Source organism: Nelumbo nucifera, chromosome 6 (assembly GCF_055504915.1).
Source record: "Nelumbo nucifera cultivar China Antique chromosome 6, China Antique-T2T, whole genome shotgun sequence".
In the NCBI taxonomy this organism is placed as follows: domain Eukaryota; kingdom Viridiplantae; phylum Streptophyta; class Magnoliopsida; order Proteales; family Nelumbonaceae; genus Nelumbo; species Nelumbo nucifera.
Window position 1 is genome coordinate 68,375,501 of NC_142654.1, and position 60,948 is coordinate 68,436,448.

Consider the following 60,948-nt stretch of genomic DNA (forward strand, 5'->3'; position numbering starts at 1 on the left):
GATCTGGATTCTCCTAGTTGTAGGGCAACTTGGACGTCTGTTGGTAAGTAGATTGCACGAACTACAAGAAAAAAGGGGAATCAGAGAACTCGTGGTGGCTAACCCGGCAAGGTCGCTCTGGTGCTTAAGTCAGTAACTATAATATGCGAGCTGAGAGTTTGAGAAATAGGAGAGCTAGAATGCACTTAATCGTGCGTACATGGGTCTTGGGGGTCAATGCCCTTTTATAGTTGAGATGCCGTGGGTCTCATGAAACGGCTCCGGGATCCTCGGCCTGCCTAAATGAGATCCATTTCACTTTAGAAGGAGGGTAACGTATTGGTCAGTGATGCTTATCGTTACCTTCTGATTTGGGCGGGGAGAGGATAAGGCCTACTGTTATGCAGCGTGATCCCGAGGATTCGGAGTCCGTTGAGAAGCTTCTGGAGTCGATTACATGTCACTTTGGTACTCGGGTGCCGAAGTGGCTTTGGTACCGAGGTGCCCGAACACTTGGGCTCCTGAACTGCTGACAAGGCTCTCCTTGCTGATTTGTTGTCCTGTTGGCAGGTCGTGTCAATGTGTCCTTTACTTACTAGGTCGGGCCAAATCACCCCTCATCAATTGCCCCCCACTCCTCGTGCCAGGGGTCCTGATCCGGCGCGGGGAGTTCATGACGAGCCCAGGTGGATTTGGTACTATGTCTAGATGACGCGGAGGGCAGATCTTCGGTCGGACCTGTATGACCGCTTGGCTCAACCAGGAAATGACCCGGATTGCGTATCAGGTACGCGCGGACGCCACGCTGTTTATAAACTCTGCGGACGTCAAAACGTGCGCTCAACTGATTTCAACCTTGGGTGAAGTGCAACCAGTTTTCAAGGAGCCGTTGGATCATGCAGATCTTGGCCGTTGAACCTCGGATATGGTGGCTATAAATAGGGGTTAAAGAGCCCATTTTTCTCGCCACAAACCGCATGATTGAGTTCCTTGAGATCGCATCCAAGTCTCCCATCTTGGTGTCAACTATCCCCATGTCCAAGGTCATCCTGCTTTCTTTGGTCTTCTTGGTGAGTTTGCCTTTCCTTGTTTCCAATTTCGTTGTCCTATTCCTTTAGCTCAACATGTCTACTGTTAGTTTAGATAGCCTTTTAAATGAAAGTGGCGAGTTCGCTGGGGCCGAGGTGGGCACCTCGATGCAGGCCACAGAGTCCCATACTGTTGAGGTGGATACCTTAGCGCAGGATGTGGACTCCAACCCATCAGAGGCGGACTCACCTCGGCAAGAATGCGAGGCCTCTAGCAAGTCAGCCTCCACTTCCCGTTGGGGTCGGACTCTGGATAGCTTCGGCCTATCTTCAATGATAGCTGATAGGCTCTTATCCCTGGTAGCTCGGTATAGGCTACTTGATAACCTTGTGTATAGCATTCCCTTAGGCAATTTTCCTTGGGATCACGACCATGATGAGATCGTGGTCTTCGAGGAGCAGCTCATGGCTGGGTTGCGTTTCCCACTTCACCCTTTCATAGTCGAGGTCGTCAAATTCTTCAACATCGCCATAGACCAGCTCCATCCCAAGTCGATTCATAATATTGTAGGTACCATCTCCCTTTTCCACGATTATAACCGACCCTTAGACCTCGACACCTTTTCCTCGATCTTGTCCATAAAAAAGAATTCAGCCTGTGCTCTCCCCGAGTACAGGTGAAGTTATTATATGTCTCCTCGCCCCGGGTACAAACTCTTGCACGAGCTCCCGAACAAAGTCTCGGCCTGGAAGAGGCACTACTTTGTAGTTCGTAACACTGCGGGGTGGCTGTTTCCAACCCACTGGAGGCCCACCATTCAGGATCCCGGCGTCAGGTTGGACAAACAGACACGGGAGGAAGTCCGATCTTGAGCAAAGCTCGGGCTGAAGTTCGAAAACTTCATGGCCAAAGAAAAGCTCATACAAGCTGGGCTTAGTCCTCCTGGTAGGTCTCCATCACGATTGTCGTACTTACTTTCTTCTTCTTGTTTTATCTTGATCTTGTCACTCACCCTGTTCGTTACTTTTTATAGTAGCCACGGCTAATATTCCTGCCGCCGAGCTCTTCGGGAGTATGAAGAAGGGGAAAAAGGCTCATCTCCACGGAGATACCACCATTTCCAGCGTCGGCACCGCCTTCCCTGAGCACCCTCCGGTTGCCAAGCACCCGCCAGTCATCGACTTGGTCGAGGAGGACCAAGGTAAAGCTTCTCCACCCCATTTGCCCGAGGAGACCACATCATCCGAGCCTCAACACACTTAGGCAGCCACCCCCTCGAGAGGTGACACCTCTGGGGCAGCTCAGAGTTTCTTGACTCCGAAGTTCAGTTTCCTCAAGAGCAAGGATGCGGTCTTCGCCGAGGAGGTTGCTCATTGGGCTGATCTGCCGGTAGCTCAACTCGGGGCTAGATCGATAACTCACTGCATGGTGGTACGTACATGACCTTTGGACTATATTCTTCGTAACTTTTTCTCCATACTTAGATTTTGTTTCTTCTTTTGGCAGGTAAACTCCGCAATCCATGCCCTGGCCTATCAGTCCGAGGTGAATCTAAAGCGAGCTCTGGAGGCCAAGGAGTCCTCTCGAAATGTTCACGCTGAACTAAACCTAGCTCGCAGCGAAATCAACAAGCTGCAAAAGGACACGTGAGCTAAGAGGAATTGCTGACTCTGTTGATGGTGGAGAAGAAGGAGCTGGAGGAGCAGAAGGAGGCTCTTAAGAGGGAGAACGAGAATCTCGAAGCACTTGTTAAGGAGCGAACTGATATTCTGCTTGGGGCGATAGAGGAGGCCAAGGTCAAGGCCGTCGAGGAGTACAAGTCTTCGACGGAGCAGCACGAGTTGTTGGTCGAAGTCGGGACAGCGGACTACCGCAAGGGCTTCAAACTCAACAGGTGGTTGACTCGGATCGAATTCCCCCATCTCGACCTTAGTGCCATCACGACGTCCAAAGTCACCAAGGAGATGGCCGTCAAGGTCGCTAATGACCTGGACTCCGAAGAGGAGAGCGACGACGACCTCCTCGGTGATGAGGCGGCAGAGGAAGGAGATGGTGCTGCCGAGGATCGCATGGAGACCGACCAACCTGTTGATGCTTCCGTCGGAGATGAGGATCCCCAGGTCGAGGAACCCTAGGTTGACTGATGTAACTTGCCTCTTTTCTTGGACCCCTTGTATATAAGTGATGTCTTGAGCCTCCGAGCTTGGTGAAGCAGTTGTAATTTTTTTTGCCATGTACTCGAAGTATCTCATTAATGAAATACAATAGTTCATAAACTCTTGTGCACAAAATTTTTCTAAGTATAGATTACTCCCTAAGAGCCGAGCTAACGAGTTAGATTCGAGTATGAATAACCCGATGTCATTGTATGCCAGGGTGAATAGATAGTGTAGGATATATGCCCGACCTATCTGTACACGGGCTAGTTCTGGCTTACCCATGCCAAAGCGATTGGTATTTTTAGTTGCCTATACCGAAGCGACTAGGTCTTAGGCTGCTTATGCCGAAGAGGCGACTAGGACTTAGACTGTCTATGCTGAAGAGGCGACTAGGACTTCTCTGCCCATGCCGAAGAGGTGACTGGGTCTTATATTGTGCCGAGGTCTTTTATCAGCTCAGCACTATAACCCTTAGGCTTCTGGGAGTAACTCAGGGTCCTCTCTCTAGCTCGTTGTCCTTTTTGATCAGCTCAGTGAACTTGTGGACTTGGTAATTTTTCAATTGCGTTGGAGTCGCGAATTTACAAATAATATCTTCTTAAGTTGTCAACATTCCAAGCTCAAGGTACTTGTTTTCCTTTCATGGTCTTGAGCTCGTAAGTCCCTTCTCCAAACACCCGTCTTACCCGGTATGAACCTTCCCAGTTCGGACCGAGCTTACCCAGCCGGGCTCAGGTACCATCACCTTATGGAGGACCAGGTCGCCGACTTGGAATAGTCGCTTCATGATCAAAGCGTTATAATACCGAGCTACTCGCTGTTGGTAAGTCGCAGTCCGGATGTGGGCCAGGTCGCGTACTTCTTCAACCAGGTCTAAGTTGGTCTGGAGCTCGTCGTCATTCGCCTCTTTGTCGTATGCTTCGAGCCACAATGTCGGTACTTCTATCTTTGCCGGAATCACAACTTCTATTCCATATGTGAGCTTGAAGGGTGTTTCGCCGGTCGCAGTCTTGATAGTAGTTCGGTAGGCCTAAAGGACATTGGGTAGCTCGTCCACCCACAACCCTTAAACTCGCACAAGGCGAGCTTTCAGTCCATAGAGGATAGCCCTGTTCATCACTTCGACTTGTTCCTTTGCTTGTGGGTGTGCTACCGAAGTTTTGCTGAATCCCCATCTTGGCACACTAGTTTTGGAATTTAATGTCCTCAAAGCTTCCCGTTATCTGATATCAGCACTCTGGACAGTCCGAAACATCACACAATGTTTTTCCAAAAGAAGTTTTGCACGTTCCGGGCTGTGACGTTTACCAACGGTTTGGCCTCTACTCACTTCGTGAAGTAGTCCACCGCCACGACCAAGAATTTCCTTTGCCCGGTTGCTGGCGGGAATGGACCAAGGAAGTCGATTCCCCACTCTGTGGAGTTCCATGGGTTAGTCAGGTACTTCAGATCGACGACTGGCTGATTGAGGATGTTGGCATGCCTCTGACATCTGTCGCATTTCTTGACGAGCTTGACTGTGTCTGCCTTCATAGTGGGCCAGTAGTAGCCCTGCCTTAGTGCTTTTTGGGCAAGCGCTCTGCCCCCCAAGTGTCCTCCGCATAACCCTTCGTGGATGTCACGAAGTACGAGCTCGACTACTGAGGGTCGCAAGCAATGCAGGTAGGGAAGTGTGATGGATCTCCTATACATCCATCCGTCTATAAGGATGTACCGAGCTGATTGACGCTTTACCCTCCGAGCTACATTGCGTTCTACAGGTAGGGTCTTGTGGAGCAAATAATCGATGAGCGGGTCAATCCAGCTCGGTTCCACTTGCAGCACGGGAGGGACCTCTTCTGCCCCCCGAGAATGCTGGGCCGAGGCAGGTCTTCTATATGCACAGTTTGCATGGTGTTGTCGCTGGTACTTGCTAATCGTGACAGGGCATCGGCTTCAGTGTTCTCGGACCTCGGTATCTGCCTGATGAAGCAAGAGCGGAAGCCCGGTAGGATTTCTCTGAATTTAGCTAGGTAGTAGACTGGTCGTTGGGCCTGGTCTACTTCTCTGATTAGTACCGAGCTGACCACCTTGTCACTAGCCGAGAGGTACAACTTCCATTCATCTCCTTCCTTAGGCCGGGTTAAAACCGGGGTGATACTTAGGTATTTTTTTGCTCATTGAACACGAGCTGGCACTCTTCGGTCAATTCGAAGTTTTCGTTCTTTTTTATCGCCTTAAAGAAGGGTAGGCACCGACCCGTTGATTTAGACATAAACCGGTTTAGGGCAACTACTCGGCCAGTTAGCCGTTGGACTTCCTTTATTTTTTGGGGTGGTTGCATATCTAAAATGGCTTTAATTTTATCCGGATTGACTTCGATGCCACGTCGGTTTACTATGTATCCAAAGAACTTGCCTGACGTGACCCCGAAAACACATTTGTTCGGATTTAGCTTCATATTATACTTCCTTAGAATTTGAAAAACAACACTTAAATCATTAATTAAAGAATTAGCAAACTGGGTCTTCACGACCATGTCATCAATGTAGCATTCCATTCTATTGCCAATCAAGGGCTCAAAAATCTTATTTACAAGTCACTAGAAAGTTGCTCCTCCAACGTTTTTCAAATCAAAGGGCATGACTTTATAACGGTACAACCCGAGTTCGGTTACAAAAGCAGTTTTGTCCTGGTCGGCTATGTCCATCATAATCTGGTTGTAGCCGGAGCAGGCGTCCATGAAACTCAACAACTCATGCCCTGAGATCGCGTCTACCACGGGGTCTATTCTGGGCAGGGGAAGCAGTCCTTCGGGCAGGCTCCGTTCAGGTCGGTGTAGTAGACGCACATGCACCACTTGCCGTTGGCCTTCTTCACCAGGATGGGGTTGGCAACCTAGCTCAGCAAATGGACCTCTTTGACGAAGTTTGTGGCAAGGAGCTTCTCGACTTTCTCATCGACTACCCTCCACCTCTCCGGGGCAAGGTTGCGTTTTCTTTGTCTAACTAACCTAACTAAAGGGTCCACATTTAATTGGTGAGTTATCACTTTGGGATTGATTCTGAGCATTTCTGACGTGGACCAAGCAAAAACATCTAAGTTATTGAGTAAGAAACTTACTAGCTGTGTTCGGAGCAGTTCGCTTATCAGGGCACCAATCTGGAGAGTCTTGGTCGGCTCAGTCTCAAAAACCGGTATGTGGACTGTCTCCTCCATCGGGGCAGCTTGCTCCTCGGTGTAGTCCGCTGGTTGCTCTAGTTTGACGTCTTCCGCTAACTTTACTTTTCTCTTCAGGACAACCACGTAGCACTTATGGACTCGAGTTGGTCGCCTCGTATAATGCCTACTCTGTAATATGTCGGGAACTTCATCGCCAGATAGTAGGTTGATACTATCGCATGTAAAGCATACGTGATGGGCCAACCTATGATCGCGTTGTAGGGGGATGAAGTCGTGACCACCAGGAAGGTATGCTCGAACCGCACGATGTTCGACCATGTGATCGCCTCCACTAGTACTGTGATCCGACCAGGAGGTCTGACTTCTCCACTGAATCCTACTAGGGGGTATCCTCTCGTTTCAAAATCATTAATGATGAGCTTCACGACAAGGGTTTCATCATGAGGGTACTGAATCCCACGAGCATCGTCCTCGGTGAAGTAGATGGGCTCTTCTATTCGAGGTCGCTTTGGTGGGTTCTCTGCCTCGTGCTCCGGTTCCTAGACCGAAGTCTTCCCTATTGTTGCCATGCACCCCACTACAATGGATCCACCAGTGGTCATGTTGATCACACCATGGATCGGTCTCTCTTCTGGTAGATGCCGAGGTGGTTGTTCGTTGTCTGCTGGTCTCTGGGGCATCTTTCATCCGATCTCCCTGTTGGTCCCCCTACCCTTTCTCTTCGCGCAGAGTATAGTTTTTCAAATACCCGCGGTGGATGAATTCCTTGATCTCATCGTGGAGGTTCCTGCAGTTCTCCATGCTGTGACCATGGTCCCGATGAAAGTTGCAGTAAACATTTGGGTTCCTAGTCATTGGGTCTCCTCGTAGCTTGGGTGGCCATCTGACAATGGTGAAGTCCTTGATGGCTGTTAGGATCTCTCCTCGCTTCGCATTAAGGGGAGTGTAGTTGGTTCTTTCTATAGGGGGTCCTGGAATGCCGACCCGACCTATAGCTTCGGGAGGGGGACTTACTCCTTGAGCGCGACGACTTGCTTCTTCTCCTCGGGGACTTGCTCTTTTTCCTTTTCTTCTTGCTATTGCTTGTTCCTTCATCTTCTCTCTTCCTCTTCTCACCTTGCTGATTTTCTATCTTTTGGTTGATCTCTTCTTCGGTGCTTATGAACTGATCGACCAGCTTGAGGAACTCGGTGATGTTGTTTGGCTTGTTTTCTACGACATGCCACTTGAATTCCTTGTGAGTGATTCCCTTCCGAGCTGCGGTAAGGCACACTGCTGGATCAAGGTTCGATATCTGCAAACAAGTCTCGTTGAAGCACTTGATATAGGTCCAGATCGATTTTCCTTCCCTCTGCACCACGTTCAGAAGGCTCTCTTGTGACTTTGGGCACTTCTTACTAGTGATGAAGTGGCCCGTAAACATGTATGCGAACTATGCCCAACTTTTGATGGAGTCCGACACGAGGTTCCTATACCAAGTCCAGACTACGCCTCTGAAGGTGGTGGAGAAAGCCACGCACATACAAGCTTCATCAGCACCAACGAGATGTATCTGAGATTGGAAGGCATCCACATGATCATTGGGGTTGAAAGACCCGTCGTATTTGTCCAACGGCGGTACTTTAAAGTCCTTCGGAATTGGGGCCGCTAGAAGCTCGGGTGATAGGGGGGATGGCCGACTCATTAGAGTGGGCACCGTTCTTGTAGCTACCGAGCTTACCTCTTCCCTTTCTCTGCTTTGCTCCACCGGTTGGCTATTCCTAGCTAAGGAACGACAAGTCTTGCAACGTCGTCGTTACTGCTTCTTCGCTAGCCCTACATTTGTGTTGGTGGCTTCAGTGTTGTTAGGTATTCCAATCTTGCTCCGAATGCTAGGGCGAGGTGGATCAGGGGTCCTTCTTCTTGCTTCTTCTTCGTCACAAGACCGGTGTTGGCTGTCGTGGGGTGCTGAGGGGTCTCGCCTTGAGCCCATACCTCGGGCCCCAAGCTAACGATCATCGTTCTCCGGTCGCGTATGCTGCTGACTGTTCGTCTCGGGTTGACTGAGCTCGGGCCTGTCCTTTGGGCTCCCCCCTTGAGAGACTGGGGGAGTATGCTGCTCATCCGTCCAACCCCGAGGTGGGGTCTGGTCCCTGGGAGGGATTGCTACTTGCAAGGTCCCCTCACCCCGATGAGGAGATCGACGGGCATTCTGGTGGGCCCTGTGCTTGTGCTGGTTCTGGTGGTTTTGACCTGCATGTTGAGGCAAAAACTGTTGTTGGTTTGGCTGTAGTAGTGGAAATTGTTGTTGGTATTGCTGATAGAAGTAGTGTTGCCAAAACTGTTGAAACTGGTGAATTTGTTGCATCTGGATCTGCATCACTTGGACGCTCTGAACGAGGTCATTGAACTAGGAATGTTCGACCCCAGGCGGAATCACGGAGGGCTCTGAGAAGGTGGTATTCACTTGGGGGAGAGGGACATTCACCTACGGAGTGGTCTGTGGTACAGACAGTGATGGGATCCCTGAGGCCGAGGGGGATGGTGAACTGTTCGATGGTTAGTGAGGAACCTTGGGGAAGAGTCGTCTGTTGACCTTGCCCCCGGTGACGTTCATGTCAATACCTTTTCCGGTGCTGCTGGAAGATGCCACCGATATTGAGATTAGGTAAAACGGGAGGTGAAATGTGGAATGACCTTTCGGTCGTTTCCCACAGACGACGCCAATTGATGGTACGCGATCTGAATGCTCCTAGCTGTAGGGCAGCTCGAACGTCTGTTGACAAGTAGATCGCTCGAACTGCAAGAAAAAAGGGAGATCAGAGAACCTGGGGTGGCTAACCCGGTGAGGTTGCTCCGACACTTAAGTCAGTAACTGTAATATGCGAGCTGAGAGTTTGAGAAATAGGAGAGCTAGAATGCATTTAATCGCGCGTACCTGGGTCTTGGGGGTCGATGCCCTTTTATAGTTGAGTTGCTGTGGGTTTCACGAAACAGCTCTGAGATCCTCGACCTGCGTAAATGGGATCCGTTCCGCTTTAGAAGGAGGGTAACGTATTGGTCAATGAAGCTTATTATTACCTTCCAGTTCGCGGGGGGGGGGGGGGGGGGGGGGAGGATAAGGCCTGCTATTACGTAGTGTGATCCCGGGGGATTCGGAGTCCGCTGAGAAACTTCTAGAGTCGATTACGTGTCACTTCGGTACTCGGGTGCCAAAATGACTTTGATACTGAGATGCCCAAACACCCAGACTCCCGAACTACTGACAAGCTTTTCCTTGCTGATTTATCATCCTATTAGCAGGTCATGTCCACATGTCCTCACTTACTAGGTCGGGCCAAATCACCTCTCATCACCTGGTATTATGCCAAATGTTTTGGCCCTTTTTTCCTCGTTTCAATGGATTTAAAATTGATAATAATAATTTAGCCGTTTTGGCCGTAGGAAAATGGGTTTGATATTAAACCCGGAATAGGTTTAATACGAACAGAGACCACAGACCCAATACTCTTAAGTCTAGATTGTGGGACCATTAAAGTCTAGATTTAAAATTGATAATAATAATTTAGCCGTACTGACAGCCCATGCATGCATTATAACAAAGTAGGGCCCACCTATTTGAAGTGGGATGGTTCCTATCAACTATCAACTTTCATTGGTTGGTATTTTAAAGTTAATTATGAACGTTCTATTTATATTTTTCAGTTAATTAACACTATTGCTTTCTATTAAAAGAAAAGTTACAAAAAAGTAAAAAAAACAGAAAATTAAGTTTATATTTGGCATCGATGATGATTTCTTGAGCATCACTGCCAGTCTGCTACACCTACATTGGAGCCATGTCAGTATATCCGTGTTGAAATTTCTTTTTGATTGGCCAATTTTGATTATTTTCAGGAAATTAACCAAAAATCGATTCTTGAAATCAGTCATTTTTAGGGGTTATCTTTTTTAGTGATTTTTTAATTTCTAGCAGATTTTGATACCATATTTTTTAGTGATTTCTTAATTTCTTGAAATCAGTAATTTCTTAATTTTCAGGAAATTAGTCATTTTTTAGGGATCATCTTTTCTGGTCTACTACATCTTTTTTAGGGATCATCTTGAGAATTAGTACAAATAGACTAAAAGCCAATTTCTCAAAAATCGGCTTACATGGCAGAAATGATATCAAATAAAAAAATTTAACGATTAAAAAACATTAATATAAAAAATCACCAATTTTTTGAAAATTCAGTAAAGAAGAATCAGAATTGATGCCAAACATCACCTAAGAGAAAATAAATAATTATTGTTAATTATAGTTAACGGAAACTACTATTAATAATCACTGTAAATTGTAATTTCTCAATTTAATTATCAATTAAATTACAATTGATTATTTCAATTTAAAAATCTCTGTAATTAAAACAAAGTAACAATAATTATAATTTAATTACTGTTATTTAAAATTCACTAATTTAAATTATCAATGATAATTTATGTAATTTAATTATGGATAATTAAATTATTGTAATTTAAAAAATTAAGTGGATAAAAGTGCTATAACTACTGTAATTTAGTATGTGTTTGGGATCAATGCCGTTTTCTTAGAAAACAATGTCACATCAGAAATCCCTTCTCTGAGAAAACGCCTGCTATTTGGTAAGCCGTTTTTCTGAAAAATGTTTTCTTAGACCATGCCTTGGAAGTCGAGAAAGGTGTGGTCTGAGAAAACACCATTTTTGGTCGTTTTCCCATTTTTTCTACCATTGCTAGCAATAGTGTGTTGATGTGGCAGCAACTAGACTTGTCCATGGGGCAGGCCAGGCCAGCTATGGGCTGAGCTTTGTCTTTGTATCAACAGAATACATTCAGGCCTGAAGCCCGGGCTCGAACCCAAGTCAGACCAAAAATTTGAAAACAGATTTTTTCTTCTTTTTTATTAAAAAAAGTGTTTGATTTATATTAGAAGGCCTCAAAACTAAAAAATAATAAAAGATCTCTCTTACTTGAAAAAAGAGAAGAGGAACAAAAAAAATATTGTATATATTTTTTATTAAATAAAATGTTATTATTATATAATATATATTATTAAGTCAGGCTTGGGCTCATGCCGGACTTTTTAAAAAAAGCCCAAACCCAGCCCGAAATATAGCGATCTCAGTGTTTTAGGCCCGAACCCAAGCCTGTGGGCCTAAAGTCATGTCCAAGCCCGATTTAGAATGGGTCGGGCCAAATCGACCCATCAGACTACCCGGCCCATAAACAGGTCTAACAGAAACAACAATGATACCAAATAAAAAACTTGAAAAAACATTTTTTGAGAACACCAACCATGCTTGTGCAACACCACCGTTTTCTGAAAAGACCTCTACGAAACAACGTCGATCCCGAACACCGCCTTAAAAATCACTATGAATGGTAATTGTAATTTAATTATGGATAATAATCTTCAACTCATGGAGAATTAAAACTACATTGCTTTGTTTTATATAAACATACATGATTCAATTATTTATTTTAAATTTTGATATATTAATTACATTGCCCTATGAGGGATTCCGGCGTATCATAAAAAAAGATATATTAATTACATTGGTTTATTTATGTGTAAGGGTTTACATATCCATTCAATCCCTTTGTCATGATATTGGATATTGGGATGCACAGGGCCCCACTAGTTAGAAATCATTACAACGATCAAATCACGCTTGGACAACACGTATATCTTAACAAAAGAAAAAGAGAACTTCAGTAACATTCCTCATGGCTGCACTTTGGTGAAAATGAAAATCAATGTAATACTTTCTTCTTTTCCTAAATGAAAATCAATGTAAGTACATTTAGAGAGCAATTTGTTGACCTTTGAGCTTTTCACTATTTTTACAAAGAATAGAATTGTCCTTGTGAAGGATAATTATTATGTTCATTTATATTCTGCCGAGGAATTTGTCCTGATGCTGCATTTTTGTAAATAATGGTGCTTTCATGAAATAATAAAAAATAAAACTTAGAAGTAGAAAAGGAGATTTGAAAATAAACCCAGTAGTGGTTACAATAGGTGATAAAATGAGAGTAGTTTAATATAATTTTTTGAGAAAATGTATGATATAGAAAAGATATGATATGGAAAGAGTTTTGATCAATCAAAACCCATTCATGAATTTTGATAAATAACACCTGATTCGCTATCACATATATCACATATCCATTTAACCATGGATATGACACTGAACAGAGCATGATGGCGAACAGGATTATGGGGGCAAAGTTTAGATGATGGTGATGATGATATAGAATTTGGATTAATAACCGGCTACAATCCCTTTCAAACAGATACAATAAGGAGGATGGTGGCCCATGGTGGTTGGGGGCGGGGGGGACAAAAAATAATTAAATTAAAAAAAAAATAATGCAGGGAAGAAAAAACCATTTAGGATGTCGATCAATCCATAGTTGGCCATGCCCGGAATGCAGTGCACATAGGATCAATTGTCTCTCAATGATGCAAAACACGTTTAGATTTGCAATTGTTATGATACTACTGACTGAGTGACTGCCAAAAAATAGAGCTTCCAACCCGTCTGGTGAAGCTTGAAATAAGGACCTTCCCAGAAGATTCTAGGGTCAACCTTGAGACTTGTTCCAGCTGATATTCCAGAAGCCACAGGTTAAAAGCCAAAATAATATCTTAAGAAATTTGAAGTAACATGGGGAATTCATAATCTTTTATTTTGGGGAAATAGTCATGTTTACTTAGATTATTCATGGTATCAGTTTTGTCAAATTTGTTCTCATTGTAATGTTATATTTGTAGCCCAAATTTCTTAAGAAATTGACTTAATCACCTTATTTACTTTTATTGTTTAAAAATTGCCTTAAGTATTCCCAAGTTTTTTTTTTTTGACATTGACTAAATACTTCCTGCCATTAGTACGCTGTTACAACCACCGGCATGTGAATTCATGTGACTTAATAATTTTTTAAATTCCAATCTTTTAAATTTCAAAAATACCTTTTTGGCCTTGGGTGAAATGTTAATTTTGCCCTTTTTTGTTCTTCAAATTTTCAAAATAAAACTCAAAGAATTTAAAATTTCAACAATGCCTCTGTTGCAAAGGGAGAACAGAGCCATGGGCAGAGTGGTGTGCTAGCAAGACACCCTTTAGTTTTTCTTTTCTTACAGAATAAACACTTTTCATGTTGTCATTTACTAAATACATACTCTTTTGTTATTAGCGTGATCTTGCTTGCCTAATCATATGAACAACAACTACAAGGTTGGACATGGAAGTTATAATATGCAGGAGTTTTGTATGGGTCACAACTCAAAGCATAAATGCTTTGTTTCAAAAATTCTATTACTGTGCTAGATTTGCTGCCACTCTCTGTGCATCTGCAAAAGCTCCTAACAAGCCTCGCTTGGTGAAACCCACTGTAAAATCCATTTTTGCCTTTTGAACCGTATAGAAATGGCGTGTTTGGATAACCGTCTTGGATGTTAAAGAATTCTCCTCCTTAAGCTGTAAAGGTACATTGCTTCTGTATCTAGTTGCTAGAATTACTTGAGTCAAATTCCAAAACTCTGCCATCAACAAACTCTGCACCTTTTGGTGGTGAATCTATGGATTCCAGGAACTACCTTGATTTCTCCACTCTAGATTTTGGCTAGAGTACCGACATCCAAAACTGGGGTCTTTCCGATAGTCATTTTCATTTTAATGGGACCAATTTTAGGTCTTTTAATCCCAACTTTCTGTCATCTCCGAGGATGAACCATGAACAGAGGAGTAACCGACCAACCAGTTTTATAGGAAGTCAATTAAGCAACCACATTGAAAAAACAAACATTAATCTTCCAAAGTTACATACACTTTCCCTATTGCATCTGGTCAGAAATTTGTTCATCTTTACTTTTGTCCAACTTCTAATAATGGCCTCATTGCCTCTAATGGGCTTTTCTCATCACATTGGGACCCTATACTCTTCTCAACAACTTCAATATTTTACAGATTGCTAAGGTTCTAAACTATGCTGTCACTCTTAAAGAGTTTTCCCAATCAGCTTGTACTGCTTTTTCGATGTTGACTGCGTTTGTAATTCCTCCAGCTCTCACTTGTACCGAATCTATTTGTAGTTTTCATTCATTGCAACAAAGCATGGAGATGGAGGGAAAGCGAGAGTTGAGACTTGGAGATTGAATTTGCAAATTTGAAAGATCTCATTGTAACTTCCATTCACTACAACAAAGCATGGAGATGGAAAGAGAAAACAAGAATTGAGACTAAGAGATTGGATTTACAAATTTGGTAATTTGAAGAATAATGGAGAGAAAAATCGAAATTGATTAATTTGAAAAATTTTAAATGTTTCATTTTGAAAATTTAAAAAATGATGGGTAAAATTATCTTTTCAATTTTTCCATTAATGAAGCTAACTGTACCAGAATTTAATCCATTGTAAAAAAAACTTGGAAGTACTTTCAAGTCAACTTTTAAACAGTAGGGGTGAATAAGTCAATTTCCTAAAACTTAGGGATAATTTAAGAAATTTGCCCTATCCTAAAATTAACTATTTCTTGTATAAAAAGGAAACAAGTTACTTCTGCTTGAGAAAAATCCACTGCTAGACATTGTCCTTGGGTTGCCTTTGAATATTTGATGCATCTTTCATTTCTTTGTAATGTGTAAAATAACTTCTACATCCATTATAATGTGGGGATTTATTTGTCCACTGTAAATATGCTGTCTATTTTCATGCAGGTGGCATGGATGTAGGCTGTTGGAAAATTGGGCATTAATCCCAAGAAGGAAACATACCAAGCATATTAAATTATTGATTACTCAAACTAATCGACTCCTCACATTTCGCTATGCATGTGACATTCTTAAAACGGCTTTTTGCATGGCAAAGAAAACTGTATCCATCAGGAAACAATCAACGAGGGCTGCAAGCATTACCATCTTCCTTCCAAGCTAGAAAAAGAAATTAGAGGCATAGTCACCAACGAAACACCTGATGCTGAAATGAGTATCTTTTAGCAAGACGTGGCGAACATAATTGGCTTTCAGTTTCACACAGGAGAAAAATTGGCCTTTGCTAGTATTGTAACCTGATAATTTAAACAGCCAAGTCCAATCTTCAATTGCTCAAAAAACTCATCCATTCTATATGATTAACTCTTAACTTCCAGCAGAGGCGAGCATCAAATCCTTGTACAAAAATCACCTAAGCATAAATGCTACTGCTTGGGTAAGGGGCAAATGTAGATGTTTTTTCCTGTAGTCTCCACACAAGCAAATGCGGAAGACAGTTCATCAGTTTATGAGTTTCCCTTGTCCAGCTTTGGGTGATTTCAGAAAGCAGCTGGGGCTCAGATGGTCTATGGAGCGATAACACCTGGTTTGATCAACAATGACTGTAATCCTGTAACCTTAAGTTTTGATTGTCAAAAGAATAATGTTTGGTCAAATATGAGAAATGGATGTTCGGAGCTAACCACCATGCAGTAATCACCTTTTAAGTATACATTATCTGTTTTGGCTGAGGACAAATGAAGATTATGAAACCAACTGTTTAACCATTCAGATAAAGACTCTTATTTAGATTCTCTCAGGGACAAGCCACATCAAACTAAACATAGAAACAAGGTGGTGTAAGTATCATTATCAAGTCTAAGGCCATGTGCAATATCCAGAAATTCCACCAATCATAAACCCCAGGAATACTCTAAAATGATCTAGTTCGGTAACATCAACACTTACACCTTGAGTCTGACCCTAGTGGTTAAGACAAACCACTCCTTACAAGGCAATACAAAGTGTGTCAAACTTGTCAGGATAAACTGCCCATGTTTATTCATTAGTTGAGAGCATTTAGCCTCCAACCAAATTAATGATTTATCTTAATTCTATAATGAAGATCAAGGGCTGTTACACAGAAACATACCCAATAACACATGTAATAAAGCAATAAACTGAACTAAAAGCTCTCACTAGTGGAACCTTAACAGTTTAGCCAATTTCGAACCTTTGGAAAGGGCCAAAAGTTTTGCTCCAAGTGAATCTCCCACTACAATTGGATCGGAATATAAAGCTACTACCTTTCCTTCCCCATCCCTAAAAGCTCTCCCAATACCTGAGGGTCTTGGGTTTCCAAATGGAACTTCCATCAAAGTTAAGCTTAAGTCTTTGAAGGGGCCCAAGTCCTGGACCACAGCCTTGATAGTTAAGTATTTGTTACTGCATTCCCACCCCCTGATTATTTCTTGCACTGAAAACTCCTTGAATAGTTCACTTGTCTTCACCTAATGTGTTACTTTAATGATAGCTAGCTTTCAATCAATTCCTCCTTCAACTTGGTTAATCCTTGGAAGATACACTTATTTTAGTTGATAGTCAATGCTGTAAAACAGTGTGTTTAATCAATAGAAAATTAGTAGAAAATAAACCTGAAACAACAAAGAAGAGAGAAGAGATCGTAGCTCTCTCTCAGCTACTTTCTCTGTTTTATTAGATCAAACATAACAAAAGCAAAGATTACGAGAATGCCCCTAGTAGGGCAGCTGCTAGAATAAACCAATGAAAGAAATAAAAAGGGCATTAGATCCATAACAACTAAAGTCCAACAATGATAAAAAAAGGAAGGGACAACTAGAGAGATGTCCGGCCCAATATCTCAACAATTTCTTTCTTCCCAAACTGTCCACAGTATCGCTGCTCTACTGTCTCTCCACATGACCCTTCCCCTCTTCTTTAACGAAGGAGGCTTGCATTAAACAAAGTTGCTACAGAAAGCGGAGGCGACCATCTGCAACCAATGAGGGAGGAAAACCAATCCCAAATATTTGAAATAAAAGAATGGAGATTAGTAGGTGCGCAGCTGACTCACCACAAGTATAACAAACGATGCAAACATGAGAGGAGAGACACCAATTAGGCCTTCTCTTCTAAAGCACATCACAAGTGTTAAGCTTATTAAGCGTTGCTTCCCAGCAAAAAAACACCTAATTTTTGGAGGCACAGGATTACGTCACATCTTTGGCTGGAAAAGACAAAGTGTGACTAGGTGAGTGAAAAAAGAGTTGCAGGAGAACACTCCAAAAGGAGAGGCCATCCAAACATGGCTATCTGGGCAAGACTGGTCCAAGAAAACAGAACTCAAAAGAGAATGGATTTCATTAACAGTCCCCATTTCAGCTTCCTTAAGCCCTCTTCTTTGACCCAAATCCCAGGAGTCCTCATTATGTATAGAAGTTTGATATATTAACACTGTAAGGGGGAGACTGCACATTCATTTGGCACCCCTATTATTCTGTTCTTTTATTCTTCCTCTTTCTTGGCTTTTACCTTTTTTTTTCCTATTTTCCTTGTGTTTGGTCTTTTCTTATTGATTCACATAAACCTAGTCCTCCAATTGAGAAGAAAGGGCTAAGAACATGTTGACAAAGTTGCAAGAGCTGTCCATTTCCACCAATTTTTTATCAGTAAAAAGATTTCATTAAAAATTCATGAATTTCCCACCCCTTTTATTTATCAATAATACATTTCATTAATCAAACAGAAGTATTAATTACAAAGGAGATAAACTTTCTTATCTCCCCAACTGAGGCTTGAGCCCCCAAGAAATGAAGTTAAAATTACAACTGATCCCAGAACATAGATTTCCTCGCCACCCCTTGCTTAGCTAACCCATCAGCAAACGAGTTAGCTGATCTCTTCACCCAACTGATCTTGATTTCCATGTCTTTAACCAGCCATCTATAAACTTTCTCTTTTCATTGTTGTAATTCCATAATCCAGTATTGTCTTTATTCAGCCACCCTACAAACCTCCGAATCCCCTTCAATTACAAGTCTTCTTATATTCATCTCCTTTGCTCTTTGGACACCTTCCATAACTGCACAAATCTTGGCTCTGAGAGAATCACCCACCCCAATTGGACCTGAGAACAGGGCTGAAAAATTCCCATTCTCATCCCTAAACACACCCCCAACCCCTGAATGTCCAGGGTTCCTTCTACTACTACCATCAAAGTTCAGTTTAAAAAAACCAGAGAGGGGAGGGATCCAAGACAAGATCAGTCCTGCTTTGACCTTGGCACATCTAGCAATCTCCCCCCATTTCCTTAACAGATCATCCACTGTATAATCTGTGAACAGCTCTGATGATTTCAGCCACTGTACCACCCTTATATGGATCATTTCTCTCAGCTCTTCAGCACTTCTCTCTACTTCAGAGAAAATCCTAGAGTTTCTTTCTTCCCATAGAGACCAGCATACCGCATTCCTTAGGCATCTCCACATAGTTCTACCCCCTTTCAGATGCCACCTGAAAAAAGAAGTAAAAAGGCTCCCACCCCAGATTACATCATATTACAACTTTGCCCAAAACAAGAGAGCCCTGTCAACTCCCTGTTTTGCTAATACATCTGCCATCCTGTTGGCAGTCCTTACCCAGCTAAAAGTAGAATTAAACCTCTTTGATAGGGTATCAATTTCTTTTTTTGATAAGTTTTGCTAGGGTATCAATTTCCCTGAAGGCATGTCTGTATTTCCAAGGGGCTGAATTGATTTTCTTGGTCTAATTGATGACTAGTTGTGAGCTTCCTTCAATTTCCTATTCCCTAATTTTGAGTTGCACTGCAAGTCTCATTCCTTGTAATAGAGCCAATTATTCAGCCTGAACTGAGTCTCCAAAGCCAATTGGTCCCAACTCCTGAACACAAGGCTTCTACCTTTCCTTGGTTGTTTCTGAATACACCCCCTATGCCTGCTCTTCTTGTATTTTTTTTGATGAATGAATATAATTTATAATTCAGAAAGACAGTACAGGGAACTCAAAAGAGGCACGAGCTGTTACCTCTTCGGGGCAGTATTACATCAAATAAAAAACAGAATTAGTCATAAATACAATTACAAAGCAGCCCAAAATAAATGTTCCCTAGTAGCCCCCTGCTTAGCTAATCCATCCGCTAAAGTGTTTGCTGATCTTCCCTCCCAACAAAAGGTAACTGTCATATTTCTTGTAAACCAATTGACTTTCCTTAATAAATCTTTGTGTGGTCATGGCTGAAGTTGGATCTGTCAGCCATCCCACAACAATTTGAGAGTCTCCTTAAACTACCAGATGCTGAACTCCTAATTGTTCTGCAATCTGAATACCTTGTACCGCCGCCAAAATCTCAGCTCTAATAGAGTCTCCTAATCCCACAAGACCTGAAAACAAGACTAATATATTGCTCTCCGTATCTCTTAGCATCTCTCCTATTCCCGATGGGCCTGGGTTTCCTTTTCTGCTGCCATCAAAATTCAGCTTTACCCATCCTTCAGGCGAAGGGGTCCACACTGCAGAAACCCTGTCCTTCCTTGTATGGCTGCTAGCCAACACTAACCAATTTCTCCAAAAATCATCAAAGGAAAAAGTATGAAAGAGGTCCATAGTTCTCAGCCAATGAATGGCCCTAGTTAAGATGCAATCCTCAACAGCCTGAATGCTTCTTTCCTTTTCCTTGAATATTCTTGCATTCCTTTCTTCCCAAATTGTCCACAATGCGGCTGCTCTAATACATCTCCACATCATTTTTCCGTTTTTTGTAGGACACACAAAAAAAGAAGGATCAAATAGCTGACTTAAATCCGTGGACAAATTCCACCTGCACCCAAACAAAGAAAAAATCCAACTCCAAATGGCTCTAGAAAGGGAACAAGATACAAGTAGATGGGAGCAATCCTCCCCATTAGCCCTGCAAAGTACACACCAGTCAGGGGATAAACACATGAAAGGCCTTTTCTTTTGCAAGCAGTCCAAGGTATTAATCTTTCTATAAAGCACCTCCTAGCAGAAAATAACAATTTTTGGTGGAATAGGTCTAAACCAAATCTCCTTGGTTGAAAAACCCCACTGACTCGGGGAAGAGGAAAGGGACTTGAAAAAAGAAGCACAAGAGAAGTACCCTTTTGGATTAGGGGACCATAATCTCACATCCAAACTAAGAGGGTCCAAAAAGGCACTGCCAAGAAGAGACAACAGATCTGAGACACTGTTAAGTTCATCATCCCTCAAACCTCTCCGAAAGCCAAAATCAAGTTAAGGATGAAGGTGAAATAGGAGATGGAAGAAAATGAGAGAGAACTTTTTCCTTGTAAAGGGAAATAGAATAAAGAGACGGGAATTGGTCCTTTAGAGCAGTAGTCCCCACCCAAGTGTCTTCCCAAAATAAAACAAGGTTACTAGAATTGACATCATACCTAACAAAGTTGAGAAATTGAGGGAGGATACTTTGGATTGCTTTCCAAGGAGATGCCAACATTGCTTGTCTTGATACACCCACATCCCATCCATTTTCCAGTCTTCCATGTATACTAGCTATCACTTCATGCCACAACCTCTCCCTTTCTCTAGGCCACCTCCACAACCATTTTCCTAATAGGGCTTTATTCTTGAGAGTTAACCTACCTAACCCCGGTCCACCTTCCTCTTTGCTCCTACAAACTATTCCCCAATTAATTAAATGATCTTTCTTTTCCTCCCCTGGTTCCCAAAGAAAAATTCTCATTAACCTCTCCAGCTTCTTAGTCTCCCTATGTATCCTAAAAAAGTAGAAATGGACAAGAAGTAGATCGTTAGGTTCGCTAGGGTTGCTCTCAATAAAGTCACCCTACCCCCTATAGAGATGTAGTTTCTTTTCCAAGCCACTAACCTTTTCTCAAATTTTTCCAAAACTGGATTCCAAAAACTACTTTCTCTTGGGTTAGCCCCTAGAGGGAGACCTAGGTACTGCAAGGGCCAAGAAGAAACAGGACAACCTAGACAATTTGCCACAGACTGAATAATCCCCTCATTCATATTGACACCGACCACACAACTCTTATCCAGGTTTATCTTCAAATTGGAGACCTTCTCAAAATGTTGTAACAATGCTCTAAGGTTCCTCACTTTTTGCCTGTCACCTCCTTCACAAAATATTATGATATCGTCAGCAAACTGTAGATGGGTTACCCAGACATTGTTCCTTCCAATCCTCCACCCACTCACTTCCTCTTCCCTATCTGTCTTGGAGATTAATCTGCTAAAGACATTTGCAACTAAGGTGAAAAGGAATGGGGAGAGTGGGTCTCCTTGTCTAAGACCTCTACAAGCTGGAAAATAGTCTTTGACCACCCCATTAACCAAGACTGAGTAATGGCAAGAACTAATACAGCCCTTTACCCAGTTGCACCACCTATCTCTGAAGCCATAACACCCAAGGATCTCTAGTAAAAAACTCCAATCCACAAGATCATAAGCCTTCTCTAGGTCTAACACACAAAGCCTTGATTCCCCAACTTTCTCATGTCCTCCACACGCTCATTTGCTATTAAAATCTGATTTGTTATTTGCCTACCTTGCACGAAAGCACTTTGTGCTTGACTAATGATGGATGGTAGTATTACTCGGATTCTCAGAGACCCCCTTTCTCGTTTCTTGCTCATTCTAATTGCGGAGGTTTTGGGGAAACTGATTCACAGAGTAGATTCTAGGGGGCTCATTAGAAGCTGGAGAGTTGGGAGGATGGAAACCCCCCTCACTCACTTACAGTTTGCTGATGACACGATTCTGTTTTGTGTAGGCGGTAATGTGAGCTTTATCAGGAACTTGAAGTCGGTGATACAACTGTTTGAGCAAATGTCCAACTTGAAGGTTAACCTTGGGAAAAGCTGTGTAGTGGGGGTGAATTTGGAGGAGGGAGAGATCAGGGAGAGTACTGAAGTGTTGCGGTGTGAAGTTTCGGGGTGGCCTTTGAACTACTTAGGGTTGCCATTAGGTGATAATCCCATGAGAGAGAGCTTTTGAAACCCGGTGGTGGAAAGGTTTGAAAAAAGACTGGTACCCTGGAAAAAAAACTACCTCTCTCTTGGTGGGAGAATTACACTAATTAAGGCCACGCTTGCTAACTTACCCATCTTTTTCCTATCGGTGTTTAAAATCCTAGTGAAGATTGCTAACAGATTAGAGAAGCTAATGAGAGATTTCCTGTGGGAGCCGGGAGAGGAGAAGAGGGATCATAGAGTTAGCTGGGAGATAGTGTGTAGGAGTAAGTCTTGTGGTGGTTTGGGGCTTGAGAGTATTAGGAGAAGGAATATGACTGTTGGGGAAGTGGTTGTGGAAGTTCCCTATGGAGAAGGAGAAGCTATGGGCTAGAATAGTGGCAAGTATACATGGGTTGGAGCACAATGGATGGGACGTTGGAATCAGAGCTAGGACCACAAGCAATTCTCCTTGGAAAGCCATTCATGACCTGCTACCAGTTTTCTCCTCTAATATCAGGTATGACTTGAATTTCAGTAACTCCATAAAATTTTGGGAACAAACCTAGGTGGGGAGCGCCCTTCTAAAGGATCAATTTCCGTCTCTGTATGCTCTTTTTGATTTGAAAAATGAGTCGATCTCATCTTTCACCACCCCGTCCTCTTCCACTTCTGGGATTGGGTGGAACTTGGGTCTAAGAAGGGATTTGAGGGACTTAGACTTCAACAGTATTTCGAGCCTTATTGCACTTCTTGATAACGTTGTCTTAAACCCCACTAGGGCGGATTCTAGAATTTGGACACCTACCCCTAATGGCATTTTCTCTTGTGCTTCGTTCTTCAAAGTCTTAAGTCAGTCCAACCTTCCCCCCTTTCCCTGTTGGTGAGGTTTGGTGCAGAGCAATACCTCCTAGGGTTGGTAGTTTTTTTTTTTGGGAAGCCTATCTGGAAAGAATCAACACTGGTGATCTACTCCAAAAGAAGAGACTCAATACTTGCTTGTCACCTCAATGGTGTGTTCTGTGTAAAGCGGATGGGGAGACTGGTTTTCACCTACTGGTGTCTTGCCATTTTGCGAGGTCAATTTGGGATTGGGCTTTCTCCTTATTTGGATGCAGCTGGAATCCCCCATCAGACTTGCAGGGCCTTTTCTCCCCTTCCTTTTTTAGGTGGCGGATAAAAAGGGGAAGGACAATGTGGAGAGGACTAAGGGCCGCAGTATGTTGGACACTGTGGGAAGAAAGAAACTCCAGGATATTCTCAGAAACTCAGAGAGGAGCAGCAAATCTGAGGGCTATCATACATATTAGGGCGGTACAGTGGCTGAAATCTTTGGAACTATTCACAGATTACACTGTGGATGACATGTTGAGGAAGTGGGGTGAAATTGCAAATTGCACACAGACCAAGTCAGTAATGAGTGTGGCTTGGACCCCCCCCACCTAGTGAATTCTTGAAATTAAACTATGATGGGTGTAGTAGGGGAAATCCGGAACAATCGGGGATTGGGGGTGTTTTTAGGGATGAAAATGGGGTCATCTCTGCCATGTTCACAGACCCAATTGGAGTGGGTGACTCCCTTAGTGCTGAGATATTTGTAGTTATGGAAGGTGTCCGGAAAGCTAAGGAGTTGAACATCAAGAAACTCATAATTGAAGGGGATTCAGAGGTGGTGATAGAGTGGCTAACTAAAGATCAAAATGGTTTATGGAAGTACAATAATGAGAGGAGGAAATTCAAGTGGCTGGTGCGGGAGATGGAAGTTAAGACATGTTGGACTAAAAGATCGGCTAATTCCCTAGCTGACGATTTAGCTAAACAAGGGGCAGAAAGGGATTCACTGTTTTGGGCTAAGTTGTAACTTTAGTGTCTTTTTTTCTTTTTTCCTTTCTTGAGGCTCTTTGTGGCTCTTGGAAGATAAGTGTGTTTGTCTTCCACTTGTAAATTTTCTACTGATGATTTAATGAAAGTGTTATTGATAAAAATAAATAAATAAATATAACTTGACTGACTAGAGAGTAGATTGAATCCTCCCTAGATCAAACCAAGGGTTTTCTCTCTCTCTCTCTCTCTCTCTCTCTCTCTCTCTTTGTTATTTCTTCTATTCTTTTCTTTCTCATTCTAGGACTGAAACCAATGCACATCAAATCAATAACATTTGATAATGCAGCAAGAGAAGCTGATTCACCATTATTGACGCAAAGGGTGTAGACATGGGAGGAGATGCATAATCTACCTTTGTTCCTTTTTTGGATCAGGTCACAGGTATTTATTCTCTTCAAACAAGCCTCCCACACAAAATAGGAGACTCTTGGAGGGACATGGGAGCATCGAATCTTCTTTAAGGGGAACCTAGAAATGTTGCCTCCCAATACCAAGACCCTAAGAAAAGACTTCATTGAGAACTTACCTGTAGGGTGAGGCTTCCAAACTCATTGGTCTGTGTTTGAGGGAGAAATATAAACCTCTCTTAAGGATGTATCAAATCTGCAACTTCAGCAATCTCTACATCCCTTAAAGGTCTTCTCAAATTTAGGTTCCAGTTGGTTTCAAGAGGAGAAACAAGGAGACGAGGTGACAGTGGCAGATTGGTTTAGGGAAAGGTTGAACAAGCGGGGATAGGAAATAGCCAAGGTGTTTTCTACCTTTATTTCTTTTATTAGATATAAAGTGGGAAATGGGGATATTGTTTAAACTTGTAATCACTAATGCAAAATTGTATATATTTTTTTATCAGTAAATGTAAATTTGTATATTTTGTATACATTAATGAATAAAGTGATAGTTATTGATAAAAAAACAGAATATATGTTATGTAAATTTAATAAGAATAGGAGTGCAAATCAAGGTACACTTAGGATTGGAGACCAAGAGATAACTCAATGTGACCACTTCTAGTACTTTGGTTCAATAATTCTTAACAAGGAATAGATTGAGGAGGATGACAGCTACAAAATTAGTTTAGGATGGGAAAAACAAAGGAGTGCATATGGAGTCTTATTGATGTAGGACCAGCTCAGTTCTAGTCCTTAGAGAATGTTGAATGGTCTTCTTGATCTCAGAGTTTTATGGATGTCAATGGCTGTAATGGCTTCTTGAAGGAATAAGAGAGAAAATAGGGAGAAAGAAGAGAGATAATACTTGGAATCACTCACAAGGTGCCTAGAATCACTCTAGAGCATGGGAATCGCTCACCATAGCTAGCATAAGCTGAAGAAAACTCAATATAATTCATTACCTTTGTGTAAAACGTCCATACTTTTTTTTTATCAGAAACGATAACTTTCATTAGAGATAAATTAAACTGAAATACAGAATTCAACCCTTATTAGAAAAGGTTGATCCAATAAACATCAAACATTACAGCACTGCCCAAAAAAGACTCTCCCTTGCAGTCCCTTGTTTTGCTTGGGCGTCAGCAAAACCATTTGCTGATCTCCTTACCCACTTGAACCAAACACCCAGCTCCCTTGTTATGCTAAGAATTTCCCTTATCAGCTGTCTATATTGCCAAATTCCCAGCTGCCCTGATCGCATCCACCCAATTACCAACTTGTAGTCTCCCTCTATCTCAATCTGCTGTAGCCCCAACTGTTTGGCCAATTTTACACCTTGATGTGGTGCCAAGATTTCCGCTCTTAAGGAATCTCCAACTCCTATTGGACCTGAAAACAAAGCCATTATCTTGCCTTCATTATCTCTGAAAACACCTCCTATACCAGATGGGCTTGGATTACCTATAGAGCTTCCGTCAAAGTTCAGTTTCACCTTTTGTTGTGCCGGTGGGGACCAAACTTCCTGTATCATAGCTTTGGAAGTAGTAGTAGATGCCACAATACCCCAACTTTTATAAATGTCTTCAACTGAGAAATCCTTAAAAAGATCACAGGATTTCAACCAATGGATAACCTTAGTAGTTATTCCTTCCACAACCTCTTCCTTGGATCTACATCTGCCTTTAAAGATCCTATTGTTTCTTTCCTCCCACACTGACCACAATACAGCAGCTCTAGTGGCTCTCCACATAATCCTTCCACGAACCGTTGGTTGCCTGTAAAAAGTTGGATCAAAGAGGTTCACCACGCTTGAGGAGGGAGTCCAACTGTAGCCAAAGAGAGAAGAGAACCAAGACCAAATAAAGAACACAAAGGGACATGAGATTAGTAAATGTGAAATTGTCTCACCATAACCCAAATAGAGGCAACAAACATGGGGGGAGAGGCACATATTTGGCCTCTTTTTCTGCAATAAATCCAAGGTGTTGATTTTTTGGAGAACCACTTCCCAACAGAAGGCCTGAATTTTAGGGGGTACAGGGCTACCCCACACCTCCTTTGAAGGAAAGTTCCCTACAAGGTTAGAGGTCTGAAGCAAAATGTTATAGAAAGAAGAGCAATTAAAAAAACCAGAAGGGGAAGGTTTCCAAATTCTGCTATCTTTACAGGACTGATCAAGAAAGACTTCCCCTAACTGAGTGATCAAATCATCAACCATCCCCATTTCAGAATCCCTTAGACCTCTTCTCAAGCCCAAATCCCAGGATGTTAGGAACCTGCCTAACTCAGGGCTCTTCGAGGGGCCAACCTCCTGAATTCTTGGAAGAAGAGAGAGAGAGAGAGTTTAATGCTGAAAGAATCAATGTCCTATTCCCTTTCTTGCTCTACTACTTAAAGTTTTACAATCTTGATTGTTACAGTTGTTACAAGTGGATGGTTAGTTGTGCTGACGTGGCCGCCTCTTGTAAAACTGCTTAACTGCCTTCTGTTGGTATGTTCCAACAGTCTTGACAATCCCCCCTTCCTTTAGAGCGACCTTGCCCTCAAGGTCTAATGTAGGAAAATTAGATTGCAGATCTAAGTAGGATTCCAAGGTTGCATCCTCTTCCGGAAGGCTAGACCAAACAACTAATGCCTCTGGTATGACTCTACCTCCCCGGCGCACCCATCTGAAATCAATGATGTGGGCTGGCTCAGTCTGCACTTGTCCTTCTTCTGAAAATATGGGAAGGATGGCACTTGTAATGACTCCTGACTTCGGCCCCTTCTTCAGTAAGGAGATATGGAATACAAGGTGCAGTTTGGATGTTGCCGGAAGGTCCAGTTTGTAGGCCACTGGTCCTATTCTCTCCAGGATTTTAAATGGGCCAAAATAGCACGGGCTGAGTTTGTTCCACTATCAGCTTGCAACCGAAATCTGCCTGAAGGGTTGTAATTTGAGAAACACCCTATCACCTACTTCATATTGGACATTCTTGTGGTGTTTATCATAGGTGTGCTTCATCCATTGTTGTGCCTGTAAGAGATGACATCACAGTCCCCTTAGCACCTCATCCCATTGCGTTAGTTGTTCTTCAACGGCCACTACTGTGGTGGTTCCTTTTTCATAAGGAAGTAGAAGGGGAGGGTCACGACCATATAAAGCTCTGAAGGGTGTCATCCCCGCGACGCTATGGAAAGTGGTGTTGTACCACCATTCGGCCCAGTGGATCCATTTCACCCATTGTCTTGGTCGATCTCCCGCAAAGCATCTCAGATATGTTTCGAGACTCTTGTTAACCGCCTCTGTCTGTCCATCAGATTGGGGTGGTAGCTAGTTGACTTGAATAGTTTAACCCTGTGTAGGCGAAAAAGTTCAGCCCAGAAACGGCTCATAAAGATAGGGTCCCTGTCTGATACAATTGAGCTAGGGAGCCCATGGAGGCGCACAATTTCCCGGAGGAATAATTCAGCAACTGTGGCTGCTGTAAATGGGTGTGATAGAGGTAGGAAATGACTGTATTTTGTCAGTCTATCCACTACCACAAGGATAACTGTTTTTCCGGCAGAAACGGGCAATCCCGTGATGAAATCCATTGATATATCATCCCAGACTTGGGTTGGTATTGGGAGTGGTTGCAAGAGGCCTGCTGGTGTTGTAGTGGCTGACTTGTTTTGTTGGCATACTGCACACTCGGCTATGAAGTTCTGGATAGATGTATGCATGCCTTTCCAATGAAATTGTGTGGCGATGCGCTTTTGTGTTCGTAGGATGCCGGAGTGGCCACCCGTGGGTGAGGCATGGAATAATTCCAGGAGCTTTCTGAGATGAGCAGAGACTGCTGGGATTTCCAGGCGTCCTTTGAAGAAGAGTAGATCATTCTTAATTGTGTACCCGGGGTGCAGTGAGGGATTTGCCAATACTTGGGCCTTCAACTGTTGTAACTCCTTATGGGACCGGGCTTCTTTTCGCAGTAGATCCAGGAGTGGAGAAGTTGGGGAAGATACTAGTAACTGAAATGACTGTGGGTGCCGTGAGAGGGCGTCCGCCACTCGGTTAGCAGTCCCTACTTTGTATTCAATTCTGTAGTCGTACCCCAGTAGCCTGGATATCCAGCGTTGCTGTTCCAGGGATAGAACTGATTGATCCAATAAGAACTTCAGACTTTGATGGTCAGTCCGAATTGTGAACCGCCTACCGATCAAGTAGGATCGTCAACGTTGGACTGCTAAGACTATTGCTATTAATTCTCGCTCATAAACTGATTTGGCCCACTTTTGTGATGTTAAGGCCTTGCTGAAAAAGGCTAGTGATCGCCCCTCTTGCATGAGAATAGCCCCAACGCCTTGACCCGAGGCATCACACTCAATGATGAAATCTTTTGTGAAATCGGGCAATGCTAATGTTGGAGGGCTCGCAACTGCCTGTTTCACTTGCTCAAAAGCTTGTTGGACCTGGTTTGACCAGTTAAAAGCGTCTTGTTTCAGCAATTGGGTCAATGGGGTAGCTATTAGGCCGTAGTTTTTTATGAAGCGACGGTAGTACCCGGACAGTCCCAAGAAGGCTCTCAATTCTTTCACACATTTGGGTTGCGGCAGCCCAGTATACTGGAGATTTTATCTGGGTCAGCCACTACAGTCCCCTTTTCTACAACATGTCCCAAGTAGTGAACTTGGTTTTGTCCAAAGGAGCACTTGGACTCTTTAGCGAACAACTGGTGGGCCTCAAGTGTTGCAAGGCTGACCTGTAGATGGTCCAAATGTTCCTCCCAATTGAGGTTGTAGACCAATATGTCGTCAAAGAAAACAAGGATGAACTTACGTAAATATGGTCGGAATATGTCATTCATCAAGGCTTGAAATGTGTTATGGGCATGCCAGCCGGAAGCACACTGCGGCGCAGTCATAAGGCAATAGCACGCACAGCGGGCCGCCCAGCCGCACGCACAGCGGGCCGCCCAGCCGCACGCACCGCCTGGCAGCGTGCAACACGCACCTGTTATGGGCCACCGCCCGGCAGCGCGCACCGCACCACACGGCAGCAGTAGAGGCAGCAGCACGTAGTCATAGGCAGCAGCACGCACAGCGGGCCGCCCAGCCGCACACACCGCCCGGCAGCGTGCACCACACCACACGGCAGCAACAGAGGCAGCAGCGCGCACCGCACGGCAGCACCGACCGCGCACACAACCGGCACCATGAGCCGCGCGCACGCACTGCGCGGCAACGGCACCGCGCACACGCACCGCGCGGCGGCAGCACCATGAGCCGCGCGCACGCACCCGGGCAGCAACAGCAGAGCGGGGCCCACATGACAGCTCATAGGGGTGGGGCCACCCTTATCAGGACACATCAAAGAGAACTCGCCACCAGCCTTCCTTATCTTAACCTTTATCCTTATCTTATCTTATCTTTATCTTATCTCAAGTAAGAGTAAGTTACCATTAGGAGTAGGTAATTAGGAGTTTGAGTTTAATTAGGAATTTCCTTCTGTAATCTCCTATTTAAGGAGCTACGAATTGAAATAAAATATTATTCAGTTTTCCAGTCAAGAAAAGAGTGAGGAGAGTTTGGGTGGTCTCTTGGACAAACACCCTCTTAGGAGAGTTCGGGTGGTCTCTTAGACAAATCACCCATTCAGTTTCCGTAATCGGGTCTGCAAGCAAGGGAAGGCGCAAGGAAAAGCAGGGCTTTCGCACCGTGGACCGACCCGTGACGGGATCCTACGTGCGGGACCATACCAAAATGTGGCTGGAGCATTGGTCAGTCAAATGGCATGACCTGGAACTCATAGTGGCCATCATGTATCCTGAAAGCCGTTTTGTGAACATCCTCCCTATGTACCCTTATTTGATGATACCCCGCTCGTAAATCCAATTTTGAGAATATGGTGGCTTGACTGAGTTCATCAAGCAGCTCATCAATGACTGGTATCGGGAATCAGTCTTTAATGGTGATGCTGTTAAGGGCTTTGTAATCAATACAAAACCGCCACGTCCCATCCTTTTTCTTGGCTAATAGTACCGGTGACGAGAATGGGCTGTGACTGGGCTGTATTATCCCTTGCTTAAGCATATCTTGAACTTGCTTCTCGATTTCAGATTTTTGAAAGTAAGGGTATCGGTAGGGTCTTACATTGGTCGGGGCTGATCCCGGCATGAGGGGGATGCGGTGGTCATGCTCCTAGCGTGGTGGCAGTCCTTGGGGTTCTCTGAACATGCTGCCATAGTGTTGAAGGAGTTGTTGTAGGCGGCTTTGGAAGTCTCTAGGCCCATCTGGGCTGCTGTTAGCTAAGGATGGCCTGGTCCAATTTGAGTCCATGTGCATGAATATGGGCTGATTTGGATCTCCTCTTTGCTTTGTCAGTGTTGCAAAACTGATGGGCCTTGGGCCCTTGCATGTTTGCCCTTGTAGATGGACTGTAGAATTTCCTGATGTGAAGTCCATGGTGAGACGGGCCCAGTCACAAACCACGGGTCCTAGCTGTCTTAACCATTGAATGCCTAGCACCACGTCCGCTCCACTGAGATGGAGAGGATATAGGTCCACCACAAACTGATGACCTTGAATCTTTAGTGGTAGGCCCATGCAAATGCTATTGCAAGATAGGCTGTTACCGTTGGCCACATGGACCGTAAAGGCCATTGTGGGTTGAACCGGAAGTCCCATTTTATCCACCAAGACTTGAGTTATGAAGTTAAGGGAGCTGCCACTGTCTATGAGGATTGACACTTGGCGTCCTAGGATCAGCCCTGCAACTCTCATTGTCTGAGGGGACGCAAGTCACGTAAGGGCTTGTAAGGATATTTCAGGCATGCCATTGGGTTGTATTTCCCACCCTGGGTTAGACTCTCCACAACCAGTGATGTCGTCTTCCTCTTCGGCATTTGTTTGGAGGAGAAACGCTTGTTGTTTCTTGCAACGATGTCCCGGCCCAAATTTCCCTTCACAATTGTAACAGAGACCTTTGTCTCTGCGTGCTTGCATCTCTGCCTAGGTTAGCCGTTTGAAAGGAACCAGTGGGCCTGGGCCCAATACTCCTTCCTCCTTGTCTGGTGTTGTCGTCCTTTCTTGCTCCCTTCTTGCTCCGGGACCCCATGGTCGCTGCACCTTTCTTGCTCGACTGAACTTGTCCTCATACAATCTGGCTAGTGTTGCCACACTGATGACCGAAGTGGGCTGCATCGCTTTCACTTCCAGTCGCAGTTCTTCTTTTAGGTCGCTGACGAGCTTCCCACCAATGCCTTCTTCGTCCACCCTTGGACTCTCACGGCTAGCCTTTTGAACTCCATCTGGTATTCTTTTACTGATCCCACCTGCCGCAGCTTTGCCAAATTTTCATCAAGATCTTCGAACCCAGATGATCCAAAACGGACAGTCATGGCGTTCGTGAAGTCTGCCCAGGTTTGACGAGGGTGCCCCCTTCTGTACCATTGAAACCAGAGGATAACTTCCCCTTCAAGATGCGTAGAAGCCAAAGCTACCCTATCTTGCCCCCGTGTTTCATGGTAATCAAAATACCTTTCGGCTCTAAGAATCCAAGGAGTTGGGTCACCGCCTGAGAAGATGGGGAAGTCGATTTTGGCTATTCTTGTTGACGCCCCTATTCTGCGGTTGTTTTCATTGCTGCGCTCTTCTTGGCTTCCTCTATTAGTGTTTGTTGCCCCTTGCTCCAGTCGAAGGAGGAGAGCAGTGAAGCCTTCCTTCATTTCTTTGAGATCTGAAGACATTCAATGGATCTCTACCTCCATCTGATCCATTCGGGTGTCTACTGACGTGTTTCTTGTGTTGGTCATGCTGTCTCTGATACCAAATTGTTAGGAACCTGCCTAACTCATGGCTCTTCGAGGGGCCAACCTCCTGAATTCTTGGAAGAAGAGAGAGAAAGAAAGAGAGAGAGAGAGAGAGAGTTTAATGCTGAAAGAATCAATGTCCTATTCCCTTTCCTGCTCTACTACTTATAGTTTTACAATCTTGATTGTTACAGTTGTTACAAGGAAGTTGTTACAAGTGGATGGCAGTTGTTACAAGTGGATGGTTAGTTGTGCTGACATGGCCTCCTCTTGTAAAATTGATTAACTGCCTTCTGTTGGTCTATTCCAGCAGTCTTGACACAGGAGTTATCAACAAACACTGAAGAGATCACTTTTCTTTTGTTTTCAGACAAGGAGTAAATAGAAGGAAATCTATCTCTAAGGGAGTTTTCACCAACCCAAACATCTTCCCAAAACAAGACTTTATTTCCAGCGCAGACATCATATTTGAAATAAGGAAGCATAAGAGGCAAAATACCTTGAATAGCTTTCCAAGGAGAACACCGAGAAGCCCCAGGGTCGAGTCCCGCATCCCAGTCGCTATCTACCAATCCATGAATACTAACAATCACTCTAGACCAAAGTCTGTCTTGTTCCATTGGTAATCTCCAAATCCATTTCCCCAGCAAAGCCATGTTTCTTAATCTTATATTTCCTAAGCCAAGGCCTCCATCATCCCTACTCCTAGAAACCACCTCCCACTTCACTAAGTGATCCTTCTTAGTATCCCCTGGTTCCCACAAGAAATCCCTCATTATCTTCTCTAACTGGTTAGCTACTTTCATTGGTACTCTAAAGGTAGACAGGAAATAAACTAGCAAGTTGGCTAAGGTTGACTTGATTAAGGTTATCCTACCCCCTAAAGAGATGTAATTCCTCTACCAATTTGCTAACCTCTTGGAGAATCTTTCAATTACAGGGTACCAAAAACCCTCAACCATTGGGTTCCCTCCAAGTGGTAGCCCCAAATATTATAAAGGTCAGTCCCCCACTTCACACCCCAAAATCCTAACTAGGGAATCCACCTCCTCTCCGCCTAGATTGAGCCCTGCCACACAACTTTTTCCCCAATTCACTTTAAGATTGGACTTCCTTTCAAATTGAAGCACTAGACTCTTTAAGTTCCGTAATTCCCCTTCCTCCCCGTCACAAAACAAGATGATGTCATCTGCAAATTGTAAGTGTGTGACCACCACCTCCTCCCTACCAATCCTCCAACCTCTTATCAAATTGTTAGCATCGGCCCTCGAAATCATGGCACTCAACACATCAGCTACTAGGGTAAAGAGGAATGGGGACAATGGATCTCCTTGCCTAATACCCCTCTTTGCAGGAAAGAAACCCCTAGCTACACCATTCACCAATATTGAGAAATGACATGAAGAAATGCATCCCTTTACCCAACTGCACCATCTCTCTCCAAACCCTCTCCGCTTGAAAACCTCTAGTAAAAAATCCCAGTCCACCATGTTATAAGCCTTTTCAAGATCCAATTTGCAAACCAACCCCTTTTCCTTTCTCCTCCTCTTCACCTCAACACATTCATTGGCAATAAGTATTTGATCTACAATTTGTCTTCCTTCTACAAAGGCCCCTTGATACGGTGAGATTAGAGACAGGAGGATCTTTTTTTAATCTTAGCGCTAAGACCTTAGAGATGATCTTATACATGCTTCCCACCAGGCTTATAGGTCTGAAATCCTTTGGTTGGAGAGCATCCTTCTTCTTAGGAACCAAGGCAATAAAAGTTGCATTTGCTCCCGAGTTAAAATTGCCTCTCTCATAGAACTCTTCAAAAACCTCCAACAAATCCTCTCTAATTATCTCCCAACAATCTTGATAGAAGACTGTTGAAAAACCATCAAGCCCAGGAGCTTTAGCTCGATCCATGGAGAAGATTGCATTTCTCACTTCTTGGGCCTCAAATCCGAAAGAATGGTAGGATCCATCCAATGGACGCCATAAAGGTTGCGGAATGGGTGGGCGAATTTCAAGGATCCTACTTGAACCATATTCCCTAAATTTAGAATATAACATTCAAGGATCCTACTTGAACCATAATCAAACCAGATCTGTACCAAAAGGTAAATGGGAGGAATATACCTGATCCGGAGAAGCAGTATCTCCCAAAGTTGGTGTTCACGCCCAAAGAATGCTCCAAGATCTGTTCCTGCTGAAGATGACACAGCTGTGGATGGAACAGAACCAGCAGGGTGCGTCCTACACACTGAATCCTTCACAAGAATCCTCTGGAAGAACTAAACACTGTAACATTTTCAGTCTTTCTTGCAAGACTGATGTCAAGAACAGATTTCTTGACTTTCTTTTCTGCAAAGATCCAATCTTGCAATGGCAGATGGCGGCGGCAGGAGGAGAGAACCAAAACCGAAAAAGCTGAACTGCTTTTTCTCCTTTTCTAGAGAGTATGAGATCTGATCTCAAAAAAACGCAGAAGGTATCCCAATCCAAATCAGTATTTGGATAGGGGATAATCTTAATCCTTTCTGCAGATAAAGTTAGTTTACTCCTGATCTTATCAGGAGGTTACCAGATTCAAATCTGATTTGAATTTGGTCTCCCAGAGTGGATAAGGTTAAAAGCCTCATCCTTTTCACTAACATTAATCTCAGATTCGCCCCATCTTTGGGTGATCATATCAGCCCAGTTCGAAATGAGCTTTTGGCCCATTAAGTATTCAGTGTTTAATTAGTTTCCAATCTGCTGCCCAGTTGGGCTTCTTTGTATGGCGTGGGACCCAAGCATTGATCTACACACCAGCCACATGGGTTCGGCCCAGCCTTTAATACAAGGCCCAGCCGAATTCACTGAAAAACTCAATGAACCCCTCGAGTTCATCATATGGACCCTATGGGCCCAACACTTACATTAAGTGGTCCCTGGGCCAAGCCATCTTATAAAAACCCAGGGACTGTGGGCAGGTGCAAGATTAGCCCATCAGGTATTATCCTAAATGGTCTTACACTTAACCTCTCAGCCCTTAATGATCAAGCACTGCCCGACAAGAGAGGACCTCTCCCTCGGCTGCAAGGAACAGTGCCGCACTCTCCTCTCACATGGATCCCGGGAATTAAAACCATTTGCAAACATTTTGAAACCGTACATATAATATAAGTATATTAATTTTGCAAAACAAAATTCCAACGATTGAAATCAACTGCCGGCAGTTTGGTTTCCATCAGAGAGAGTGCATTCCCGATCATTACCCTTTGTCCGACAAAGTGGCTGATTCTGTCACTATGACCACCCACTCAGATGAATTCTCAAACTGCCCCAACATACCCAGGTTTTGATCCCCACTAAGGATCTCACTGATTGGCATATCAAAGGCAGCCTGATCCAGCACCTAGTGAAGTGTCATAATCGAGTCTAGGGGTCAGGTGTAACTTTCCAGTTTTGCCCATCTATCTCCAAGGTCCAGGGCAAGACTGGAAATCTGGTCCGGTTCAAGGATTCATGTAATCCCATACTACATGTGCCACGGGTCTTACCTTGGTGGCTGAGACAGGCCATCCCAACACTTGGTGGCACACCAGCATCAGCCTTGGGAGGATAAATCTCCCCAGACTTATCCAACGGCTGTGAACAATTAAAACTAACATGAATCTCTATAAATGTCCAGTTTTAGGGTTTTACACAGAATTAAACCAAACAACATGAATCAAACATGCACTTTATTTATTTCCACTAAATAACAAGTACGTCAAATCAGATTGAAGCTAAGGGCATACATAAACTGTCTAACAAAATCTTCTTTCCAAAGATTCCATTAAGACACTATCTTCCACCCTCCACTCCAAGTCCTCTAAGCTCTCACTAGGTGTCCTTGGGTTGTCATACACTAATTTGAAGTGATTAACCAAAGCTTGAGCTATATCATCTTCCCTTGTCAGCAATTGCCCATCCCACTCCAATTTTGAAACAGAATTCTTCCTTCTCCTCCCATTTGCCAACGAATGAAAAAACCTTGTATTGAAGCCCCCTTCCTTTAGCCATTTGCACCTGGATTTTCGCCTCCAACTTATCTCCTCCTTCCTAAGAAGATCTTCCAGTTCCTGTTTCAAATTCCATCTTTCCACCCTACCCTCTTCCCCCAGCCTTCTTTCAGCTTCTAGTCCATCTAGCTCCTGCACTCTCTGACTGATTTCCACTTTCCTTTGCTCTAATCTACCAAAAACCTCTTTATTCCAAATCTTGAGTCTAGCTTTCAGGAGTTGTAGTTTCTTGTAAAACCTATAGACTCCTAAACTCATAATAATCCTAGGAGTCAAACTGTTAGACTCATAATAGTCTTAGGAGTTAAACTGTTTAACTCAATAATCCTAGTAGGACTCAAACTAAGTTGTCATATCTTATTTCAATTCAAAGAAAACTCAATAACTCTAATCCTACTTATGCAATGACTCTAAAATTTTAAATATAAACAAACTATAACTAGACAAATTAAACCCTATCATTGTTCCCTACACAAAATTATAAAAAATGACAAAAATACCCCTCTGTCCAAAAATACAGAAATACATAAAATTTCATAAAATCCCAATTTTGACTCTCCAGCTCCTGCATCACTTATGTGAGCAGGTTAGAAAGGAAAAAAAAAAAGAAAGAGAAAATGAGTGTTGGATAGTCATAAAACAAAATGCCCAAAAAAGCAAGTGTGAAAAAATTGTGTACGTTGAGATGGATGGGTGGAAAAACTAAAAAAAAAAGATAGGATTATACAAATGGTCATTTAAAGGAACATAGTAGTAGTTCCAAAAGGTGACAAAAATGAGAAAGTAGACACTGATAAAAAAGAGAGAGAGAGAGAGAGAGAGAGAGAGAGAGAAAGTAGACTAAATATGGTTTGGCCACGTCAATAGAAGACTATCTGCAACACCCGAAAAAAAAGCAATTTATTGCAAGTTTAAGGAGATAGAAAGGCTAGGGGAAAACGAAAAATGACATGGGTTGAAGTAGCAAGAACTAATTTAAGCAGTGTTGTAAGAGTTGGACCAGACATAAAACTGGAATGCTTGTTGGGTCATGGGCCAAATGGTTTGATCATGAGTCATAGAAATGCTATATAATTATTTTTGTAATTTATAACGCATGCACAAGTGTTGGTTAGATGTTTGCTTGTTTTTGGCTACAAATGACTAGGGTTCAAGTCTCATCATTCATGTTTTACTCAAAATACATAGATATCTCTTTATAATTAATAGGTCATGAGTTCAAATCCAACTATTAGCATTTTAAGTTTCTGGTGATTTAGTGACCTGGGCGGGTCGTTGAAACCAGTCGGATCATTAAAACCCAGCCGGTTTTCAATGGTTCTGTTGGGTTTTGACCAGTTCTAACGGTTTTCCAGAAATCTGAAAACTAGGATTAAAAAAAAAAAGAATGGCTTCTGGTTCCCAGGTTTGATGGTTCGACCATATGGTCCAGTCTGAGTCTTACAACATTGGATTTAAGCACTCATAATTTAACTGGAGATGGCACTAAACAGGTCGGAATGGAGAAACAGGATTAATGTAGCCAACCTCATATGATTGGAACAAGGGTTAGGTGGTGATGGTGATCTTTAAAATAGAATTATAGTTTAGAGATCCTTTAAAAGATGACCTTTAAAAGAAGCAAACCTGATCACTAAATGCATTTCCTTCACTTCCTCACCTTACAAAGGTTTCCATCCCGTTTATACTCGTAGGGTAGAATATGGTTATTACAACGAATATTGACTTCTAAGCTAAAAATGAAAAGAAACAAACTATATTCAAATATCTTCTAAATCCCCAAGTATTTCCTAACGTCTAACTGTATTCCTAACTAAACTCAAAAGAGGAAATAGCCTAGAAGACAACTCAATAATAAACTTGGCAACTAAGATAATTACCTGTTAACTTCCAATGGAAAATTTTATTTTCTTCCAATTTTCCAACATGGGAGATTTTTGCAGACTTGATAGCTAAAAAGGCTGAACTGATCTTTATAAAACAAAGGGCTGAGTTAATAAGCTACATCCACAGAAATTGCTTCATGAAATTAGCTTATAGTAGGCCCAGGAATGGAATTGAGCCATAACAGAATCCTCTCTTTTTTAGCAATTTTTTGGCCCTCCATCACTGGTTTTTTGGGTATAGAAGTAGCAAAACCCACATAGAGAAAATAACCATGTGTTCTTCAAAAAGCCTAAATCGATTATTCAGTATAATCTTCGGTATTAAGTAAAAAAGAAATAAAAAAAATAGGGAAAACAATTAGTATATGAGCAAGTCAGGAGTTACTAGACTGGTCGAGATGGATCTCTTGCAGGAGGCTATACCTAGCCTTGTTGATGGTGGTGAAGTAAAGGCAGAGATGTTCTTCGAGGTCATTGAGTTGGTGAAGAAAATTAGGTTGGTTCTTGCGAAGTTGCTTCACCACCTCCTGAATAAGGAAACTGTCCTTCCCCCTCTCCAAACCCAGGCTGATAAGAAACTTGTCGCTCTCAATCGCTGCGTGCAAGCGGGCAACGAGGCGGTCGATGGTATCGAGGAAGTTATTCAGGACGAAAGTCCCCTTGGCAGTAGCATCTAGCTGGGCAATATGCTTGAGCTCCTTCTTAGTAACTTTGTTCGGGAGCAAGACAAATAGAGCTCCAGCAACAAGGGCGGCGAAGGCATGAGCAGCAATCACCACGGCCGCTAGGACAACACCAATGGTTGTGCCGATGAGGCAGAGAGCCGACCCGGTTGTGGCTCGGCGAATGAGGCGGACCTTCCTGCGGGATTTGTGGAGATGGCAATCGAGCTGCAGCTTGAGCTGAGAGAAGCAATGACGCATGTTACGGAAGTTATCAGAGTTGGGGTGGGGAAAGGGATTCTCGAGACTGTTGAAATTCCGCAAAATGCCGAAGGCCCAGTCACACTGAGCTTGACTGAGTGATCCGCACTCAGAAGAGCTTAAAGGAAGGATATCAATGAGGTCGCCCAGAGGGGCGTAATGGGAGCGGGCGAGATCGATGCTACGCTGAAGGAGAAGGCACAAATGGGAGGTGTGTTCGCTGTTGTCGAAGTAGGCGGAGACTAGTTTAGTAAGGTTGCTGGGCCTGGCCCGGTGGAGGGCCACCTCGACGGAGGCCCGGTCCGGCTGGAGGAGCTGTGCCACGATGTGGGATGATGAGACCGGTTCTTCCTGCTGCACGCACTCCACCTGGGAACCATCTTGGACGTGAATCTTGGACCATATCTCGTTGTAGGAATTGGTTTGGAGTGAGAGGATGTATTCGCTGGTGAGGTTGACTGTGGGTGATGGTTGCGCGCTGAATATTTGCACTTCCTCTCTTGAAGCATCTAGGGTTTCAATCGCCATCGTATATATACGTACCAACGTCATTAACAAATTAGAAGACAGAAGTTGCAAGCTTAAAGCATCGGCGGCGCAATAAGTAGAACAAGTGACCAATAAAATACAATGGACAGATTGATTCGCACTGATGATGATGGGCTGTGGTGGGGAACTGGGGATGAAGCAAATGAACAATATCGACCGCGCAGCCGCGCTCGGGAGAGTGTTAAGAGAGAGAAGGAGAGAAGTGAGCACAGCTTGAGCTGAACCGTCATTCTCCCATTCCATGGGTTTTGAATGCATTACGAGTAGACCTGTTCATGGGCCGGGTGGCCCGACGGGCCGGCCCAGCCCCGCCCCCGGACGGGCATGAACATGTTTATAGGCCCACGGGCTTAAACTCGGACCAAAAAATCCGGCCCGCAATAAATTCGAGCCGGGCTTGGGTTTTATCAAAATAGCCCAACTCGACCCGACCTAAAATTAGACTTAAAATGAGTTATGTGATTATGTCCATTTGAATAAATTTTTTGATTTAAGAATGTAAAACTGTGTTTTAAAACGTAAAAGAAAGGGAAAAAAACTATTTTGTAGGCCCATTGTTGATTTAAATAGAAAAAAAAACCATCTAAATTTTTAATTCTTATTTGAATAGGGAATATTGTAATTTTTTTATTAGGTCGGGCTTTGGGCTCGAGCTCAGGCTTCGAGCTTTTTATCAGGGCCAGGCTCGGGCCCAAATTATAGGCCCATTGGTCGGGCCAAGCTCGGGCTCGAGCCTAGCATATTTTCATTAATGATGAATAAAAGTCCGACCTGAGCCCGACCCGGCCCAGCCCATGAACAGGTCTAATTATGAGAAAAGAAAAAAAAAACGATAAATAGGTTGTTTTGACTTTTGAGGATTTTTTACTCTCATCACCCTAAATTTAACGAAAAAGTCTTTTGGGGCCGATTTAAACATAAAAATATCGTAAAAAAAATGTAAAGTGATAGTGTTCTCATTTTCAATCCGTTAAATAATAAATAAAACAAAGATAAATTTCTTAAGGGATTATAGTAGATAAGGGTAATTTTTTGCCCTTAATATCAATAAAAATAATATATCTAAAAATTTTCAAAAATAGGTTAACTTTTTAAAAATAATATCAGTTAAGGGCAAAAATATTATTCATCTTCTTCCTCTTGCAATCTATTCATCAGCACCGCCACCTCCGGCAACGCCTCTAGCAATTTTGTCGAAGGTGGGTGGAGGCAGAAGTGGCGACGACGGCACTGGTGGTCATTCTTCTACCCAACGTTGCCACCTCCAGCAACGCCTCCGGCAGTTTTATCGAAGGTGAGCAGAGACAGAAGTGGCAACAGCGGCGCTGGTGGTCATTCTTCTGCCCAACGCCGCCGCCTCTGCCTCCGTCTCCCGCAATGTTGCCAGAGGTGGGCGGTGGCAGCGCTGGTGGTCATTCTTCTACCCTACGCTGCCACCTCCGCCCACTAGCACGGCCTCCACCCACCTTCGGCAACGTTGCTGGAGACGGAGGCGGAGGTGGCAGCGTGGGCAAAGGAATGACCACCAGTGCCGCCGCTGCCACCCACCTCCTGCAACGTTGCCAAAGGCAGAGGCAGAGGTGGCGGAAATAGGCAAAGGCATTGTCAGAGGCGGCGGCGAACGACAGTGCCTATGAATGGATTGCAAGAGGAAGAAGATGAACTATGTTTTTGCCCTTAACTGATATTATTTTTAAAAAGTTAACATATTTTTGAATTTTTTTATAAATATATTACTTTTATTGATATTAAGGGCCAAAAGTTGACCTTATCTACTATAATTCCATTTTTTAAACTATCCCTACTATTTGTGAAATTGACTAATTGTACCCTTACAGTTTACATATTGTCTTTAAAGTACCCTTATTGTTTCTAAAAATCGGCATCGTTGTTAAGTGCTAACAGAGAGAAACAAAATATCAAATTTGCCCTCTACTATTCTTCAAATTTTAAAATAAAACCCAACTAATGAACAATTCAGATGATGATGTTTGGTGAATTGCGTGTTTTGTCGCCAGAAGATGGTAAAGAGTGGGAGAACAACAATGAGGGAATAAAAGAAAAACATAAAATCAGTGGGTTCTCGCCAGAGGTGGGTGGGAATAAAAGGAGAGTGTTGTCACAATGATTCCTCTATTTTTGTTAACACAATGAACAGTGACCAGGGATCTTATTTTAGCTCACATAGAGAGAAAGAGAGAGAGAGCAATGGAAATGAAGAATATAGGAGAGAATGTGAGAGAGAAAATGGGGAGAGATTGAAGGGAAGAGGTTTCATCCCCACTGCTTCACCATGTCGTGAGGTAGGAGGGGGACAGTGTATATTCTCGGGTATTAGCTCATTAGGGGAGAGAGACAGTCGAGAAGAGAGAGGATGTGAGAAGAAGATGGAAAGAGGAGTTCGGGGGAGAAGTCGTCACTTGGTTGCTCGGTTTCTGAGGTCGAAGGAGATGAAGGTGAACAGTGAAATTTTCGGTCATTGCTTCAGTTCGATGGAGAGAGAGAGGGGGGGGGGGAAGGAAGAGGGTGAAAGGAAGGTATGTCGTTGTTGGAAGTTGCAGCAACGGCGGTGGTGTGTCAATCCGAACTAACGAGGTAAATAGGGGAGGGTTTTGGAGGCTTTTGCAACATCTTGCTTTGAGTATTTTAGCCCACCCAACACCCACCACCATCTCCTATTCTCTCTCTCTCTCTCTCTCTCTGCAACTGAAGAAGAAGAAGAAAGCAGAAAGTAAAAAAAAAAATGAAATTAAAAAGAGCTTCTAAGTTTTCTACTTGAAAAAAAAAATCTTCTTTGAATATCTAAGAACTTCATCTCTGCAACTATAGAATTTGTTCTTCAGATCTGCTTTGAACTTCCAAATTTTCTCTGTTCTTTCCCTCTGTTAAAGCGCCATTTCTTCAGGCATGATGGATTTTTACCCATCGTCTCACCTTGCACTTCTTTTTTACTCTTTCTAGTCTGGTTCGTCAATGTTGTTCTATGGTTAATCATCCTAGCTCGACTCTTTTGCTTTGCTTTTGTTTGTGTTTCGAGTTTGTTTTGATGGTGATATTATTTTTTCTTTGGCATTTCTTACTTATCTTATGAAGCTATCTTTTCGGTTCTCTAGTCCACATGAAAAATGCCAAAATTAATTGAATTAACCTTAAAATTCCAGACATAAAAGAAAAACTTGAAAATACAAAGAATAAACAATAAAAGGTAAAAGACTAAATACTAGAGATTAAAGAGTAAAAACTTCTAAGAATACATCAGGTCAGCAAGTTGACTTGTGACCAACCTGATTTTTCTGATTAGTGTTGGGTGGGTCATTCTCAAATTCGGGTGGCTAGATATGAGACCCCAACCTATTTTTTCAGGTTGGGTTCACGGGTGGTCAGCTCATAGAAGAATCTTCCCTGATGCATACAAGTAGTGTAAGAAATGAAACAAGAATGCCTTGGATCTTAAAATACATAAATAATGTATATGATGAATTTAAAATATTAGAGAATAACATATAAACACATTATGAATAATAATATTTAATATATAAATAATAATGTTATTAAATATGATAACAATAATTCTAACACCATCACTCAAAAAACAGAGAACTTAGTAACAAGTATCACTTAACAAATATTATGTTGTTGCCATTAATTAGTAACAAAATGTTCAAAATTATACACCAAGTTTGATTCAAGAACAAAGCATATGATTACTTACCCAAAATGCCTTGTAAACATAGTTCGACATATATAGCAAAGTCCAATGGTAATTGGTAAGCGCTGGATCAATATCTACTTCATAACTCGATGGTGAAGAGGACCAATCCAAGTAACACCTAAAATATGAAATAATTCATATTGCATCTACAATAAGCCAATAAAATTAGGTCCTTTGTGGTTTCTTGTCCATCGTTGCCATTTCTTCTTGGTGACTCCTAAATTTTAATCAACCCATATAAATGATTCCTTATGGTGCCCTCTTAGCAGGCATCAAAAGAACCATCTATAATAATTTACTTCAGTTTTGGCCATGTACACTGCTATATGACCCTTTCTACTGCAATTTCAAAACCATATTATAGGAAGACATGCATAACTGGACCAGGCAATTTGTGGGCCCAAATCAGGGCCGGGCCTGAAGACTACCTAGGCCCAAGCCTGGAATTTCCAGACCGGATCGGGCTGAAAAGATGACCCCTGTACTAGGACTACGGCTGGGAGATTGAATCAGATGGCAAGAACCAACTTATCAACAATAACCATAATATAGCCACTTTTTGCCATTTCAATAGTATGAACACAGTTTTGATATCATTGAATCTGTACATTCAAGGAAAGCAAGACTTTGCAAATGAAACTTATACATGAAATTCTAACAAGAAAGCAGTTTGAATTATTGTTTAATGTAGTAATCACACAATAAACAGACAATTAACATTTTTAAACAGAACCATACATAAACATGTTACAATATGATGCCACCGGCAATGCAAACAATCCAAAGTAACAATGAACAAAAAACTTGTCCTTTCACCTTCGGATTCAAATAACCTGGTCTTGACATGGCAAAAGAACACTTACCCTTTATTAAGCTGTGCTTGATCAAGGACAGTTTCACAACTGGGGGGGTTTGTACTACAATTGAAATTGCAGCGGCATCTTAGGAAGATGAGGATGAAGATGAAGAAGGGTTGAATGCTATCTGTTCTGCACATGTCAGAATATCATGGGCACCTCCCTGCTCTCTACCAACCCCCAGTAGATCAAGGTAATAGAGGTAGTGGGAGATAATGGCGTTCATGGAATCAATGTCACCCTGACTGCACACCCGGTCCCCATAGAGAATATTCATGGTGGCTCCAAAACCAGGAACACGTTTGGCCAAAGTGTCATTCTTGGTAGGCTTCCAGTTTCCAACGAAGACATCATGGGCTGATGGCTGCTTCGGCTTGATCGGGTTCATCCACCTCCACATAGCAGCTTGGAATGCCAGAGTAGCATTCTGTTCCAGATATTCAGGATAGTTCAACAGATCCACCTTCAAACCATCCCCGATGATCCCGTAATTGTAGTTCCTAATACAACCATCATCATCATATCACCACCACCATCATCAGTAGCAGTGGCGAGAGCAGTAGTAGCAGCAACAAGAATAATATCTCGTAATCTCACTTCAGAAATAATTTTCTCACAAAATCAAATAGCTGATTTGAGTGCAAAATGAAATTAAAAGATTTTTTATTGGTAATGAAATTAAATGATTTCGTTGCTTTTCCTTTACATGTTAAAGCAGATGTTTAACACCTAAGATGGCGCCCTTTTTCGTTAAATACCAGACAGTTCATTTTTTTTTAAATGAACTTACCTCCAACTTTCCTTAGCAAATTAAGACGGCGGTTGCACAAGTTTAAATGCCGTGCAGAACTAAATCTAAATTAATTCCATTTCAGGAGGCAGCCAAATAATATATTAAGAGAATTACTACTAATAGCTTGTATCCATATAATTTGACATCAGATAATGGAAGAAGAAAAATTGCATACCAGTAGACGGGCAACGCACCCCGGCCATAGTATTGAACTCCGGGAGAGCAAGGGTAGAGGTAATTGGGATCACAGTAGGCTTGGCTCGGGCTCATTTCATGGTTGTAGCAGAGCCCCCAGGCTAAGGGCCCTCCAGTGGCAACACCGTAACCACCTGAAACCAAATCGATTCAAGACAATGAGCACTGAAATCCCAAACATAACCATCCAAATCATTATTAATTTATGCAATACAAGACCAAATCTCCACTGTAACTATATTCTATTACGTATTTAAATTGCCTCTGAAGAGACGCCAATCATCTAAAATGGTATAAAAGAAAATACCTAAACATCAAATGAAAAAGTGATCTAATACTTAACAGGAAGTCTGGCTGCCAACATGCCCAAGGAAGGCGGCGATCTCCTTCATCTGCATAAGCTTACCGCCGGTGGTGCCAAAGCCGAGGGGCTGGAAAAGGGTGGATGCGAGGATGAAAGACTGGTAGTCCCAGAATCCAACGGCGTGAGAGATCGGGGAGTTGCGCTTGGAGAATAGGTTCTCGAACTGGTAGACCTGGAAGTAGTCGGAGATGGTTAGGTTGCAACAGTACTTGGAGCCTTGGCACTCCCATCCCTTGGTGCACACCTTCTCCTTTTTCCCCTTTGCTTCACTCACATTCCCCCACATGGCCATCGCTACCACCATTGCTAAAACGAATACTGTCCATTTGATCTCCATTCTAGGAAAATAGTGGATCAGATTCGCGTTTTAGATCAAATTTCTGCCGAGGAAGGAGAACCAAGAGGAGAACACAATCAGTTGACCAAAAAGAGGATCTACAAACCACGAGTGACACCTCTCAAAGGAAATCTTGATAAGGAGAAAGGTTCAGCAAAAATGAGAATGCTCACCTCACAGTAGCAGAAACTAGAAACTGAAGATTATATTCCCCCTCCTTGGTAGGAGGAACGTTTCTTTCTTTCCTATGTCTTGCGAGGAAGACAAAAGAATTAGATCAGGGCTCTTTCATGTTCTAGATGCTACCAGTCCCACATGCGTAATCACCTGCAACTTCGTAAGTTTCAACGGCTAATCTGCGGTTGATGGTGGATATGTCTTACAAAGATGTTAGAGAGTTAAGCAAAACCAGCTGGACCGGAGGAAAACAACCTCTCATCCCATCCGTCATACCACCGACACTTCGTGAAACTGTAAAGTGAAAAAATACCAAGTTCTCTGTCGGCAGTGAGCCTTTCTAACGAGCTGTTTCCGTGTGAAATTGGGAGCCCTTCTAACGGAAGTGAGACTTTTTATTATCAATATATTTATTATTATTATTATTAATTTAATAATTACTATTGTTTATTAGTATTTATTATTATCTATTGTTATTATATTTAAATCATTATTATTATTTATTTAATAATTTTAAGTTATTTAACAATTTAATAATTTATTATTAGGGAAAATTCCCAATTAGTATCATGTACTTTAGGTCTATTGCCACTTTGGTCTCCAAACTTATAAAATGCAATAATTCAGTACCCTCGTTAATTAGTTATTATCAGCCGTTAAGTGACATTAAAAAAAAAACATAAATGCCCTTCGAGTATCATCTAATTTTCTTTATCAACTATGCAAACATTGAACAAAATGAACAAAAAATTAATAGTCCCAAATGTTTGCTTCTTTTTTTGATAAATCCCAAATTCTTGCTTCTTCTATTCAAGAAAGCTGTCAATGTTTAGATGGTTGATAAAGAAAATTAGATGACACTCGAAGGACAATTATGTCTTTTTAAAATGTCACTTAACGATAGATTAACAGCTAGCTAACGACAGGTATTAGTAGGGCTGTTCATGGGTCGGGTTGGGTCGGTTTACTGTGGTTTTTCCAACCGACCCGACCTGGTCAGGTTATCTAACATAGAAATTGAAACCGACCCAGTGTTAAGAAAAACCGACCTGGTCGGTTTGAGTCGGGTTGGGTCGGTTTCGGTTCTAAATTCATCCCTGTGATAACATCTTGCTAATTTTAAAAACAGTCATAAATTGAACATCATTTCAGCCATCTCCTATGATAAAATTTAAATGAAAATTTAATCACAAAAGTTGTTCATTAATCACTATTCACTAATCCAAAGTTTCTTGCAACCATTCAAAAACTAAGTGGCCTAATGGGCTTTGAAACTTCATGTTTGAACTAGGAACTAAGTCGGTTCAGTTCGGGTCGGTTTCGGTTTTCTTGTGTGAAAACCAAAACCAACCCGAATCATCGGTTTAGGAATTTGCACAACCCGAAACCAACCCATACTAATGAAAACCCGACCGACTCGGGTTGGGTCGGTCCGGATTGGTCGGTTTGGTCGGGTTGGGCCTCTTATGAACAGCCCTAGGTACTGGATTGTCACGTTTTGAAAGCTTGGACCAAACCAAAGTGGCACTAGACCTAAAGTATAGGGTACTAATCGGGAATTTTCCCTTATTATTATTATTATTATTATTATTATTATTATTATTATTATTATTATTATTATTATTATTATTATTATTATCATTATTATTATTATATACATGGTTATAATCATAACCATATAGCATACGGGTCTTAATGGACCCGTTTTAAAATAGTTATTGATGAGGGGTAATTTGGTCCTCCAATGACATTAAGACATGTGGCATCGCAAAACAGTTGGGGGACACCACGGCACCACGTAAGCATATCACCTCGGACACTTAACAACTGCATCAATGACCTCAGGGCCACCCCAGTAGACTGAATTGTGAATAGCTAGATGGGACCTCAGGTCAATGTATGATGCGACCTACTTCCACTGGACTACCCTAGTCCTGTCAAGACATCAGGCCAGCATGAAAGGTAACCCGCTTTTGCTGACCTGACCTGAGTTCAGCTATCGACCTGCCAAGTGACCTCCTTAAGTGGATTATCATCTCTGACTTCTCCAAGATCACGATGCTCGACCGTTAGGCCCGTCTTTCTGCACCGTCCGCATTAGAATTGATTGGATGGACCTTATTCCTCTGTGTGGATCACGTATCTGGCTGAGAGATCTCCTCCATACATGGCGGACATGGTTTCCTAAGAATCTCTGACGCGTTATAGGAAGTTCCCGGTTTCTTATGCCTATATAAAGGTGTCCCTTCCCTCAAAGAAGGGACGCGCAATTTAGCTCTCAAGCACTGTAGCTCTTTCGCTCTTCAACTCTCTCCAAAATCTTAAGTTCACTAACTTGAGCATCGGAGTGCCTACCCCGGGTAAAGCAGCCCAAGCACTCTGATCTCTCTCTCTCTCTCTCACTCACTCTCTTGCAGTTTGTCCACGTGACCTACTGAATCCAACGTTTGAGCTGTCCACCAACAAGGAGCACCAAATCACGCATCATCAATTGGCACTGTTTGTGGGATCATTGTACAGAAAGCCATGCTCTCACATCCATTCCTCAAGCATATCTTCAATGGCATCCTCTAGCAACGCTCCCATCAACAACATCTCAGCAACAGGGGGCAGGACCAACCTACAGTACACCCTGAGGTCCCCTCTGTGACTATTGGGCAGTTCACCATGCCCTTGACCTTGACAGGTGTCCCTGTCATGCAAAATCCCGTCTTTCCCTTGCATAACATGAACGCGCCTCACCCTCCAATCGAGCCTTTAGCGGTTCCTATTGGGATTGATGTGTGTCAATTCAATGAATTGGTGCAATATATTCGTGGAATGAACTTACATACGAAGACTTGGGAAGAGCGAGTTGCCGCCATGGCAGGGATGCAACAACAACAACAAAACCAAAATGTTGGCTAGAACTTGAATGTCAGATTGAATTAGAATCAACAACCCGCCAACCAGAACCAGGTCCCAGTAGAAGAACTAAGTTGATCCACAACACCAATTGGGAGCGAGGCCACTATTGTAAGGCTTATTTAATTATTACTTTGTAGTTGCTGTTAGTAGGCTGACTTCTAAAGATATTGTCAGTTAGTTACTTTTCTTTTCTTTTTTTATTAGTTTGGTTCTAGGGTGTGCCGCCAGGGGCATACTTGTAATTTCTATTCTTTTTACTAAGTTAATATAAATAGAGAACTGGCGGCAGCCAGTAGTGATTTTTCCTTTCCTCTCAATCGTATCTCCCTTTCTTCTCTTTATCTCTATCTCTCGTCTCCCTCTCCATGAATGATTACATGGTATCAGAGCAAGGTTTTCTGGGCTGTAAAAGACCTTCGATCCCTCCTGTTTTGAACCTGCTTCGCCTTTTCTTCCTTCTTTAAATTCTTGGACGTGGAAGACAGAGAAACCCTAGCAGATTACTGGCGGCACCTCCTGTGGTTTTTTCCTTGGTCGTAATATCAAGGAAACCCTAGTCGGAGAAGGGCAATGTTGATAGAGACTCTCTTCCTTCTCTGTTCAATGCTATGAAGTCGATTTCAGGTTGGCACCTTCATACAGGTACTGGACAGGTGTGTTCTTGTTTTTGTCTTTTTCGGCCAATGGTGTGAAGGGCTTATTCCTTGGTTCTATATATTTGCTTGGATGCTAGACTGTTAGACTGTATGAGTTGCAGTCGGATTGATAGTAATATCTGCCTTGGTTGTGTTGGACTGATTACCGAGCTTGTTTAATGACTGAACCATCTCAGAGTTGATTTCAGCAGTGTCTTGTTCTCTTCCTCACATCCTAGAAGTAAATTCCTTGAGGGTTGGTATTCTGCTTGTGGTTGTTGTGTGGTGTTTGGACTGTTTTCAGCAGTGTCCTATGACAAATTATGAAATAACTTCATCAGGGGTTACACCAACCCTTTCCCATGCCAATTACCCCTTTAAATGGTCTGAACTACTTGGAGTGGGCTAAAAGCGTAAAACTCTATGTAACGGCAAGGGATAAAGTTGTTACATAAATGGAATGGTGAAAGAACCCAAAGTTGAGACAACTGAACATGATAGGTGGGACCAAGAAAATAGTATGGTGATGTCTTGGCTCCTCGCAGCCATGGAACTTGATGTGAAGAAGAACTTTATGTGGGCAGACACCGCTAGTGAGATCTGGGAACAAGCCAAAACTACATATTCTGAGCAAAGGCATTATGCCAAGGTTTACCAGTTACAAGCTGAATCTTCAACCTGTAAACAGGGAAACCGTAGTTTGTCTTCGTATTATTCAGCCCTTACCTCCATATGGAAAGAATTGGATCATTATTAGGCTATAGAGTGGAAACATGATGATGATGCTAAGGCCTACAGGAAGCTGGTCTCTCAGCAACGTGTGTTTGCCTTCCTGTTGGGACTGAACCCTGCATGTGAACCGTTGAGGGTTCAAATCCTAGGAAGCAAAGAGTTTCCGTCGGTTCATGAGGTATACTCCCTTGTTCAATCGGAAGAAAGCAGGCGGAGTGTGATGGTTACAGCTGAGGGGGAGCAACAAGTTGCTTTGGCTGCAATGAATAATAACTCCACGGGGAAGAAAAGAGACACTAAGAAGACTGATGATAAAGATAAGTTGTTTTGTACCCACTGTCGGCGTTCACGGCATACACGTGACACTTGTTGGGACATCCACGGGAAACCCAAGTGGGCAGTGAGGAATCAAGAACAGGGTAAAGGTCAGAAGAAGATGAACACAACATAGAATGTAGCACATGTGGCAACCCAAGATACTCAGGTTGCCGGTAGTACCCGGGACCACCTTAATAATTCTGACCCCAAGGAAGATATAATGAATTCCTTCAGAGAACACCTGGAATCTTATGGTAGGGTTTTGCGACAAATGGACAGCTCAGTCACTGGTACTGCCTCTACTTCATTTGCATCTACTTCAGGTAATACGGCTTCTGCATTCCATGTCACTCCCACGGATTCCCCTTGGATCATCGACTCAGGCGCCTCCAACCACATGACTGGTAAGCCGAACTTGTTTTAGACTTATAGTCTTTTGTCAGGAAGGAATAGAGTGAGACTTGCTGATGGCTCTTTTTCCTCTATTGTAGGCCAAGGATCGATATCTCTTCCCCATGGCCTTAACCTGAATTGTGTATTGCATGTCCCTCAACTTCCTATAAATTTGCTTTCAATTAGTAGTATTACAAGCTCTTTAAACTATAGTGTAACCTTTTTTGCTGACTCATGTGTTTTGCAAGACCTAACTTCTGGGAGGACGATTGGTAGAGGGAGCCTAGTGGATGGTCTCTACATTCTCAAAAACAAAGCTAGTCTCTCGATGTCACCCTCAGAGTCACATAGTCAGTCAAATAAGAGTCAATTTTTTTTGTGGCATAGTCGTTTAGGTCATGCTTCTTTTGAAATAGTAAAGTCTTTGTTTCTGGTTTTATTGAAGTCATGTTCAGTGTTAGAGTTCCAGTGTCAAACGTGTCAGTTGAGCAAGCAATGTAGAACAACTTTTCACTCAAGTAATAAAAGATCAAATGTTCCTTTTCATGTTGTGTATTCTGATGTATGGGGGCCTACTAATGTAATCTCTGAGGGCGGATATAAGTACTTTATCACATTGATTGATGATTACTCTCGCTATATATGGATAATTCCTATGCATAGTAAAGACGAAGTTCCAAAGATTGTGAAAGACTTCCAGATGATGGTATTTACGCAGTTCCATGTTGAAATACAGATCTTCCAATCCAACAATGCAAAAGAATACTTCCATGGGGAGCTCATGCGCCAGAACACCACAACAAAATGGTGTTGCAGAGAGAAAAAACAGACACCTCCTTCAGGTGTCTCGTGGGATGATGCTACACATGAATGTTCCAAAAAGGTTTTGGGTGGATGCTATACTTGCGGCTACTTATATCATCAATCGTATGCCCTCCAAAGTGCTGAACTACATGGCCCCTCATCGGTTATTGTACCCTCAGTCTCCTTTATTTTCCATTCCCATGAGAGTCTTTGGTTGTCATTCCTTTGTCAATGATTTGTCTCCATCTCGAGGTAAGTTAAACCTTCGGTCCATTCCTTGTATCTTTCTGGGGTATCCCTCCTCTCAAAAAGGGTATTGGTGATTTGATCCAGTTAGTCGTAAGTTTTTTGTGTCTATGGATGTGTCCTTCTATGAGTATGAGCCATTCTTCCCTGCTTCTCCTCAGGGGGAGAGTAGTAGCGTGGAAGAGGAGAAGCAGGTTCAGGTATCTCTTCCTTCTATTCTGGACCTTGCTCCTTTTTGTGTCTTCCAACGTACATGCCGTAGAGATCAGCGATGTGGTAGAGATGTGGAGCAGCTAAACACTGAGCAACTGACACCGTTAGACTCCTAGGAGGTAAATCCACTCCCTAACCCTACTCCTACTGTGGATGACCTTGACATTCCTATTGCTCAATGATATGACACGATCTACACACTCTTAGTTGGCTGCTGACTGGCTTCTATCTGGCAATAGACGACTCCTGATAAAAAGAAGGTGAAGGATTCCCGAGGGATTTGCCCGGCGGGAATACTCTAAAGCTTAAGTTAGAACGCAGGGGGAGAAAGTAAAGAGTGTAAAGAGGCTAAGAGTGTAGGTCGCGCTAGATCACTGAGTTCTCAAGATTAGCTCGAGAGCAAGTAAGATGACTCAAAATCAGATTCGGTCTGAGATGACTCAAAATCAGATTCGATCAGAGATCCCTCTCCCCTTCGACTAAGGAGCTTTTATAGGGGCATTCTTGTCAAATCGGGCATAACCGCCACTGGGCTTCTGTCGCAACCGTTACTTGTCAGGGCTGCGCAGGTGACCGTTGCAGGGTACTACCCAATTGGATGGGTGACACGTCTCGGGAGGACAGGCACGTCACCATCTGTCGAGAGACGTGGGCACAGTCTGTCGAATGGGCAGGGACTGCGCCGTCAGTCAAGAGACGTGGCGCAATTTGACGGGTATGGTCTTGTCAGATAGAAGCTTCTTGAGAGCATCGCGTCGCTTAGTCGCGAGCTACCCTATCGCGCAGCGAGCTCCCAGGGGTACTTCGAGGTGATCCTCATCGAGATTGTCTTTGGGGCAGTCTTTTTGCCTAAGTGTTGGAGCGAGCTGGTTACCCCAGCTCGCGAGTTGGGATAGTCTTGGAGTATTCCCTTTCAGTAGCTCGGGGGACATCGAGTTCGCGTTGTAGCGAGCTCCCCCTATAGCGAGCTATGACGTAGCGAGCTGTACTACAGGCTCGTTACTTGGTCGCAGTCAAGCTGTGGCGCTGAGCTGTTGCTCGTGCTGAGTCAGGTCCACGTGTCATTGTCTCAAGGGGTCGGGTCAAATCATTCTCCATCAATTGCCCCCCACTCCTCAGGCTAAGAGTGCTACCTTAGCGTGGGGAGTTCATGAAGTGCGATGGGTGGATTTGACCGAAGTTCAAACTTGATTGACTGCTCGCATTAAATGCGTGCGCAGAAGTTAGGGGATTTCTGACGTTTCGAATGCCAAGAAACGCGTCGAAGCGGCTCTTAACTCTGGATGTCGTGCAACCGTCATTACCTCAATCATGAGAGACGTGCAGCCAGTCACATTTCGGTTTCAGAAGACGTGCGGTCTGCTTGACTGCAAACCGTCAGATCTGTCTCAATCTAGACCATTGATCTAGGGGCACAGTGGCTATAAATAGGAGGGCCCCTAGGCCTCATTTTCTTTCACGCTAACTTGTTGTCTTCAGATTCTGAGGTCGCGCATCCATCTAGTCTGCCCGAGCTCTTCTGTTCACATTGTTTCAGCTTTCCGGTGAGTCTTATTCAATCTGTCAATCATGTTTGGGTATCTGCACCACATTTATCCCCAGGATGGTAACCAGGACGACAACGCCCCCTCGAGCTCAGGGAGAGCTTGGGAGCAGGCTCTGGAGGCTCGGGAGGCCTTCGGCGATGTGGCTTCTACTTCTCGGGGCTGAGAGTCCGACACCTTCGGTCCCTCCTCTATGACGATGGAGAGACTCAGATCTCTAGTTCGCTACTTTCACCTTCCCGGGGACCTTATCTACGGTCTCCCATCTGGTAACTTTCCCTGGCAGCATGGTCCCAATGACATAGTAATTTTCTAGGAACAGCTCGAGGCTGGCCTGCGTCTTCCTCTGCACCCTCTAATAGTGGAGGTGTTGAATCATTTCAACGTCACCATTGACCAACTCCATCCCAATGCCATCCGGAATGTAGTTGGGACGATTTCCCTGTGCTTTGAGTATTGCCTCCCCCTTGATCTCGATATCTTTTCTTCCATTCTCTGCATTAAGAATACCACTCCCGGAGCACCTCCGGAAAGGCGTTCTTATTACTTTTCTCCCCGTCGTGGCTTTAAGCTCCTACACGACCTACCGAACAGGGTTCTTGCCTGGAAGCGGGACTATTTTGTGGTCCGTAACCTCGAGGGGTGGACCTTTCCAACCTCTTGGAGGGGCGCCATCCAGGACCCCAGGGTTGAGTTGGACTCTGAAACTCGAAAAACGCTGCTGTCCTGGGCAGCTGTAGGCCTTCTCTGTTCAGATTATTTGACCGAGGAGAAGCTCGCGTAGGCTGGCCTGAGTCCGGGTAGGTTGCCTTTTAGGTCGCGTAGTGCCTTGTAAAAATATATCGTATGTGTATACATATATTTTCTTTTTTACTAGACTAATACCTTATGGTTTTTTTGCAGCCATCATGTCTAGTGTTGACGCGCGCCGCCTCCTTTCCAGCTACCAGAAGCGTAAGGCGAAGAGGTTGCATCCTGACCGAACTCCTACTTCTGGGGGCACTGAGTTCGAGTCTGCTGAGCCAGACTTTGTTTCTCCACCGCCTGAAGTTCCACCGACCCCGTCTGAAGGAGGTGCCGGAGAGGGTGACCTCAAGGAGGGCGAGCTCCCGAGGCAAGGGGTGATTCCTCATGGTCCTTCCCGCCCATTCCCCTACCCGCAGCTCCTAGTGGGGGACTGGGAGGGTGTTAATGACTACCTCGTGGCTGGGCGGAAGAGCCGAAGGGCGATCTGCCACGAGGAGGTTGCTAAGTGGGGGGAGATGGAGCCCAGGTCGCTCGTCGCCTCTCACTGTATGGAGGTAAGTGGTCATTCTCTTCTCATTCTTTCCCTTCTTTTGCTGTTTTCTGACCTTAGTCCCTTGTTTGGCAGGTGAACTCCGCCATCCACGCCATGGCCCTCCAGAGCAACATCCACTCCGGCGACGCTCATAATCAAAGGGTCCTCGTTCAGAAGCTCTAGGGCGAGCTCAACCAGGCCCGAGGTGAGCTCCTTCAGACTCGTAAGGGGAGCGAGGCCCAAGAGCTACTCGCCCGTGACCAGGAGGCGCAGATCACCAGGCTTTCTAAGGAGAGTGCGCGCTACAGGGAGGAGTCGTCGAGGGTGGCAGCGGAGAGAGAGCTCCTTCGCCAGCAGGTTTGGGACTTAGAGTCTACACTTCAAGACCGAACTTGAAACTTCGACACCATGGTGGAGGCCAAGCGGGCTAAGGCAGTCTGGGACCTTAAGGACTTCCAGGAGTATCACGACCTCCAAGTGGAGTATGGCTCGAGCTCGTACTGTTCCGGATTCAAGCTCTGTCACTGGCTAGTCCGAAAGAAGTTCTCTGGGCTCAACCTCGACGACATCACAATGAAGGGCCTGTCTCCCGAGATGGCAAACCAGGCGGAGGAGGAGGAGCTTGACTCCCCAGAGGACGAGGACGAGGTGGAGGAGGTGGACCCTTGAGGCTAACGACTCTGTTTTTCTGCTTTTCTGACTGACTTCTGGTGGTTCCCGGGTGCCAAAACCCGGTTTTCAAAAATCTTCTTCTTGGGCAGTTGTGCCTTTTTTTTACTTCTTGTTGAACTTTCCCGAGCTTTTTTAGCTCGATTTTTCTTTATTAATAATGAAATTTTTCTTTTTCTGCTAAGTATGGTGTGCTCTTTTATTTTTTGCCAAAGCGATCTCATCACTCGACTATTAGAGCTACATACCCGAAATAGGATTTTTCGGTAATTATTACCCCAAGCTATCCCTTAGTGTTTTGAGGCATTTTTATAGTATACCGCGAAGTAGTTACTGTGTATGCCCGAACTGTATGTTTGTAGGTTGTACTTTATCCGGTCCAATCGATGTATTGAGACGAGCTTGGCTTCGTAGGATTCAAGCCTGAACTGCTTACGCCTCTGATACTTCATACTTTGCCTTCACTGTCAAAGCGGCTAAGTATTTCATCATGCCGAGGTCTTGGTTAGCTCGGTGTTTTTAGCCCTTAGGCTAAGGGGGTGACTTATAGTCTACCCTTGGAGTCCGCCCATGCCATGGAGGCGACTGGGTCTCATTGCGCCGAGGTCGTGTTAGCTCAGCATTTCGGCCCTTAGGCTCTGAGAGTGACGCATGGTCTACTCAATAGTTCGCCCATGCCATAGAGGCGACTGGGTCTTATTGCGCCAAGGTCGTGTTAGCTCGGCATTTTGGCCCTTAGGCTCTGGGAGTGACACATGGTCTACTCAGTAGTTATAGGTAATACTGCCTTAAGTTGACAATATTCCATGGCCGAGGTACTTGTTTCCCTTCAAGGGTTTTAAGCTCGTATGTTCCTTCCCCGAGCACCCGTTTCACTCGGTAGGGTCCTTCCCAATTCGGTCCGAGCTTTTCAACACCGGGCTCTGGTACCATAACTTTACGAAGGATTGGGTTGCCGACGCGGAGGTTCCACTTCTTGACCCTGGTGTTATAGTACCGAGCTACTCTTTGCAGGTAAGCTGCGGTCCTGATATATGCGAGGTCCCTTACCTCGTCGAGTAGGTCGAGGTTGGTACGTAGCTCATCTTCATTCGCTCTGTCGTCATATGCTTCCAGTCGTAGCGAGGGAACCTCGATCTCAGCTGGGATGACTGCCTCGGTGCCATAGGTGAGGTTGAAGGGAGTCTCTCCTGTGGCGGTCTTCTCGGTGGTTCGGTAAGCCCACAGAACACTAGGTAGCTTGTCTGCCCATAGTCCTTTAGCTCGGTCTAACCGTGCCTTCAATCCGCAGAGGATAGCTCTGTTCGTGACCTCCGCTTGACCGTTTTCTTGAGGGTGTCCGACCGAAGTGAAGTTCTGTCGAATCCCCATGTCTTGGCACCAGTTCTGGAATTTGATGTCCTCGAACTGCTTACCGTTATCAGAAATCAATACCCGAGGTAACTCGAGGCGGCACACTATGTTCTTCCAAAAGAAGTTCTGGACGTTTTGGGCTGTGATCGTTACAAGAGGTTCAACTTCTACCCACTTGGTGAAATAATCCACTGCTACCACTAAAAACTTCCTCTGGCCTGTCGCTAGTGGAAACGATCCAAGTATATCGATGCCCCATTGCGCGAAAGGCCACGGGCTGGTGAGATACTTGAGATCGACAGCGGGCTGATGGTGGATCTTAGCGTGCTTCTGGCACTTGTCACACTTTCTGACGAGCTCAATAGCATCTGCTTTCATTGTTGGCCAGTAGTATCCCTGTCATAGTGCTTTTTGGGCGAGGGCCATGCCCCCCAAGTGTCCGCCGCACAGGCCCTCATGAGTGTCGCGGAGTACGAGCTCAGCTTCGGAAGGTCACAAGCAGCGCAGGTAGGGGAGCGTGTAGGATCTTCGGTACAGCCATCCGTCTATCATGACGTATTTGGCCGCCTGACGCTCTACCCTTATGGCAGCATTGCGATCTGCAAGGAGGGTCCTATGTAGCAGGAAGCTCGCGAGCGGGTCAATCCAGCTCGGCTTTGCTTGAACGACAGGAGCGACCTCCTCTGCCCCCCCGATAATGCTAGGCCGAGGCAGGTTCTCTATGTACACAGTTCTCACAGTGTTATCACTGGTGCTGGCTAACCGGGACAGGGCGTCGACTTCAGTGTTCTCCGACCTCGGGACTTGTCTGATGAAGTGTGACTGGAAATCGAGCAGGGCCTCTCTTACTTTGGCTAAGTAAGCAATCATAGTCGGTTCGCGAGCTTCGTATTCTCCTGTGACCTGATTGACCATGAGCTGGGAATCGCTGCAAATGATAATGTGCTTGGCTTTCATTTCTTTGGCTAGAGCTAGCCCGACTATCAACGCTTCATACTCTGTTTCATTGTTGGATGCTGCGAACTCGAAGCGTAGTGCGTACTCTAGTTTCGTGCCACTTGGGTCGTGCAGAACTATCCTGGCTCTGCTTCCCTGCTGGTTCGAGGAGCCATCCATGTGAAGGATCCAGGGCTCATCATCCTAGTTCGCGCTTGGCCTAACTAGGAGAGGTGCCGTACTAGCTGCTACCTCACGGTGCTCAGACTCAACCGGCCTGGGATCTCTGAGCTCGCCCGAACTGGGGGCCTCGTGCTCAACCAGCCTGGGGACTTAGGAGCTGAAAGTGCACTCCACGTCAAAGTCTGCTAAGGCTTGGGCCTTAATAGCAGTTTGTGGCTTGTATTTGAGGTCAACGACCCACTTCGTCAGTCGACCATAGACCTCGGGCTTGAGTAGGATTTGCCTTAGAGATTTGTTGGTGAGGACGATAACGTATGAGCTTGAAAGTACGGACGGATCTTTCGGGCTACAATAACTAGTGCATAGGCCAATTTTTCTATCTCTGGATATCTTGTCTCTGCTCCCTGCAACACTTTACTAACATAGTAGATAGGTCGTTGGACCCGATCTACTTTTTATTAGTATTGAGCTGACCACTTCATCACTTGCCGAGAGGTACAACTCTAAAACATCGCCCTCTTCGGGCCAGGTTAAGACCGGTATGCTGACGATGTACTTTTTGAGCTCGTCAAATGCGAGCTGACAATCTTGGGTCCATTCAAACCCTTTGCTTTTAATTGCTTTAAAGAAAGGTAGGCAGCGATCTACCGACTTGGACATGAAGCGGCTCAGAGCAGCTATTCGGCCATCCAACCTCTGAACCTCCTTCCCATTTTGGGGTGGTCTCATATCTAGGATGGCCTTTATTTTGTCCGGTTGGCTTCAATGCCGCGCCGGTTAACAATGTATCCTAGGAATTTACCCAACGTGAAACCAAAGACACACTTATTTGGGTTTAGCTTCATATTAAATCTATGCAGAATTTAAAAAATTGAATGCAAGTCTTGTATTAAGTCACACGAAAACTGGGTTTTGACGACCATGTTGTCTACATAACATTCTACTTTTTGGCCAATCAATGGCTCAAACAGTTAATTTACAAGTCTTTGAAAGGTCGCCCCAACATTTTTTAGCCCAAAGGGCATGACCTTGTAGCAGTACAGGCCAAGCTCGGTTATGAAGACAATCTTTTCTTCATCTGCTGGGTCCATCCTGATCTGGTTGTAGCCCGAATAGGCGTCTAGAAAGCTCAGCAACTCGTTCCCCGAGGTCACGTCCACCAGACGGTCGATCCTGGGGAGTGGGAAGCAGTCCTTTGGGCAAGCTCGATTTAGGTCGGTGTAGTCAACGCACATGCGCCATTTACCGTTAGCCTTTTTCACCAGAACGGGGTTGGCCACCCAGCTCGGGTAATGGACTTCCCTGATAAAATCGGCTGCAAGGAGCTTCCCGACCTCCTCGTCGTTTGCCCTCCATCGCTTTGTGGCTAGGTTGCGTTTCTTCTGTCTTACGGGCCTAACTATAGGATTAGTATTAAGCTTATAAGTTATGATGGTAGGGTCTATACCGGGCATTTCTGCCGCAAACCAGGCAAAAACATCTAAATTCTCAAGTAAAAAGCGTACCAGTTTAGATTGCAGAGGCTCCTCGATGGAAGCACCGTCTGAAGTGTCCAGGATGGGTCCTCCGCCGAGGCTAGGATGGAGACGGTCTCTTCTGTGGGCACAACTCGCTCCTCGCTCTGCTCCATAGGTCGCTCCAGCTCGAGGTCATTGGCCACCTTGGCTTTTCCCATGAGGGTGGCGACGTAGCATTTGCGAGACTCAAGCTGGTCACCTCGCGCTATCCCGATTCCGAAGTCTGTGGGGAACTTCATGGCCAAGTAGTAGGTGGACACCACAGCCCGTAATGCATGGGTAATCGGCCGACCTACTATGGCGTTATACGGGGAGGGGGTTGCGACTACTAAGAAATCATGGTTAAGCCTCACTATGCTAGGCCAAGTGCTGACCTCCACGGGTACTGTAATCCTTCCCAGGGGCCTGACTTCCTCCCCGCTGAAGCCTACCAGGGGAGTGTTAACGGGCTTTAGGTCGCTCTCCTAGAACTGCAGTTGATCGAAGGCCACTTTGAAGAGGATGTCCGCTGAGCTGCCTGAGTCGACGAGGACGCGCCTGACTTCGAAGTCGTTGATCTTCACCTTTATGACGAGCGTGTCATCATGGGGGTAGTGGACCCTGCACGCGTCATCTTCTGTGAAGAAGATGGGATCTTCCAACCTTGGCCGCTTTGGAGGGTTCTGCTCTTCCCTGGCGGCTTCGCGAGCTGCAGCTGAGGTACAACTTGCCACAATCGAGCCTTCAACTACGACGTGGATGGTCCCCCGAACTGGTCTCTCTTCGGGGGGCTACTTCTACGGCTGTTCCGCTTGCCTCCTAGACTCGGGAGTATCTCTACTCTGCTCCCTTGCCGACCTGCTTTATTATTATTATTATTATTATTTTATACAAAATTTCTCAGATATCCACAACAGATGAGTTCTTCTATCTCATCACGGAGATTTTTACAACTTTCGGTGCTATGACCCTGATGTTTATGAAAGCTACAGTACATATTTTTATTTCTAACATTAGGGTCCGCCTTCAGCCGAGGCGGCCACTTCACGTACGGAGCGTCCTTGATCGCCAAGAGGATCTCGGCCCACTTCGCGTTGAGGGGTGTATAGTCCCTTTCTACTGTTGGAGCTCGGAAATGTTGATTTGGCTTTGCCCCCCAAGCTTGGTCCTTCTTCTTCCTGTTGTCGCTCTGAGTTGGGGGCTCTGGTTCCCTCTTCCTTTTCTCAAGGGTCTGCTCGCCCTTCTGGTTGATTTCCTTCTCCGTCCCTATGAACCGATCCGTGAGATT

At 44.0% G+C, this 60,948-nt stretch overlaps 3 protein-coding genes across 7 annotated transcripts in view; 1 reads left to right on the plus strand and 2 right to left on the minus strand.

The window, feature by feature from the left end:
• Window positions 1-3,193, plus strand: part of LOC148791165 (uncharacterized) — a 3,224-nt gene extending 31 nt beyond the window's left edge. Inside the window, exons 1-2 of the mRNA XM_088890889.1 lie at window positions 1-2,439; window positions 2,515-3,193. The exon at window positions 1-2,439 is cut by the window's left edge and continues 31 nt beyond it. Coding sequence (XP_088747015.1) covers window positions 2,685-3,143 — 459 coding nt within the window. The 5' untranslated portion in view covers window positions 1-2,439; window positions 2,515-2,684 and the 3' untranslated portion in view covers window positions 3,144-3,193. The remainder of the gene's footprint in view (window positions 2,440-2,514) is intronic.
• A 10,800-nt stretch (window positions 3,194-13,993) lies between these two features.
• LOC104606925 (UPF0496 protein At3g19330-like) lies at window positions 13,994-42,781 on the minus strand. 5 transcript variants are annotated; one of them, XM_088890352.1, is made up of 2 exons: window positions 38,431-42,779; window positions 13,994-14,530 (listed from the first exon to the last, which is right to left on the minus strand). In XM_088890352.1, the coding sequence occupies exons 1-2, from the start codon at window positions 39,773-39,775 to the stop codon at window positions 14,418-14,420; spliced, it is 1,458 nt and encodes a 485-aa protein (XP_088746478.1). In that variant the 5' UTR covers window positions 39,776-42,779; the 3' UTR covers window positions 13,994-14,417. The 5 variants fall into 5 exon arrangements, with proteins under 5 accessions (XP_088746478.1, XP_010270664.2, XP_010270667.2 ...); XM_010272362.3 differs by lacking the exon at window positions 13,994-14,530 and adding an exon at window positions 15,311-15,689 and having other exon boundaries at window positions 38,469-42,781; XM_010272365.3 differs by lacking the exon at window positions 13,994-14,530 and adding an exon at window positions 15,311-16,693 and having other exon boundaries at window positions 38,469-42,776.
• Window positions 42,782-43,855: 1,074 nt separating this feature from the next.
• LOC104606926 (chitinase-like protein 1) lies at window positions 43,856-46,313 on the minus strand. Its single transcript, XM_010272367.3, has 4 exons — window positions 45,949-46,313; window positions 45,418-45,818; window positions 45,055-45,208; window positions 43,856-44,586 (listed from the first exon to the last, which is right to left on the minus strand). The coding sequence occupies exons 2-4, from the start codon at window positions 45,773-45,775 to the stop codon at window positions 44,172-44,174; spliced, it is 927 nt and encodes a 308-aa protein (XP_010270669.1). The 5' UTR covers window positions 45,776-45,818; window positions 45,949-46,313; the 3' UTR covers window positions 43,856-44,171.
• Window positions 46,314-60,948: the final 14,635 nt, after the last annotated feature.

Excerpts from the sequence above, each read along its gene's own strand:
- LOC104606925 (XM_088890352.1), bottom strand. The coding sequence starts at position 39,775 with ATGCATTCAAAACCCATGGAATGGGAGAATGACGGTTCAGCTCAAGCT. Across the intron at positions 14,531-38,430 it reads GATCCATCTCGACCAGTCTA|TGAATGGAAGTTACAATGAG; the intron begins GTAACTCCTGAC and ends GCTTTGTTGTAG.
- LOC104606926 (XM_010272367.3), bottom strand. The coding sequence starts at position 45,775 with ATGGAGATCAAATGGACAGTATTCGTTTTAGCAATGGTGGTAGCGATG. Across the intron at positions 45,209-45,417 it reads TGTTGGCAGCCAGACTTCCT|GTGGTTACGGTGTTGCCACT; the intron begins GTTAAGTATTAG and ends ATTTGGTTTCAG. Across the intron at positions 44,587-45,054 it reads GGTGCGTTGCCCGTCTACTG|GAACTACAATTACGGGATCA; the intron begins GTATGCAATTTT and ends TGGTTGTATTAG.